The sequence below is a fragment of the Amblyomma mixtum genome, chromosome 3 (assembly GCF_055824585.1).
Source record: "Amblyomma mixtum isolate Tamu chromosome 3, ASM5582458v1, whole genome shotgun sequence".
In the NCBI taxonomy this organism is placed as follows: domain Eukaryota; kingdom Metazoa; phylum Arthropoda; class Arachnida; order Ixodida; family Ixodidae; genus Amblyomma; species Amblyomma mixtum.
The window spans coordinates 319,120,665-319,192,753 of NC_143014.1; the positions used below are offsets into that span (position 1 = coordinate 319,120,665).

General features: G+C 46.0%; 1 long non-coding RNA gene across 2 annotated transcripts; it reads right to left on the reverse strand.

Moving 5' to 3' along the window:
* Window positions 1-37,748: 37,748 nt before the first annotated feature.
* Window positions 37,749-54,563, reverse strand: LOC149355752 (uncharacterized). Of its 2 annotated transcripts, none has more exons than XR_016289750.1 (4): window positions 54,471-54,563; window positions 51,655-51,746; window positions 49,224-49,358; window positions 37,749-38,104 (listed from the first exon to the last, which is right to left on the reverse strand). It is a non-coding gene; the product is annotated as an uncharacterized LOC149355752 (long non-coding RNA). The 2 variants fall into 2 exon arrangements; XR_016289749.1 differs by having other exon boundaries at window positions 51,625-51,746.
* Window positions 54,564-72,089: the final 17,526 nt, after the last annotated feature.

Here is a 72,089-nt window from a genome sequence, read left to right on the forward strand (position 1 = left end):
TTTACTGCCGCAACCAAGGACAACATTAAAGTTCTCTATACCATGGCATTGACCAACTGTCAGCTTATACTGCGACGCTATGCCTTGGCACAGAAAAATTTTTTCTTCTGACGCCACATGACTATGTTTGTGGCTGTTGAATAATGGTCGCTGTCGTGATACGTAGCAACACAGTACGTAGGTCAGGAAGAGATGCCTTCCAATGACCCTTTGAAGGTATGATTAAACATAAAAATATGGTAATATTCGTGCGTTACAGCCAGCCAATACAAAATCAATAAAGTATTTTCAATTCGGGACGTGAGAAACACGTGCACTACCAAACATCAAATTTGCGCAAAAAAGAAAAGAATATGCTTCAGTTGTGATTTCAAGCTGAATATCCAACTACGCTGCAAAAATGACTCCTGGCTTTCTTTTATGCAGTCTTTTCATCTGAAAGTTCCAAGCAAAAATATTAATTTTTAAGACGTCGCTAAGTTCACTGTTCCTATATGAAGAGTGCCAACGCGTGAAAGGCAGAACATAGGGAGCACGTGTAGTTCACAGTGGTTCGCAACGGAAGCTTTGAGGCTATATGTGCACCGTCGCGTACAGTGCTGCACAGGTTAGTGCCTTAAGGCCGTGAATTGATGGTTGTAAAACATAAAACCATGAGAGTAATTCAAAACAAATAAATTGTCAAATATGGTGTGGAAAAGTAGATTGTCTTATACTTATTGAGGTGTTTGTTAAAGTGCATTGTCTGTTATGCTTGCAGCATTAAACACTTCTATTAATTGGTTCCAATGTTTTTACTTAGGCTACTGCATTGTGCCACTTGTTTCACATGACTGATGTTTGTCGCTACCTTTTTTCAGAAATCCTGTGGGTGGGAAGGTTATGGATGTGTGTCCCAAGCTTGCCGCATTTTAAGAATCAGATTTAAGAAATTTCATGAATATAACCCATAACTCCCCAGCAAACCAAAAACCTCTCAGAGACGTCTAGAGGTTTTTGGTTTGCTGGGTCAGCTGATATATCATCAACCACAATAAAAAATGCCTGCCTTGTATCAAATTGTTTTTTGTTTTATTGCATTGCGTTGAGTGAAAAAAGCAAGAATGCACCATATATGCGAATATTTGAGAAAGATCTGCCCATGGACGTACTCAACAAGACGTTGGCGGGCGAAACGTATACCTTTGCCCTGTTATTGGAGGGCTGACTGACGTCCACCGGCTGTTTGTGGATGTTCAGTGGATGTACGGAACATCCAAAACGGACTTCTGTCGGCCGTCTGAAGGATATCGGTGGTTGCTTGGGCTTGTTTGAATTATTCGTTGTGCGACTTGGGTTTTCCTGCGTTGAACTTACACTGATACCGCCAAAACGTTACCACATTCAGGAATTGCCGGATAAGTGTTCTATTTGGCATTCGAGGGAAAAGGCATGAAACCATGAAATTCATTTCTGTTTTCAGCAAATGCAGCGGGAATGAAACAAACTAGATGCAGCATCACTATTCTCTCTGTAGACTTTTTGAGAGCTGGATGCATTCCTTCTAGGACTGTGGCAAGCGCTAGGTCAACTGCACACAAATTTATTTCCCTCTGGTGCAAAGTAAGTAGTGCAAACATTATAATAGAACCCAAGTCGCTGCTTTGAATAATTCAAACAAGGTGCACAGATCAGTGCAATAGAAACATGCAGTAAACTATTGAAAACGGGTAAATACAATGAACACATCTTAGAGTCGAGGAGGAGGGGCGGCGCTGCGAGGAGGGTTATGCAACGCCAACGAGGAAAGAGCCGGCGCACCTTTGTTCATTCGAAACCATCAAGCTGGCATGGCGAAGTGGATAGTGTGCTCGTCTCGCACTCCGGAGACACTGGTTCGATACCCTAACTCGACCAATTTCCTACTCGGTTTTATTTATTTCTCTGGTCTCACTAGAAAGGAAGTTAGGCTAATTGGTTAATTGACTTGACTCAGTCCCACTTACTTAGAGCATCACTATAAATCCCTTTAATTGGTTGCATGGTTACTAGCCAAAGTACAATTAGCCCCGTTTGAAATTCGCGCACTGTAACGTCATGACCATCCTCCTAGGTCCTAGGAGGATATAGAAGAGCATGACATTTCTGTTGACAACACCTGCTTACAACGGTGAGGCATTAAAGGCTTCCGCCTTAAAAATTGGTGGCATAGCTCTTTCTCTGTGCTCATTGTGCCATAGTGGAGGTGTTTAGTATGGACTGCTGTATTGTTAACTGTGAAATTCATTTCAAGGCTGTACTGAGTGGAATTAAGTTTGTCAGTTTTGTATCACTGCCATGTTTCCATCGCTAACCACGTGTGCGCAGCCGGTGTCCGGTGAACTGGTATACGTCTCTGCGAGAACTTCGGTAGGCTAAATGTCTAATATTCGTTGACATGTGTACAGCTCTTGTGTGCATGCTGCACACATCCATAAACATTGATTTTCAATTTTTCCTTCCTTAACACTGACGGAACTGGAAACCAGCCGATGAAGTGTCCAAAGATCTGCAGTGTGCGAAGAACTTCGAGCACGGCGCCGTCGTCGACAGGACTGGCATTTCATGCGGCATAATAGAGCATATTGCTGATATAACTCTGCCTGACCCACATTGTGCCGCGTAAAATTTTGAAAGTCAGCTGGATTTAGGTACGAAGCGATCGCGAAGGTGAGGCACAGTCCCTGTTGATGCTCGTAATTTCCAAAGTAGCTTGCACGGAATGCGCATTACTGACGGGGATAGGTCTGGCACTGATTTAAGCAGCGTACAGATTGCATTATCAAAAACCAACTTGGAGCATTTATTGATGGTGCCTCAAATCTTGTTGAAAAGACATCCAGTGTGGACGTCCGGAGTACGTTGGTAGCAGGATATATATATCGAACAGCCGTGTGCGGACTTCCATGGGACGCCTCTTGCATCAAAATAGAGACGTTGGGGACGCCCGAAAGTCAATGTCCTGTGTTTGTCCCCTGGCGGCCCTTTATCGGTCCTGGACGTTTGGATCTATATCGGATGTCCGCCAGATATTTATGGACCATTGGGGACTGAGCCGCTCTGTAGGACCTTGCAGCGTAAATGCGTAGCCAGAACCAAGCGAGCGGGGCAACTTCATCGTGAGGTGCAGCGTAGTGTTGGCTCATGACGTTAGCGGAACCAGCCACAGTTGGCATGCTACAGTTTCCCCGGTTGAAAAGGAGCCAGCCTGGAGTCTCAAGTGGAAGCAAGAACAGAGGGGTCGTAATATGGCTTCAGTCGATTGGCGTGGGCGGTTTTGCAGCCACGGCGACGTAAGTCCTCAGAGGATACAATAGGCTCAATGATGTAATTGACCGGAGAGGTTTGCTTGAGAACCTGGTAGGGACCATGGTATCGAGCCAGCAGTTTTTGTGAAAGGCCGGGAGTTGTGGGAGGCACCCAGAGCCACACAAGGAAGTTGGCAGGATAGGAGGTAGAGGCCTCGGAAGTGTCGTGGTCATGTTTTTGCTGCCACTGGGTCTGCGTGGTAGACGAGCGAGCAAGCTGACGGCATTCATCGGCGTACCTGGCAGCGGCAGAGAGTGGCGTGGACTCAGAAATGTCGGGCTGATAGTGAAGAAGAGTATCCATAGTGTAGGAGGACTTGCGGCCGTACAGAAGACAGGCAGCGTAGACAGGCGTAGCCAGTGCCAAGAGAGCGGGGCAACTTAGACGTCGTCAGGCGCAGTGTACGCATAGTGTTGGCGCATGACGGTAGTGAAACCGGTCACAGTTGGCACACTACAATATATATATATCAAAAGCGATTTTTTGGCAGATTGATCAATATCAGGTAAAGTCAACAGTCACCAGAAAGAAGGCAGCCTGGAGCCCTTCACCAGAAATTTTGACCATCTGGGGTTCTTTAATGTGCAGTGACATTACACAGTACACGGTCCTCTAAAAGGTGAAAATAAGAAGTGGGATTCTATATGGTCCCACTTGTTTTCAAGTGGTGCCACATCCATATATATATAGTAAGAACGTAGACCAACGTTTGAAACGTCAATAAATCGTTTCAAACGTTGGTACGTTCTTACTACTACATACCGTGCCCAGATTTTCCCTTTTTTTTGCATTATATATATATATATATATATATATATACACACACACACACACACACACACACATACATATATATATATAATCTTATTTTGAGATTCATATACATACTATAGTTCTGCCTTGTTTGTTGAATATGGAAATGTTCACAGACTGCGGTTCCATTTGGTGCCCATCTGTGGCCCTTGCAATATGATACGGTCCCACTTTGCAAACCACTTGCTTTCGAATGGCACCACATGAAAGCAAGTGGGACAATTTGTAGAAACCACTTCCTTTTAAATGGTGCCACTTGAAGCAAGTGGGACCATTTGCAAAACCACCTGCTTTGAAGTGGCACCACTTGAAAGACAGTGGGACCGTTTGTAAAACCACTTGTTTTGAAGTGGCACCACTTGAAAACAAGTGGGACCATTTGGAATCCCACTTCATATTTTCACCTGGTAGAGGGCCGTGTACAGTGCAATGTCAGTGCATGTTAAAGAGCCCCAGGTGGTCAAAGTTTCCGGAGCCCTCCACTACTGCGTCCCTCATAGCCTCAGTTGTGTTGGAACGTTCAACCCACATAAACTAAAACGGACTAAACAAATGGACCCAACTGGGAATTTTTATACCAGTTAAACTGTTCCAAGATATTCAGACTTCTTTTGTTTACTGGTATACCATTTGGAATCTCACGAATCATTTGGAATGTACTATTTAGTCTTAACATGTTCGATATTTATTCAAATGGTTGTGCAAATTCCGGTTGGTTCCTAACGTTGCAAAATTTGGTGTAATCTCGACCTCTCAGTTGGATTATCCAACTGGGTGACATGACACCAATTGGAATCTTATAATCAATTGGAATATAGCCAGTTGGAACTGGCAAAACCAGTTGGATAATCCAACTGGACCGACCAATGGGACTGCAATTTTCTATTGAGTCCAACTGGGCCCATTTAATATCCAATCGGTTCCATCTGGCTCCAACTGGAATCATTTGAATCCAGTTGAAATTCAATTGGTCCCAATGTTTTTTTTATTTTTTTTTACTGGGATGTGCGCCAAGGAATTGTCCTGCATCAGTTGACTGCCAAGGGGAGGCCCTTTTCTTACCTGTTCTTAAACCTGTTCTTAAACCTATACTGCATGCTTCTGATTGGGTTGGACTGTTCAGATTCTGGGGCCTTTCGTTCGCGTGGCTTTTGCACATAGGTGGCAGAGTTAAACTTTTGAAAGAGAAATCATAGTCATTGCTGTATGAAAATACTGCACGAACAGCCTGTACCAAAAAATGCAGAGAGTGGTGGTGGCGGTCGGTGGTGAAACTTTATTACTAGCGGACACATAGGAGCAACCTGAAGTCACCCCCCCCCCCCTCCGCTTAAACGACAGCCGTTATCCCTTGGCAGCGGCGTCTTGAGCCAGCTGGAGGAGCTTGATCTAGCTGTGTCCCCGCAGGTCGGGTGCAGAGCATGAGCCTCCCAGTAATCAGAGTCGGTAATGAAGTGACTTGCGGGTAGAAACTGCGGGCAGTTCCAGATCATATATGATTTAAATTGACTTTTCTATGACAATTTTTGGATTTCTCCGAGTAGAGCCCTTCCGAATAGAAGTTACACAATTGGTGATTTGGATAGGTGTTAGTTTGAAGCTCACGCCAGGCTTTGGCTTGTCGTTTGGAGAGCATTTTATCTGCTGGGAGGAACCTGAGTCTTGCAAGCCTGTAGCACTGCAGGATTTCTCTGTAAGAAAACAAACTGTCCTTGCCGGAGTATAGGGTGGGCAGGCTTCATGACCCAACTCGGGGGGACAGTTTTTGAGCAAGGTTACTAGCCGCCTCATTACCAGCAAGGGAGGCATGAGCAGGCGTCAAGATTAGGCAGATGTGCCATATGGGCTGAGAATTTTGCAGAATCTGTGCTGCTTGTGGGGAGATTCTTCCAAATGTGTAGTTACGTGTCACCAATTTTGTGTCGCTGGCAATGGTTTCTGCCGAGGATCTCCCAGTGGCTAGAGCAATGGCTGTTTCTTCGCCAACATGTGCATGCTGAGTGTGTATAGTGCCCCAGTTATGAGTGTACCATGTTCCGTGGTGACCACAGCTACCATCTTGTCAGCTGAGGAATCTGCTGTATCTACATATACTACAGAGGTATCATTAAGATGTTTGCCCAACGATTTGGCTCTCTCTGCACGACGTTCAGCATGGAAATCTGGGTGCATGTACCGAGGTATTGGTTGGATGACCAGAAGCTGTCGTATATGTTTGGGAAGGTGAGTTGTTGGTCTGCTTTGTCGTTTGTATGTTATATCTAGTGTGGACAGACTGTGGCTGCCAGTTGGTGTGACCGATAGCTGTTCATATTGCGAGATGGTGACTGCTTCAATAAGCTCACTTTCTCAGTCATTGTGTGGATGGTTAGACCAACTGCTTGTTTGACACATTTTCTGATTATGGCTTCCACTTTTTCTTTTTCAGCTGACTTCAGATGCAGGTAAGGGCATATATGTAAGCTATGCGGCTGATTACAAAGGCTTGTACTAAATGAAGAGTATTCTTTTCCCTCAGGCCCGAGTGGCAGTTACTAATGCGCAAATGAATTGCATATTTTGCTGCGAGGTTCCCTGAAGCTTTTGGATTGTGTCACCATTGAAGCCATGTTCTTGTAGGATTAAGCCCAAGATTTTAATTTTGGGTACTCGAGGAAGGGGATCCTGCGAATTGTGAGTTCGATGGCTGGTGGTGGTTGCGCAAGGAATCCGGTTTTGCAGAACATATGAGAAATTCAGATTTGGCTGGAGAGCACCACAGCCCCTTGGGGTCTACATAGTTCCCCACGATATCGATGGCATTCTAAACGAACCAGTGTTGAGCATGGAAAAACTTCTGCAAAATTCTAAGGCGAAAGCCTTTAATGCCTCATACTGTCGTTAGCAGACGCGTCGGCAGTCGTGTCGACAGACGCGTCGGCAGGAGTGTCGACAGACGCGTCGGCAGCAGTGTCGACAGACGCGTCGGCAGCCGTGTCGACAGACGTGTCGGCAGGAGTATCGACAGACGCGTCGGCAGGAGTGTCGACAGGCGCGTCGGCAGATTCGTTCGCCTTTCGGTGTCACTGCTTAAAAGGCTCAAGGTTCCAGCATGAATAAAGGCGCATCTAGTGAATGCATGGGCTTCATAAATAAAATAAAAGGAGTAAAGTCAAGAAAAGGAAAATAAAAAATAAAAATAAGAAAATAAACAAAATAAAAACAAAATAAAAATAAGATGTGAAGATAAAAATAAAAAACAATAAATTTAAGAAAAGGAGCAAAAAAAATAAAAAATATATGAAAAATAAAAAAGTAAATAAAAACAGTGGCCAGGAAACAATTTCGCCTTGCAGCACTTTAGAGAGCCAAAGTGCCCCCTGAATTTTTTTGCTAGAATCCAAGACAAATGAAGCAAAAAAGAAAGCTGACAACACCTGTGCACACTGCCTACAATAATTAAGCAAATAATGACTGCCATTGTTGGGACTAAATCATCATCTGACGCCCTGAAAACATACTAAGAAGGTCCTTCAGCGGAAACTAATTGAGGACGTCCTGAGGCCATACTGAGTCTGGACAACAGGACTATGTGAGGACTTATTGAGGATCAGTAGAGAGACGTCCTCAGGACAACACAATGCTCTCAAAAATTAATCATCAGGAGGGCCAGAGGATGTATTTGTGTTCTCTAGAGTGTTTCTGAACAGTCATTTCCTAGAGTTTCCTGGGTTTTTTTCCTCTCTTTATGACAGCTGTGGGGATGAGAGCCTGTCTATCCTGCTGACTCGTCCGTGTCTTTCTGCGCACTTTATGCCAAATACGGTTTTCAAACTAGCCCAGACCCATACTTTAATGACAGATCTATTGCCTTGCACGACTACTACTGAGTGAGGTGACAAGCCAGCATCAATTCAAAACTTGAACAGACGTAATTTATTAATTCATTAATGCATACGTACGGTTCTGCGGAAGTGAGGCAGGCGGCCTGCGTTGCTTCGACTCCCCTTTGTTAGTTTAGTTTGGCAGGGATAATAGGATTCAAAAGTAGTAGTTATCAGGGGCTGATTTTGCGAGGTTTCTTTGTGAATCAGTTGCTTTTGATAATTTTATTTCAAGTTTTTAAAAGAAATAACAGACGCATCAGTTAAATTTGTCCTCAAATAAGGCTATACTTAGCAACTATGAATCAACAAAACATATGCATGGTACCATCAATTTACATGTAGGCACAGTTCAGAGAGAAAATCAAGTCTGCATGATTCTTTCGCGGAACAAGCCGGTTTCAGACTTGCCTCAGCTGTATACACTTTAGAGCAGTGTGGCTAAGGACTGTTTGGAAAAGAAATTAGCCATTGCTGTGTGGAATTCTCCACATTGGGGCAGTAATGAACTGGAATATTTAGCGGCTGCTAACAACGCAGACATAGTTTAATTTGGCAGGCCATCGTCCTCGCTGCTGGATATAGACCTTTTCAATAAGGGCTCCCTGGGCACTGCCATATTGTTCACTGGAATGTCCTGAGCATCTCGCGCTAGCACTGTGGAAGCGGTGGTGGAACCGGTTTTCGACAGTACAGAGAGGAGGCGTTCCGAGAGCTCTTTCACCCAATACAAAGGTCTATACTCGAGACAACTGGGGCCTTGTGAACAGTCTTTATGTTCAACCAACAACTGCAGCATAATTTTGCTGAATTCAATGAGCTTGATATTCTAAATTACTACTACAAAGAAATACCAAATAACTGTTGTCCTTTTTCAGCCAGTGACTGGGGAACACAGCAGTCATGCAGTCATACCTTTCCGATTGCCGTATGTGTAGATAGAGCGACTGAACCATGAATAATACACACTCAAAAGTGCCATAATATGCTTGCCTTGAGCAAAACAACTATGTGTACTGCTTATTTCCAGTTCAGTCGCAGTATTCCAATTGCCATGCAACCACATACAAACCACACCACAATCATAGTGCACTGTACAGAAGATCAGTGCATGGGACCCAACATGCTGCTGCGATGATGAGGTTTCTTCCGGTGGAGGTGAAAAACTTGGTGATAAGCGGACAGTTAATATGTAAATTGCCAATAGTTCATTTTCACAAAAAGCCAAAAAAATGAAGACCAAGTGAAGGACTGCTAGTCCGGTGCTCCTTTCCTCTGTGTCTTTTCACAATGTTCACAATGAAATGTTGGCAAGGAATAAAAGGCCAAACAGGCTTCCCTCACGGTGATGAACAATGAAGTTGAAATACACTGGAAACAGAGTTTTAAATTATTCACGACTGCCTGCATTAGGCACTCTGGAGGACAAAATTGGCTCTCTCAAGTGGTCTGCAATTATCCCTGCACACCATATGCACCAGCCACAGCCACCAATCCCAGCTGATTTGCTAATCTCTGGATCCGAGTTTCAGGTGTCTCCTGCTAGCTTCCCTTGGATTATATGTCCCACCCTAATTAAAAATTTTTTCTATTTTCCTGTTCATTAACTTAATACTGTACTCTAATCCACATTGCTGTCTCTCAAGGTTTCCCCATCATTTTACTTTCCACAACACGCTCCACTGTCCCAGTTAGTTTCAAATCTTTTCTTTCACTGTCCAATTTTCATCCTCTCAAGGACAAGTACTGGCAGGGTGCAGCTGTGTGCCTTTAGACAACTCTTTTCTTGCCAGGGTTATTAGCAAGCTGCTGTTCATTACATTATCCATGCAGTGCCTTCCGGGTATACTCCCATCTGTTCTTACTCTCGTGGTAATTTCTTTCCCATGGTCCAGATCCAGAATGACTTCATTGGCTTAGATGCTGTACAGTCGTCCACACACCTTTCTAGATCGCTCAAATAGCGCACCAGAGAGTACATTTGAGTTATTTACATCATGAGCCCTAGTGCCTGAAACAAGAGCTTACAATGCATCCACAATCTTGTGGATCATCTTTAACTACTCATGTCTTTAAAAGCTGTATCGGGCTGGACACGCAGCCACGATTATCATAAGTACACAACAGAGCATGCTGTTTAAGTGCTCTAGACAGGTGTGTGGATGACTGTAGGTCAGTGTATATTAAAGGACCCTTGGCAGTAAAAATGAATCCAAAGCCCCGAAGCATGGCATCCCTCATAGCCCACGTGCAGCTTTGGGATGTTCAACTCCTACATACCATACCAATACCTCTCCACCTATCGTAAACTGTTGCTCTCTTCACGAACTGTTAAAATTTAATTTTTGACCAATAATTTCTTTGAGTCAACCACTGCACTTTGCTTAGCTAGGTCCTTAATTGTGCACTGTTAATTCATCCTCTCAATTGCAGTGTCTCACTGGACTGTGACAATTTGATTGGGACCTTAAACAGGTATCCTATCAGTCAAATGGGAGTCAAAAAGCAGATCTAGAAAACATCTGGACTGTCCAGATGAAACTGTAGTGCCCATTTCAACCTCCCTGGTACCAAATGTAGTACCCTATGTCCTTCTTTACGGGAACACCGTATTCGATCATTTTACATGCAGCAAAACAAATAAAGTAGCTACGACAGGGACATACTGTTTTGTAAATCCGTAAAGTGACCGAAGTTTATAAACAAGTAAGATGGCTTTCCATTCATCATTCGTTCGATGGTGCAAAATAATGAGATTACAAAAGACTACACATATGAGGAGTGCTTTTTAGCAGTGAGAGCGCTTTATTGAACCCATGGAATAAATACATGTCTTGAAAAATAGGAAAAAGGTTACAAAAACCATGAAAAACAATAAAAAAAATTTCAGAGCCCCTATCAAGAGACGTAAATTTCTTTCTGCAGCCTTTGTTCAGTTGTTCAATGGGGGCTGCTGTCTTTTATAGTCATAAAGTGTGTTTTTTGAAGCCGCTCACAAATATTCTTGAACTCAAACGTTCGTATGCTACAACCCCCTTTTCTTCTAGCCGCCGCGGTGGCTAAGTGGCTATGGTGCTCGGCTGCTGACCCAAAAGACGCGGGTTCGATCCCGGCCGTGGCGGCTAGAATTTCTTTGGAGGAGAAATTCTAGAGGCTCGTGTACTGTGCGATGTCAGTTAAAGAACCCCAGGTGGTCGAAATTTCCGGAGCCCTCCACTACGGCGTCTCTCATAGCCTTAGTCGCTTTGGGACGTTAAACCCCATAAACCATAAACCAACCTTTTCTTCTAGTAGAACACCAAGCCTACAAGGTCTATATGTATAAAATGTGGTCAATGCAGCACACATTTGCAATGCCACCAACAAGACCATGCATGCCTACACATTATAAGCCTGTCAAAACTCAGCACTGCGCGCAGGTGAATAAAAAGCAACTCCTTCGCATACTGCTTAACCTCACCAGTGTTTTTGTTTTTCTTTTAAGGCGCCTCACATCAGCATTTCTTCTGCTTTTTAGGTGAGAATTCAGTACACTATGCTTGTTTACAGGTATATCTTGGGGTGCTTACTACTCTTTAGGTTACCTACAAAATGGACAATCTCAGTAGGGACACAGGTTGCTCTGGCCACATTTTGTAAACACACATCCCAGCATATAACCGAATACAATGGCCCGCTTTCAAGGCAATTTGCATAGCCCAAAATCTTCTGAGAAGCAGAAAAATCTGGGGTGCTTTTGTTTTGTTTCACTGACATAGATTGTCAGAACAGTTCGTTAACTCAGATTGTGCACCCAAATTGTGCACATTGGTCAACACGTGCTCTAACAGTGCCACACTGACCAGCATCCTGTAGCATAAAGTAGTCAATGCTCCTTTGACTGCACTATAGTGTGCTAAGCAAGCAAATTAATGCAACAGTGAGCACAGCATAAAAAAAGCAAGCAAGCATGCTAGCCTGGCAACAGAAATGTTTAACTACGGCTGGCCTTGCTTATTTACTTCAATAACAGTGTAAGTGAACTGCAGTTTATTTTCGAAATCGGCTGGTGATGGTGACACCTGTAGTACTTCATTTTTGGCCTTTCCTAGCTTACTAGAGCTACATTTTTGTGAAAGTGGAATCTTTTTCTTCAGATTGTGGTAATCTGTCTATACAGGTCAACATTTGTCCTCCGCATTCCTTTAACCATTCACTTACTGCTTATGTCAATGTCACTAGATCGCTTGCTTATGTACCATACCAGGTCAGAAGGAGCTCGAATGTGTCTTTTCCACTTTGCATACTGCCGCCCGTAAAGCACAGGGATACTGCTTACTTGTTCGAGATGCTGGTAAACTGTTCACCTTTGTTGACACATTTGCACTTGAGCATCAAGCAAAGACAATGCTTTCAGTGCAAGAAAGTTTCCAGCGGCAGTTATCAGCCATTTGAAACAAGGCTGCTAGTATCTTGTATTATGGCTGCTTGTCAAGAAAGAAAGAAAAAAGGAAGGAAGGAAAGAAAAAAGACAGAGAAGAAAAGAAAGAAAGCAAGAATGAAAAGAAGAAAGAGAGAAAGAATGAAAGAAAGAAAAGAAGAAAGGAAGTCATTACAGCCGAAATAAAATTTACTTTCTGAATACTGCATCATCTCATCAAAGCCGCATGACACCAGCTTTAAGGGCAGTGGTGCTGAATCACTAGTTCAAGTGGCTTTTGACGGTACTATTTATGCTTCTAGAACTTAAACTCACCATGCTGTAACCAACCTTATTACCCTGCTTTTACCTGTTGTTATTAAGGCGAAAGCCTTATTGTCCCATGAAGCCTGTCTTTTGTTCTCAGTCCATTCTGCAACTTCATGTAGCCTTTATGGGGTGATAACTTGTTTTATTTCACCATAACGGGCATGTGCGGCATGTGCATTAGCGCACTCATTCCTGCCGACTCCAACGTGACTAGGGATCCAGCAGAACTTGTGTTTGAGCTATTATTACAATATGTGTTAGGGTTCCTCTTATGAACTGAATTGCCTTTCTGGTGTGTAGAGCTGTGATTATGTTAAGGCAGCCAGTGTAGATAACACTGTTTTCAATGTTTTTCACCTTTTCTACAGCCGCAGCAATGACACGACATTCTGCCATGAAAACTGGAGTGCACTGAGGCAGCCTGACTACTTTCTCCCATTTCTGCACTCCCAACGCAGAACGCTGTTTTAGAACCATTTGTAAAAATCTGTGTACTTCTTGTATTTTTCCCTTACTGCAAAAAACTCTTGCTGTATATATTCCTGTGGGATTCATTTTTTTGTGAATGTGTATTAATGTAAAATTACATACAGCAGGAAAAGTGTGCCAAGGTTGCAGTGCGTCAGGTCTCCAAGCAATGTGGAGAAGCAGGGCCAGATTGTATATTTCCTGGCATTTTTATTCAAAGTGGAGGAGGAGTAGACTAACTGCTTGGGGTTTTCTGGTACAGAGTGTTCAGGATGGGCCCTTAGTAACTATGAGGTCCCTTTTGAGGTCCCATGTAAGAACAGTTTTAATTCCTGTCTGTGAGGATTGGTTCATTTGACTCTACAAAGAGACTTTTGACGCGGGGATGTTCTGCATGCTCCATTTGAAAGATGCAGCCCTAGGTTTTGTACTGGATCTAGTCATTCTAAATACGATGGTCTTTCTGACCAATAGACTACACACCTACATCCTACAGGGAAGACGGTATGATGGAGCAGTATATGTGTAGAAGCATATACTATCAACCCCCAATGTTTTCGTGAGAGCTCTCTAAGTACTGAAAGTTTTCTTTTTGAGATGTTGATGTAAGGTAGAAAAGTGAGTTCTTTATCAAGAGTTATGCACTGAAATTTTCTTTAGTTTTTTTGAGGTAATTTCATTTAGGCGTATGGTGGGGCTGGTCTGTAAGCCTAGTTCGAGTGAGAGCACAACAGCCTGTTTTCTGTGGAGAAAACTGGAATCTATTTGTCTGCCCACATCACTGGTTTATTGTCAGTGGTACTTGTCTCTTGCTTGCTGCTACAGTGGAGGATGTGGATGCTATTTGGAGATCGTCAACATAGACCAACTACGGATTTTGGGATTATTTTGGCCGTGGAATTCGTTTTTATCACTGAGAGCGTTGCGCTCAAAATAAACCCCTTATGTAGTACCCCCTCCTCCTGAACTATGCTCCTTGAGAGAATTGAGCATAGCTAAAACAGTGTTTTAGTGTTTAAGTATGTTTGTTTGTTCTGAGAGAGCAGGCCATTGTCAGGTGGGAAACCACCTTCTGCTTGCTTTTCCTTGATTTGAGCAATGTAAATGCTAATTTGATATTTAAAACCCTTTCAAAAGATTTCACCAGACAAATGGTAAGTGCTATTGGCCTATAACTGCTATGAGAGGTTGATGGTTTTCCAGGTTTTAGAAAGGGTACAATAATAGCTTTTTTCCCCAAGTGTTAGACATTTCTTCTAGTATCAATATTTTATTTAAGAATTTCAAAAATGCATTGGCAGCAGGCTTGGAAAGATGGGCGAGCATTTCATAGTTTAGTTAATCAGGCCCTTGAACAGTTTGTTTGCTGGCACACAGTTCTGTATTGGTTCAAGAGTAAACTATTGCAAGGTTAGTTTGAACTACCGCTAGATGGAAGTAACTTTTTTTCACCTATATTTTTGTATTTTAGAAATCAGTCTGCATAGTGTGAAAAAATAAAAATTGCAGTGAAACGTTTTCCTAATATGTCTGCCTACTTATTCCTCTATACTTGTTTGCGTGAAAGGAGTTGTCAAGACAGGAACTGTGAATGGAGAGTAGGAGCCGTTATGTTTGCAAACCTGCTCCCATAGTTTTTTCAGCGTGGTTTAGCTGGTTACAGATGACACAAAAGTTTGCCATTACGTTTTTTCAGTGTTCCTGCGGACACACCATGTTTTCGCTCTCTCTTTTTTTTTTAACTTCAAGAAGGTTGGTTGGTTGGTTGGTTTATGGGGTTCAACGTCCCAAAGCGACTAAGGCTATGAGAGACGCCGTAGTGGAGGGCTCCGGAAATTTCGACCACCTGTGGTTCTTTAACGTGCACTGACATCGCACAGTACACGGGCCTCTAGAATTTCTCCTCCAAAGAAATTCAACCGCCGCAGCCGGGATCGAACCCGCGTGTTTCGGGTCAGCAGCCGAGCACCATAACCACTGAGCCACCGTGGCGGCTAACTTCAAGAAGGTTTTCCTGAGCTGGATATCTGTGAAACACACAATATGCTTTATTTTGTAATTTTTTTGCTTCCTACATCCTTGATACCATCACACTTCGTGAAATGATATTTCAGGTCACTTTTGTTCTCGAGTAGTCCATGACAGTTCCAATGGATTAGGAATGCTATGTTTAAAAATTTTGGGGGGATATAGTCAAAACTGAGGTTCTATATGTGGGTCCCATTACGTTTTTTTTTCTTTTTTGCCCGCCCAAGTGGGCTATGCTGCCACTCTGGTGGAGGCAGGCTTGATGTTGTGTCTATCGTTTTACTAGAAGCACTGGAGGCCCATGGAGGAGCCATGGATATACCGGTTATAGGCGCCTGTCAATGAGAGGAAGCCTTGCGAGTTGCTGATTCAAGGTCTGACAGGCCCTGTTTTAAAACAGGGCAGCCTTAGCTGCCTCTACCAGGGGCGTGGATGGCTCTGCCTGAGCTTTTGCCTGGGCAGTGGCCGGACTCTGGTGTACTCGCTACCCCTCCCCTCCCCCCAAATATTTTTCTTAGTCTCTACAATTATGATTTCTCTTTCTTCCAGGTTGGGAGGGACCCGGAGAAAGTGGGGTTACCTTCTTCACAGTTTGCACGTGTGGTACTGCTTTGTAGTTGTTGGAAACGTGATTTTTTGCAGTGCATTTCGTGCAGGTCTGGTGACCATGGCAACTTTGTGAAATGCAACAGTATCTTTGCCAGCTGAAGCAGCTATGGGGATTGAATACGTATGGATGGACCTGAATTTTCATGTAGCCTACTTCTAATGATTGGGGAAGTGTACTGTAATTGAAAATCACGGCAAGGTAATTCGTTGCTATTCCTTTATTGTCTTTCCCGATTTTAATTCGATGAAGGTTTGTCACATTTCAGCCCTTGAGACCACCCAGCATTCCTTCCTCTGAAGTGGATAAAGTCAGTTTAGACCACTCCACAGACAGTGCTTAAGGATCGGTGGGCTGTTATAGAATAGGGAATGTCTCTGAATGATCCAGTGTTTGAGGGTTTCTAGTGTTGCACATTGCCTTTCATTAGGGGTGTGCGAATATTCGAAATTTTTGAATATAATTCGAATATTATATTTTTAGTATTCGTATTCGATTCGAAATCCAGGTATTCGTGTTGTTTTGAATACTCGACACGACGCGAATATTCGTATCTAGCCGAATATTCTATTGCGAGCACCGGCGTTCATTTCAGTCCCCAAGTCCTATTGACAGAGACATAACAACCTGGCGGCGCCCAGAGCAATGTGTAACGTTGTGCAATGCAGTAGCTAAATGCGCTGGTGAGCTTCTTTGTGGCTACACCTGCGAAGCTGGTATAGTCAGAGCTATGCACGAAATACCTCGCAATACGTGCCAGTTCAGTGCCAATTGAGAGGGCATTTTCTTTGGCAGGAGAAGTCGTTTCAGCTAGAAGGGAACTACTTCTGCCTGATCATGTGGAGCAGCCGGTTTTCCTTCACGACAACCTTTTATGTTCATCCCAGCAACGCGCTTTTGTGCTTATGGAAAGCTAACCTTGATCAATGCTGTGTACTAGCCATTTTCTCTGATATTTCCACTCTTATGAGAGAAATGTTCGAGACTTTGATACTTTTTGTGCAGCGACACACACCTTTTGTGCTCATTTCATCACTGATAGTTGAACTGTGATGTTCTTGGGTGCTGAAATAAATGTTTTGTAGTGGTTAAATGCATCTGTCCTTGATTATTCGATATTCGATTCGATATTCGGAACCAAGTATTCGTATTCGAAAAATTTGATATTTGCACACCCCTACCTTTCATTTCAAGCAAGGGAATCTCCATTGGGTACTTTTCTAACTTTGTAGCCTGGACCCGAGCGTCAGTGAAGGGGGATATTACTCTGGCAGGTTTTTGTTCTAGTTCGCTATGTACCACACGATATTTCAGAAATAGTCTGTTTGTTTTGTTTTTTTTTTAAATGGGAAATTACCTCAGCCTGCACTCTGTTCAAGGGGCCAATTGGCCGTTGGGGGAAGGAGCCATAAAATACATGCAATATTTGGCTGCAAGCCTGCCGCCCGCCAAGTAGCCCAGGAAAAAGACAAGACAGGAACTTGCCAGCATGTCCTGCCCATGCCAGCCATACGCCTCAGCAATAACCTAAGCACGTAACACAGGGTAGTTAGCTGCGCAAGGTTAACCTTAACCTTCATGAAAAAAGAAAACCAAGAAGGGAGGAGGAGACAGGAAAGTGGTGATAAAGATATAAAAGTGAAAGATGGAGAGGAAGACAGTAAAAGGCGACTGCCGATTTTCCCCGGTCGGGTCAGCCTGGAAGTGCTCTCTATGGGAAGCAGAGGCCAAAATGGTTTGTTGCCTCCGCTGAGGGGCCTTAAAAGCCCAAACACTTGGCATCGGCTCAATCACCAGGATCCCCTTTTCCCCGGACACGGCCAACGCCGCGCAAGGCTAGACCCGGGTGGGGCTAGCCCACATGTGCTCTGTTGGGAAGCTGTGGCGTCGCAACTCACCATCCCCTGCATGCTGCAGATGGCCCTGTGATAGTTCTTTCCACAAAGTCATGTAGTTCCAGTCTAGATAATGTTTATGTACACCAAGTTAAACTGGCAGCCAATATTTTGGTCCTATTATTCCTTAAATTACAAATTTAATTTTGAAACAGGCGTACGCATGAAAGAGCAAGGAGGAAGAATACTGACCGTGCACAAAGAAAGACAGATATCCTGCCGGTAATCTACATTGTGCTATTTTCCAGTGAAAATACTCAAAAATTACTTGACAAAATGACTCTAGTTATCACAGGAAGTTGCACACTGATTACAACAGTCAGATCACCACAAGATCAACTCCTTAATTCCAATCTTAGTAAGCATCACAACTGGCACGAAAAAAGTGAAATTATTGTAAACAATTGAAAATGCTATATTCCTTGCACATAAAATAAGAAACAAGCATTACAAAGCACATATGGTAAGGGTGGCACAGTTTTTGAAGAGGTCTGAACTGTGAAATACCTAGGTGTATAGTTACACCATCTTTAAGCTGGAACGAACATATCCAATATATAAAAACATAAGCCAGTTGGAAAAAGTCCAAAGAATACCAGTTTGATTTATTAGGAACTGCTACAGGATGTCAGATAATGTAACAGGGTATGATGAATCTCTTGGGTGTTGGGACATTTTTATCCTGATGCGCAAAGTACAGGCTTCAGTTTCTGTATCTTTTGTACATTAAGATGCAAACTGATAAGGCTCACTACCTTATCCCTGCGTCATAAGCAAACACTTTTTTTTTAGCCACAGGAGAATTATACAAAAATACCAGGCTTACAGTGATGCATTTATATGTTCTTGCTTCCCACATACTCCTTCTGAGTGGAACAGGTTACCTCAAAATGTTGAGATTAACGTCGTAGGAAAATTTATTGAATGTCTGAAAGTATGAATGTGGGATTTCTTTGCTGCTGTTGCCTTTGTATCAGTGGTTTGGTTTGCATGTCCACTCCTGCTTAAGACACCAGCTAGGGACTGCAGTATTCTTTAAAACAAAAGGTTTAAAGAGATACTGAGGCGGTTTTTGAATCAGATAACCTTCTAGGGTTTTGAAGTAGTGTCTTAGCTGATCGCATCTGTGAAGTTACTTTTCCGAATTTGGCTAAAACAGTAGCGCAATCACCAATTGAAAACGTGATGTTTGAGTTTCCCGCGTCCCGCGTGAGCGCAGGAGAGGAGAACAGCGGAGAGGGAAACCTCGTCCATGTCGGCCAACGTGACGTCACTGTGAGGAGTCGGGGACACTGCGACGCAGCCGAGCGAGCTTTCAGCGAATGTTGTTTCTCGGGCTGCATGCTTGTTCCTCGTATTGCGGGCCTTGCGACGTACAAAGTGTGCCAGCCGACCTTGAGCATCAGGTTTAACACGAGGTACCGCTCTGCGTTAGTGTCCACGAACAACTACGGCCGTGACTATGTCGTCTCCCACTGTTTTCCGCAACATCTTAAGCTCGCAGCGCAGGCGCTCGCTGCTGTGACGAGGGAGAATTCAAGCCCACCAAAGCAAGCGTACTCTGCTCGAAACACTTTCGTCACAGCGGCTGTTTGCAGACCTTGTCCTTCATGCAACCTCTAGAGATTTCTGTAAAAAAGGCAAGGCTGAATCATTACACAGTTTCTTCAATTTTTTCGCGTATGAGATGCGTGTCACCATCGCCAAGAAGCGCCTCTTCTAAAAAAGTAGAAACACGCTCACTCAGCCCCTGCAGAACCTTTATAGAGGCTCAAACATGTGTCACTCTCCTCAGCTTCGGCACGACCAGACCACCTGAGGCACTCAGCAAGGCTCAGTTAGTGACTTTAGGCTCGGTTCGATGCGTCCAAGCAAGCATCAAAGCTATTAACATGCGGCATCTCGTTTAATCATAGCTAAGCGATGAAAATTAAAGCGGTCGACACAGGTCTGTCTGATTTCTGATGCAAATTTAAGAGAGAAATCAAAGCCAACCATGTTTTTGCATAAAAAATTGATGTTTCGCAACTTTACTCAGTTTTATCATCAAGTTGTGGCAGTGGGCGAGTTGCAGCTAGCCTGGCTTTTAACACATATAACTAACCGCGAGGTCACTGAACCTAAGCTGCAGATCTAGGAAGGGCGAACGTTTCCGAGGGAGCGATTAATTTCTCCCGGCATTTTCTGAGCGCGCCACGACTGAAGCAGCAGCCATATGCGTGTATTTGGCTTGGTTTCCAGTGCACAATGATTGTATCACTATCCTGTGGTCACATCTCTCACAGTGCTATACCATAGTGCTTCACTCATTTTGACATCAGCTTTGTGCTGCTTCATCGATCGTTTCCTTGAAATACTTTGCTACCCCAACCTACAATGCCGGGTACTGAGAACAAGATTTTTTGTACACAATGCCTTGGGCCTATTCTTTTGGATGACGCTTTCGAAAATATGAGCCGAGGTTGGGCTTTCATCTTTTACGCATGGACTGCATACGCTTGTTTCACGCTGGTGTATGCTTGCGCTAGGCGTAGAATTTTTTTATTGCGTCTTTTAAAGCGAAAGCTTTACTACTTGCACTTTCAAGCCTTTGCCGTGCGACGGCACTGCACATGAAATGACCTTTCGCATGACCTCTGTGTAACGTCACACCGAAGAGCTGGGCGACCATCTCGCGCCGTCTGCGAGTAGTGGCGGTGCCACCACCGGCGGCCTTAGATTAGATTGGATTAGATTACATTAGATCACATTAGATGAGATTAGATTACATTACATTGGATTGTATAACCGATGCATCACCACAAGTCTAACCACAAGCACAACCACCAGCTACACTACCAGCTGAACCATGGCATAGGTACGGATATTGCTTTCGCAATTACCGGGCTTAACCAAGCTAAGCCACAGCGAATTTTTTTGGTTTCAGGTGATACTTGGAATGAACAAACTGTAGTATCCTTTTCTTTGGAAGTCAGTGAAAAAATAGTCGCCATATTCGCTTTTACAACACCACAGAAAGCTGTGATCTGCACTCAATGCAGCACCGGATCCATATCGGCCGCTTCTCCGGTCCTTAGTGTGTCGTCATGACCTCTTGACCAATCACAGGCGGCGGCGCGCCACAAGGTGTGCCCCGCAGCATAGGCTGCATATTTCTGCTAAAATGGCAATTCGCACTTGTTTTTGCCTTATTTTGATGCGATATTCCAGTATACAGCATGAAAAACTACAGGATGCCGCTGCCAGCCCGATTTCCAAAAAAAGTGCTTCAGTGCCGTTTAAAAATTTTGCACTTGTTCATTGAGGCAATATAAACTGAAAGCGAAAATTACTGACGCTCTCTATTTACTGATTTTACGAAAGCATTCTATACAATTAACTATACGAATAACTATGACCTCCTCATCTGAAGTCTGACTGCTCTAGCATAATCCTTTTATGACCGACAGTTTTGATCAAAAAGGATGGCTTAGAAAACATACCAAGGACTACCGATAAAAGGCTTTAGTAGCCGTACTACAAGCAGCGAAGCACCTAGCAGGAAAGTTGTGCGGAATAATAACAATACACCATAAAACAGCTCATAACTTTCAAGAAAATGTGTGAGGAAGTCACAAATGCCAGGATGATAAGGAGTGAACTATATGCATGTCAGCTGAACTTTTCAGTTGGGTGGCAGTGCTCAAAGCATAGGACTGCACTCATGACTGTTTTTTTTTTCGCCACTTGCACAGGACCCATGTCTCTTTATAGATATCATTTCCATTAATTACAGTCTCCCTTTAGGCTGAACGCAACACAGTGCTCTGTTTGGTCCTCTCTGCCAATAGATCTAGCAATAAAATGGCTAGATATGTGGGCAGGTTACCCTCGACTGCAAACTTTGGCAGCACTGGCAGCTTATGGTTGGAAGGATAGCTGGGTGAATTGGTAAAAGTTCATTGTGGGTGGTACAGCTCGGCACAGACGAAAGCACAAAAGAGAGAGACACCACAGACGAGCACTCGTCTGTGGTGTCTTTCTTTTGTGCATTCATCTCTTTCACGCTGTACCACCCACAATAAGCCATGGTTGGGATCAGTGCGACGTAACTCAAGGCAACTTTGAACATTATTTGATGAATTTTGGTTGTCCTTAAAATCGTTTTCTTTTCTTCGGCAGAATTATTACTGTCAGAGTTGCTTGCAGAATAAAACAGCATGTCACAACCACTGACATCAGCGTCGTCCTCCGAATGCAGCGACACAGACGAAGCTATCTTCCCACCATTTTGCTACATATTTTCCATTGCTTCCTCTGGAAGCAGTTCTAAGTTTGATGGGTACGGGCTTTCACCAGAATGTGTACTGCCATCTCTCTCTGCCACTGGTAACTGTAAAGCTGTTCATTGCACTCACTTAACCAAATAACCTGTTCACTGCTCCAGAACATTTCTGAAAAGGTATGTTCACCAAAACAAAAAAAAGAGGGGTGGGTTATTGCTCAAAACAAACCGAGCTTGTATAATGCGACTAAACTATCATCTATACAACTTCAACACAGTTATTTGGCTAACGCAAAGGGTAGACTACATAATCACAAAATGGATCCAGGAACATACCGTACCTCAGATGAGTGAAGCCAACAGCCACAGAAACCAAAGGACACAGGGGATTTTTTTAAATTAATTTACTTATTTTGTGGTGTTGATCAATTTAGAATATTACTGAATATGTTATCGCTTAAAGCTAATTGATTAGAAAAGCAGAAGAAAAAACAACCATATGCCGCCGGTGGGATCCGAACCCACGACCTCCGAATTACGCGTCCGGTGCTCTACCTCCGAGCTACGGCGACGGCTGTCAAATCTTCTGCTTTTGGAGGTTTTTATGTTTACAAATAACCTAACCTTGAGAGTGTTCATCAGCGCCACCCACGTTCGTAAGCGGCGGACGTAGAACGTCCCGAGTTACCGCTGGTGTGACGTAGAACGTCATCGAACGGCGTGGGTGGAAGCTGTGCGAGAACCTTCTTATGCTTCCTATGGCGTCAAGGCTACCAGAACCGAGGCCCTTGCTAAGCAATTAAGTAATTTTGGGGCTTAATTTCTCCCTTAAACTAATTATCTCCCCTGTTGTCTCACATTCTTTCCTTTCATAATAACACAACTATGTTAACCTCATATAATTATTTCCTCACAGAAACTTCGATATTGATAAAAATCAAATTGATATGCAATAACACTGCTTTTTGGTGCCATAGTGCAAAATTTACCACTGAAAACAAAGTATGACATTTTTGTTTTTGGAGCACAGAGTCTGTAAACACTTCTGCAACATATAAGTTTATCTTACTCTTCCGACAACCGCTGCTCATTTGCCATTGCTGAACTTGATAGCCAACTGAATGAATAAATTTAATTCTGACATGGCTGGCTCATTCACCTAGGTGGGAGAAAAGGAATGCTGCAAGCTGACTAAAGTTTGACCTTTATACCCAGCTGTTATGAAAGAAATGTTTTTACAGACTACTTGTATGTTTTTACTGTATCATGCATATATTCACTGTTTTAACTATACTGTGAATAAAGACTAATTTATTACATCCATCACACTCCCTTTGAAATGCATGCAAAACCAGGCCCCTCGTATAACCAAACTTAACCTGTAATGTGTTGCGGCAGTACAACTCACCTAGCACACTCAGCTGCTGGTGGCACGCCATCTCTGTCCTCTAATGACATTGCTCTTTTGCAGTTGAGGCACTCCTCATGAAAAATACAGCTGTGGACCCAGACATTTTCTGCTGTCCCAGCTTTCCTCACAAGTGGTGACTATAATAGACTTCAAGCTGCTCCATTCCTGCTTATGACTTCCACCTGCACCGACCTGCCCACAAGGACAACTGCTGAGTGAAGCTGGCTGACTGCGGTGACTGCGGCGACTGCCACAGATTAGCGACTGCAATTGATCTCTCCAACAGTGTGCTTCCTTCATTTCTACCACCACCACCACACAGAAAAAACAAATACTACTTCATCTGTGAAACAAGACTGTGTTTACAAACATAGGACCTATGATTTAGTAAATTTGCACTCCAAGCAATGAAATTGAAAATGCAGTTTTAAACAAAGGGGCCAGGTGTGCTAGTTTTTTCCACAGGAGTACTCATACTATGTCATTTATGACCCACTGCAAAGGTTATGTGATCACAGGAGCAATGAACATTGTGTGCAGAAACTGAGAATTGTGGTGCACACCTGTAAATTCATATCTCAATTCCAAACTACACATCTATGCCACAGAAACTTGTTCTTTGCAGGCCTACATGTTCACAGGAGTATAATGAAGAGATGGAAGGGTATTAATAAATGCAGCTTGTCACCGCTCCATTCGGGATTTCGCGCATCGCTGGAGGTTAACCCTTTTTCTACCAGTGCAAAATTACAATGGAAAGCACAAAGACAAGAGCCGAGACAAGAGCCAAGAACAGCACAAGGGAGCACTTAATAATGCCGAGGTGAACAAAGCCACTTCACTACCACGTCATCCAGCAAGGCATGGTAATACACGCTACATAGGCGCATGACTTTTTACTGTCGTATTATGTAAATCTGCCCACTAAATAAAATGAGTGCTGTCAGCGACACAATAGGTATTTCGCACGTAAAGCTGTTAAGTTGTTTTATTTGGATAGCGCTTCATTAGGAAAGAACCTTATTTGTGGTTCAAACATTTAAAACAGAATTGGCTTGAGGCCTATAACTCCCTTCTGGGTGGACACCTAAACCGTGCCATGGAAGAAAGAGTGAAGGGAGTGAAAGACGGAAGAGAGAAAAGGGGGCTGTATTGGGCTCACACAAGTAGACCAGTAACATTTCTACCCAGAAAGCGCTCATAATCGGCCATGAAAGCCATGGAATAAATGAGGCCTCTTGGTAGGTCACGTGACTCAAATTGCAGTGGCCCTCGGAAAGCTGGTGCCACTGTCTATGCAAGTTTCTTAAAGGGCACTTCGTCCACCATGCGGGTAGGGGGTTCAGAGAGCGGGAGCGGGTGAGGCATCTCATTTCGACGTCGAGAGATGGTGCTACCAGAGCATGGGCTGTTTGAAATGCGATACGCTTTGTACGCGGCATGGAATCATCTGAGTCATTGAGGAATAAACAAGGCTCTGTGTTTTAAGGCGAAAGCCTTTAATGTCTCATTGTAGTCAACAGAAGGCTGTCAGCAGAGGTGTCACGCTTTTGACGGGTGTCCACCGTGATATGTGAGACAGTTACTGCGTAATTTTGTTTCCTCAAATACAAATTTAATTTTCTTCATTACGGCCCCTCTTTCTTCTTTCACTCCCGCTTCCTTCCCCTACAAATGGATGACGAGCGTCCACTGAGATATGAGAGAGTTACTGCATAATTTCCTTTCCTCAAATGCAATTTTCATTTTCTTCATTATGGCCTCTCGTTCTCTTTCTTCTTTCACTCCCACTTCCTCCCTTCCTGTACGGGGCGGATCAGGTGTCCACTGAGATGACAGAGAATTACTGCGCCATTTCCTTTCCTCAAAAAGTGTTGCATTCAAAGGGCAAGGCATCGTGCCGAACGGGTGGTGGCATTCCGTGGACTCCCTGGCAGCGCTACAACACGCTGTCGTGTTCCACTCCTAAAGGCTAAGCTTAACTGCCATTAATTAGCAGTTAATTAGTATTTAGCCATTAATTAGTAATTAGTCATTAATCATGTGTGATGTCATCCACTGGTGACGTCACCAGTGCCACAGAGGCAGTCAAAGTGGTGTGGAAAACGCTTTTGCCTGTATACACTTTAGACAGTCAAAATTCCCCCTGAATTTTTTAATGCATGCTCTAGTTGCCATAGTACACAGGAACCGCCGCGTGAATTAGGAAACGTAAATGGAGTAGCAACCCATGAAATCGCCTACCAACTGACATGCAACAGCGCGATGGTGCGAATTCGCAGCCACGACAGAGTGCACTTGAAATGCTTCGCAAGGCTGATTGTGCTGTTGCTATCGCATGCTTTAATGCTGCTACAAAAATGATAACTGCCGCACATGGGAAAGGTCAAGTAAAGAGAATCGTAAACATGCCATCGATGGCTGAGACTGTCCTGCGGCCAACATGAAGCAGCCACAGTGCCGAGTGGACTCAAAGACGGCTGCGGGGCGTCGGTAGAAGCGCTATTTAAGGTCCACTTGTAAATCGTTCAGCGATAACGGCTTGTTGCGAACTCGAAGCAAACGTGACAATTTTAAATGTGGTAACTTGTGAACGACTGCCCTCATTTTTATTTTGTTCTATAGCATGCATTTTTGTCGAAACGAGCGGTAAAATGCAAAAATTGGTTTTGAGGAAAGGAAATGACGCAGTAACCGTCTCACATAGCTCGGTGGACTCCTGAACCGTGCCGTAAGGTAAGGGATACAGTGAAAGAAGAAATGAGGAAAGCGGTGCTGAGTGGAGGTCTCCGGAATAATTTAAACCACCTGGGGATCTTTAACGAGCACTCACATCGCAGAGCAGATGGGCTCCTTTTGCGTTTCGTCTCCATCGAAATGCTGCCGCCGCGGTTGGGTTCGATACCCCACTGGTACCCCGTTTTGCACCTGGCAGTGAAGCAATGACGTTGACGCCGAAGACCCGGCATCGCCTCACTTTTATAACGCAGACACTAAAAATTCAGGGGCACTGACTGTCTAAAGTGTGTAGAGGAGAAAGCACTTTCCACACCACTTTGACTGCCTCTATGGAACTGGCAACGTCACATATAATTAATGACAATTACTAAGCAATGACAAATTACTAATAAATGGCTAATTACTTATTCATGACTAAATACTAATTAACTGCTAATTTAATGACACTTAACCTTCGTCTATAGAACTGGGAAGCGGCAGCGTGTTCAAGTTGCGCTGCCAGGGAGTCCACGGAACGTCACCACCCATTTGGCGCGATGCCTTGTCGGTTGGAAACACCTTTGAACGCAACGCTTTTTGAGGAAAGGAAATGGTGCAGTAATTCTCTGTCATCTCGGTGGACTCCCGGGCTGCACCGTACAGGAAGGGAGGAAGTGGTAGTGAAGGAAGAAAGAGAAAGGTCGTAATGAAGAAATAAAAAATTGTATTTGAGGAAAGGAAATTACGCAGTAGCTGTCTCACATATCTCGGTGGACGCCCGTCGTCCGTTTGTAGAGGAAGGGAGGAAGTGGGAGTGAAAGAAGAAAGAGGCATGCCAGCTGTGCACTGTGTAACGTCACCCACTCGTTGAGCATGCGCAGCTTGGCCTTTCCAGAGCTACGCGAAATGGCTCAGCGACTAGCCTAGTGTTGCTTTCGTAGCAAAAAAGATGTTTGGGTTTCTGCGGCAAACGAGGTCATCACAGCAAAGCACTGCGATGCAGCACAGAAAAGCTGCCGCCGGCCTGGCTGGATGAGGCGCACTTACAGCCTACGCTACAACAGCGCCGCCACATACATCCAGGACCTGTCGACATTCGCCGCCTAACAACATCGCATGCAGCACGCCGGCTCCTGAACCCACTACCCCATATTCTAGAACACTATATCCACCGTGCGGGTAGATGTTCTAGAGCACTATACTAGATGGTAAGCTGGTGCCACTGTCTGTGCGAGTTTCTTAATGGGCACTTCATCCACCGTGGGAATGCCGGGAAGACAGCGTGGGCATAATTGGCTTGAGACTAAAACATAACTACGAATGCAGAAATACAAATTTTCGCAGAGCATACATTGCAAGGAAGTGTTGTTTTACAGCCCTGGAATAAAATATGCTTGCCGTATATTGCAAAGAATGAGCAGAAAAGTGTATGGGTGTAAACGATCACCGAATTCACTCATGGCTCATTTGTTCCTTATTTTGTTCTCTATTTTTTTTTTGTATACCATCACAAAAATTTTTAGTAACATTCTTTATAAAGTCTTCAGACAAAAGTTGATAGCACCTAGTAACACTGAATAGAAAGTCTTCGTAGTAACGGCCTATCAACCATCTTCCGACAATTGGCCACTGATATCCAAAAGACCCGAGTACGTAGAGTCTTTATACTTCCTATCCACTTATCAACAGTTTACATACCTTCTACTGACCATTTACCAGCACAGCCTATTGACAACCTATCAACGGTCTTCCGACAATTGGCCACCGATATTCAAAAGGCACTCAAGTACGTAAAAAGTCTTTACACCTCCTATCAACTTATCGACAGTTTACACACTTCATATCGACCACTTACCAACAATGTCTATCAACAACCTATCAACTGTCTTCCGACAATTGGCCGATATTCAAGACTGAAGTACATGAAAAGTCTTATTACCTCCTATCATCCACTTAGCAACAGTTTACATACTTGATATCGACCACTTACCAGCAATGTCTCAACAACCTAGCAACAGTCTTTCGACAATTGACCACCGATATTCAAAAGACTCAAGTACATAAGTCTTTATACCTCCTATATCATCTACTTATCAAGTTTCTAACACTTCCTACCAATGACTTAATGATGGTCCATCAACAATCTTCTGCAGACTACTGGCCACCAATACCCAAAGCACTGATTTTCATAGTGTTTTTAACTCCTACCATCAACTTATCACCACTGTATGATATATCTTTATCAACATTCTTCTAACACTTCAAAATCATTTTGTGGAAGTGTACTACAGAATAGTTTAAAAAATGATAGAAGCGAAATCTAAATGAGTGCATTCATTTATTGCACAAGCCATTGGTACCTCATTGTCCTTAAATTTTTCTAAAATGACTAGTTCTTGAAGACACTCGCATCAAAACTTGACAATGTGCATACTGTTACGGGACGGCGGGAGAAAGGCACACAGGAACGCAGGAGACCCAGGCACAACCGGCTGCGGCGATTCTCTGGAGAACAAGGGGAAGATAGAACGCAGTTCCATCACCGCTGGTGTCCTCTAGCGCGTGCTTCGCTTTGCAGGCTGCCATCAGGTTGGCTAGGTGCTCCTTGAGTGTGGTCGTGTCCCCGGCGAAAGTGATGGGGATCACATCGCTCACGTATTGTCGAGCACATGCAGGTCCTGTGTCAAGGGTGAGCGAGGTTCCGCAATGTCAGAAAAGGCTTCACCGCTGGATAGGGACGAGGAATCCTGCGACAGCACCCGAAAGGGAAGGGAACGGTGGCATTGTTACAAGAAACGCCCAGCATATCTTGCACAATTTGCGGCGCTTCCTTGATGGGAGTGCATTCCTTAAGAAAGGCATCGAATTCGTCCCGATGAGCCCGGGTTGAGGTTCTTCTCACCGGCACAGCTTGATTTGCAGGAGGCATCATCACGTTGTGATGATGCCTCTACCATGGTCGCCTTCCTCCGTTAAAGCAAGATTATCATACTGCACGATAATTTATATCCAAATATCATGAAGACCTCTGGAAACAAGCTTATGCTTGTTTCCAGCTTTAACTTGATTACATAGCAAGTTAAAGGAAGCAGTTAGATGAACAAAAGTTACAAGAGTACTGCTGTGGGATAGTTGGTGGATATGACAAAAAGGGGAACAACGCAAACACAGGATGAGGTAGAGATGAACGACACAGGTGCTGTGCAGTCCACTGACAGCACCTATCAACGGACATCACCCTCTCCCTGTGAAGAAAAATTATGAAAAAGCATCCATTAGTATGACCACCATAGAAGGAAACCAAAAAATTTTACATAAACATAAACTCCAATGTAAATTGTTGAAAAATCATACTGCACTCAAGGTGAGCAGTATAGACCGTTTACAGTGCGCAGTTCTTCCCTTTGAGACCAGATGGCGCCACAGGTGCACTAGGACCACGGCGTCAATACTTGCCTCGTAAGTCGCCGGCGTGTGTGCCTCGACGCAGCAGTGGAAATGTGGAAAGAGCAAATGCATGCTTTGTTGTGGATTGCAAGAATTGCGACAAACAGTTAATGGGGCGGGATGCGATCGTTTGCGAGCTTCACGGAACTGAATTGCACAAGGACGTACTGCCCCTAGCTGTTCGCGCCCGTTGGACATCCACCCTTTCCGAACGGGCGAACGCAACACACACGTTCGCCAGCGCTAGACAGCGAATATAGAAGGAAAGGTTTCAATCCTGGAAAATCTGCGAGGGTAAGTGCGCAACATAGCCGCATGAACAAGCTGTCCCGCCACCGAAACGTCACACACAAAAAAAAACTTACGCTCCTATACCGCTAGTGCATATTCTGCAGTGCATAGCCGTGCGAGCGGACAACGCTTACCGTCAGTTCGTGTATTACACACCGTCTTGGTGCTACTGTTGAACTTCGCTCCAAGTAGCGCGGTTTTTGTGGACCACAATCGGAATAAAGCATTTGCGTTACGGCAGCTGGGCTCTGCGGTTGTCACTTCCTCACGGTCCATGCGAGACAGTCACTAGAAGTGACTCCGGCTGATTACTTACAACCAGCGAGACCTCGAGCATTTTCATGTCCGCATATCGAGCATGGAGCGTACCACAATTTTATAATATGTGAGGCTGACATAACTGTGAACTTCTTGTAGTGAACGCTCTGCCATGCGCGTGTTATAACAATTATATCGCGGAATCCTTGTAAACGATTGCATGCAACTTGTGAAGGCTGCTTGATGCATGGTACTGCTTACATGATTGGGTAACATTTGTTTGTTTATTTATTTTTGTTGCCTTCCTTTGTTTAGCAAACCAACAGAAAATATTTTAGGCTTCCTAAGCACCTTTAACAAGTTGTAAACAAATGATTACGATGTGCATGTGAGCGTTTTAGAGCAGTCTCCGCATGCATGTACACAATACGATAATGACCTGCGCAGCCGCAGGGTCATTAAACCGTGCTGTTTTAGATAATAACAATAAAAAATATTAAGCAAAGCCTTCAGCGGCATTCAGGCGATCCACCCCTTGCCTCGAACAGGCGGAGAGCTCAGCGGCTCTTCGCGACATGCAGCCCGATCACGTTTTCACGCCTAAAGTGCCTAGGGTTTTCACATGTCCTTCGAAGCTTCGGACCAACCACAGTGTCGTCTTCCCACTCCTTTACAACCGTATCAGCCAAAACACTGCCTGTCGGAACCAAAACATCAGAGGCAGCAGCCGTCGCGACAATGCGCGCGCCGGGCGGTCAGGAGGCGAGTAATGGCGGCGTGATCACGTGATAAAAGATGGCAGCCCCCATGATACGTCGCTGTAAAGAGTCTATAGCAAGCACCCATGATAATCTTTAAATCGACAGTAATGCGACACCTCACCTATTTAATATAGCACTTGTTTCAGTCCCAAAAGGCACGAAAGCAATCAAAACATCCATTAACAGCTAACAAAACCTGACCGCTTGTTTTAGTGGTGGTGTTTCATTGTGTTAGTGACAAATGAAGCTATGTACCAAAAAAGTGGACAACATTCAGAGAGGTCGCAGCTCAACAGATGCAGGCATATTTGGTGCACATGTGTTATATTAAATGCTTGTGCACCTTTTCTAACAGATACACGATTTTTTCATGCTTTCTTTACATGAAGGGAATAAGCCATTGTCCTACTTTCATTTTTGCTTTTTTTTCATTGCTGCACCATAAGACAGAGAAATTGAAGTTATAATTGCAAAATACGCCAAAAATCCTTATTTTTGTTGCTGTCACCACAGATGTATACTCTGGGCAGGCACTGCTCTCAAGCATCCGTTTCAGGCGTTTCACCATTTTCGCAGAATCTTAACAGAGCATATAAAAAGAAGACAGCAAAGCTCACCTCACAGTGAATATTCATGCACACACTAGCCCAAAGGTATGTAATGATGGATCTACACCAGACCACCACAAACGACAGACCAGAAGAAGTACACACACAGAGTGCTGCCTAATGATTGTCAGTACAACAAATTCCATCCATTCAAAACAGCACAAATTAATTCAGAATATCAATCATTGTGCTCAGACTGTCACTGGTCCATTCAAAATTGCTGCAAAAGGAAACTGCTTTACTGTCCTTCCCAAATAACTCAACAAGGCTGTGTATTGTGCAAACTTGAAGTTCCCCTTGCAAATTTCAAATGGGTCAATGAACATTATAAAGTATGCGACTTGAAGATAGGCAGGCAGCACCCTTGTGCCTCTTTCATTGTGCGTGCAACAGAAAGGGAATTTGAGAAAAGGAAGCATCAAGTTGCTTCTCACAGCTGATGTAGATGTAGACAGTGTCACATGCCAAGGGAACTGAGTAAACAATGCCCTCTGTACATTCCATGAAGCGATCCTGATGGTTTACTGCACAGTCTTGGTTGGCACATCTGATCCCTAAGCTTTTCATGTGCCAAGAAAATAACATCTATGCCAGCTAAACTACCAATTTGCTCTAGCCGATGTTATAAATTGTTATGCATGCCGCCACGGTGGCTCAGTGGTTATGATGCTCGGCTGCTGACCCAAAAGACGCAGGTTCGATCCCAGCCGCGGCGGCTAGAATTTTTTTGGAGGAGAAATTCTAGAGGCCTGTGTACTGTGCGATGTCAGTGCACATTAAAGAACCCCAGGTGGTCGAAATTTCTGGAGCCCTTCACTACGGTGTCTCTCATAGCCTGAGTCGCTTTGGGACGTCAAACCCCATAAACCAACCAAATTGTTATGTATGAAACAGCAGCTGTCTTTCTTATGGAACTTGAAGTTTAAACACGGTGGTCACTAGCGGCAAGTTTATATTTTATCTTCTGTTCGAGGTGCTCACCAACTGAAACCAACCAAGGAATAGTATATCCCATGCTGTAAAAACGTCTTATTTACTAGGAAAAACTGGATGCCACGGCATGCAAGCATGATTTCCTCAGAGCAATAGTTATAAAAAGGTTAGCAGTAGCTTTCTTGAAAGCTTTCGTGCATAGATGGCAGCTATAAAACCTCCTTATTCACTCTTGACTCGTAAGCCCACCCCGTATGATCTCCCAAGAATGAAACCCTGAGTCCACTAAACGTAACGACACATTCTTGGAAACCTCAAGGTAGTCAAAAGCTGTTTAAGGTACTGGCTACACTGCTGAATAACTTTTACCAAAGCTAAATAAGGATCAGGGACCAGGCCATCACAGGGAACTAGATAATCGCCAATGAATTTAAATACCTTACGTACACAGGATTCCGCCAGTTCACTAGCTAAAATCCAATTTCTTAGAGACAAAAATAAGTCACTTCATACAGCCGCGAGACAAGACCCAATACAAATACAAGTTTTTTGCAGATATGTGAGAAAATCCTACATAAATATTTTAGAGGCATTTTGGAAGGCCACAGCTCCATACAGGTCAGTAGATTCCTCGACACACGATATTAGTCCACCTTGAGGAATAGAGTCCACAGATCCTTGATATCAACAAAGCATGCTATAAAGCAAGTGCAAGAATAAACGTTCAAAAACCGTGTTCCCTATAATACTGGCAAGAAAGGGATCGTCACTATTTAGCATGTTTGGTTTCTGTTGCAGAAAGGGTGATGCTTCTGCCAAGTTTCTTTTTCTGAAATTATAACCCTCAAGGGGCAGTTATAAATATGAGTTTTAGCAGTAAAGAAAACATCAAAACAATCTTTCTTGCTTAAAGGGATACTGAAGCAAAATCTGAAAATTGAACAAAAAGGCTGAATATATATTCTCGGAATGTGATTACAGCGAAATCTAGTCGTCTCTGCGCATATTTTTCAGCGGATGGTTTTATTTTCGATGTTTCATGAGCGCGCGCCAACCCTCCCGCTCGGCGCGAGGTGGAAAGCGTGACGTCATGGCACCCTCCTGCGGCGACAAATATGGCGGCGCCCTTCGATGCATGAAACGTCGCTTCGGACTGGTTGCGTCGTTGTTACTGGCTTCTTCAGCGCGTTCACTGGCCATAAATGGGCCACCAGTCTTTCGTTTCATCTCCTGTTGCACATAAGAAAACTTACGAGTAATAAATTTGCTTTATTTTTTATTTAGAGTGGCGATTCTGCCCCCCTTAGGCTAAGAGGGGTGTCGGTTTGTTGACAACAATGCTTCCCCTTCTAACCACCGGATGGCGCCACTAGTCTGAACATCGTCGCGCTTCTGTTTTAAAAGCGAGAATGCTAGAAATGGCACAAGGTCCGGAAAAAGTACCTGAATTTAGCGGACGTAAGTGTGCATACGGTTATGGTATGTAGACAGCATCGATTAACATTTTGACATATCTGTGTACGCCGTGAGCAGACGACGAACATGGAAAAGCCGCGAGTAGCGATGGCAATCGTGCTTCTGCGGGAACGGTGGGCGCGCGGGTGTTATGACGTCTAGTCGCAGCTTCCACAGGCGGCCACCAGGTGCAACGATACGGCAATAAATCGCGAAAAAAAGCGTGTTATCCGCCTTTTTCGCTAAGATGCTTGTCATATTTATCAATTTTAGCAGTCAAGCTCTTGTTTACATGCAAAAGAGCAGCTCCAAAAGTTTGGTTCAGTATCCCTTTAAGTTGAGTGCTCGTGACACAGAGCACAACTTTAGATTATGACAAAATTTCTTGGCATCCGACCTTCCACCACACCACAAGAACCACCTGGTCATAACACTCAAAAACAGAATTCAGCACCTCTGAGGCGATAGATTTATGTGTTCCGTGGGAAAGATATTGCTTTCCCATGGCACAGAACAGTGTAATACCTAGTGATCATTTATAATGAAAGACTTAAATTTGGAAGCTCCAGCTCACTGGAAGGTTGCAAAGATCATCCCTATTCAGAAATCTGGCAACAAACTCTGTAGGCCACCACAAAGTTAACAAGAGAGGGGAAAGCCTCGGGCTGCTTGCTAGCATTTCGACAAAAGGACTTGTCTTTGTCTAGGCAACGCGTTCATCGTTAGTGGGGTTTAATTAGGTTCTTCACTCTGAGGAGGAAGGCCCAGTGAGGGGGAGGAGGACGTGAAATGGGAATGATATTAGAATGGGGAGGGTGGATCTTTTCCAGGCATGGTGGCTGCTACAGAGGATTGACTGGTTGAAAATGGGGACTGCAAGACTGGGAGAAGAAACAGGGCAGCCCAGTAGAAATGAATGCGGGGGTGTGGAGCATGGAGATATAGTAAACTTGGGCTTGAAAGGCTGTGTGTGCAGCTGCTACAGGTGGTTTGGTATGACTGGCTGCCTTGGACTGAAAAACTCCGATAAAGAATTTAAGCAGCATGGCGAAACGAAATACCCGGGAGCAAAAAAAAACAAAATTGAAAGAAAAAGAGAAAATGGCCACGAGTTCTGAGAAAGCTAGAAAGGAAGAGAGGGTGGGGGGGAGGAATGCGGAAGCCAAGGGTTCCTGAGAAATGATAGCAAGAGGTGCAGGGCATAAGGTAAAAGTAGAGGGATAAATTGAACAAAGAGAGAAGAAAAAAAAGAAGGGGAAAAGAAAAAGGTATTGAGTGGGGAAAGGATGAGTCAGGGCAGAGGATAGGCTGAAAAAAAATGGTTAAGTGGCATTACGAAGGACTGGGAAACACTCTGACCATGTGCAAGTCCTTTCTAAAGAGCTTTGCCAGTGTGGGAATGTACCTGGGAGGTTTTAAGTTTCCTTTGGATATCTTGATACCTGCTGGCTGTAAGGTTTTAAATTTGTGGATTAGGAATGCCTCTCTGTATTTTCTGTCCCTTGCAGATTTGAAGCCTTACTGACGAATGAGCACTTAATTTCATCTTAGTTGTGACCACGTTCATTAAAATGTTTTGACGCTGCCTTCTGTGCATTCCCTGCTGTGTCATCTCGATGACCATTTAGTATGGTGGTCATTGATTTCCCGGTTTCTCCGAAATATTGTTTCTTACAAGAGGAGCATTGAAGCATGTAGGTAACATTCAGTAACATTGTCTAATATTAAGCCATCTAATGCTATCTACATGCTTCAATGCTCTTCTCATCAGACACAATATAATGGAGAAACCAGGCAATCAGTGAGTGCCAGACTAAATGGTCATGGAGCTGACACAGCAAGGAACGTCGAGAATGCAGTGACGGAACATTTTAATCAACGTGATCAGAGCTTCGATGAACTCAATCTGTTCATTTTCAGTCAGGCTTCAAATCTGCAAGGGACAGAAACACAGAAAGGCATTCCTAATCCATAAATTTAAAACTGCACAACCAGCAATGATCAACACATACAGAGTAAACTTAGAATCTCTCAGGTACATTAAAGCACTGGCATAATTCTTTAGAAAGGTCTTGCACATGGTCAGAGCATTCCCCAGCAGTACTTAACACCGCTTTATCATTTCTTTCACTGTACCCCCCCGCCCAGATCCATCGTTTCCCCTTCATTCACCTTTTTCTTTTCCCTTAATTTTTTTTTTCTCTCTTTGTTCAATTTATCTTTCTACTTTTACCCTATACCCTGCACCTCTTGCTATCACTTCTCAGGAACTCGAGGCTTCCACATCCCCCCCCCCCCCCCCTTCTTTTCACACTTTCTCTGACCTGCCCCATTTTTCCCTTTTCCTTCAACATCTTTTTTTTTGCTCCCCAGTATTTCATTCCGCCATGCTGCTTAAATCCTTTATCTGAATTTTTCCGGTCAATGCAGCCAGTCATACCAAGCCACCTGTAGCAGCTGGACCCACAGCCTTTCAAGCTCACATTCTATACCTTTCCCTGCTCCATACCCCTGGATTCCTTCCTGTCGATCTGGCCTTTTTCTTTTCAGTTTTGCAGGTCAACTGGTTAATCCTCTTTAGCAGCCATCATTTCTGGACAAGATTCATTCATCCTCCCCATCCTACCACCATTCCCACTTCAAGCCCTCCTCCCCCCCACTGGGCCCTTCCTCCTTGGAGCGGAGACAGTATTTAAACCCCGCCAATGATGAACACTTTGCCCAGACGAAGACAAGTCCTATTGTCGAAACGCTGACAAGCACCTGAGGCTTTCCGCTCCCTTGTTCACTTCATGATTGTCATGACCCATCTGCCCACCCTTCTTTGCTATAGGCGAGTCTCACTATTATTTACTTAGGGTAAGATTAAGAAGTATTCATTTTCAAGCACTTCAGCCCTTTTTCAGAAAGCTGCAAATTCGTTTCCAGCAGCCAATATTAGTTTTGGCATGGCCTCCGTAATGCAACTAATTCAGATGAACAAATTTTGGCACGTCTAGATAAGTGTATGCAAATAGATGCAATTTTTCTCAACATCACGGAAAGTTTTGATTACAATTTGTCCTGGAAGTGCATGGTAAAACTGAGACACATACTGCAGATCAGCATTTCGAGCAATGGTTTGATTCTTATCTTTCTGAACGGCACAAGTAAGTCCAGATTTTTAGTTCCAATTCACCGCCAGCTTGAGTTCTCCCAGGAATCACCCAGGGCTCTGTGTGTGGTCTGCTACCTGTTTCTTATGTATGCATATTTCTTGTCTTATGATCCTCAGAGCGTTACCGTTCTTTCACAGTTGACTGTACTGTATACCTAGACATTCAAAAGGTGCAGGATCATTATATATTCACGAGTAAAGTGAACGAAAGGGGGCACTACGATGCCTGGTCACATTGGGCTACACGGCGAACACAGGAAGGTTTCCTTGCTGACTGCTGCTGGGGAATTACTAGATTTCCTCTCGTGTGGAGTCAACTCCGATGACTTTATGAAAGAAGATCGCATAATTAAGGCCAAACACCTGATTTTGGTTGATACGAAAGGAAAGCAAGCTAATGAAACTGAGATTGCCGCGCTTTAAGTCCACACATCTAGTGTGACCGCAGCACTACATGGGATAATCATCAAACTCACTGACGTGTTTTACGAGCCAGCTGTGAAAGAAGCGAAGTGCTCGTGTACGACCGGCCTCTCTTAAAAGTGCGAACATATCTGTGCTGAACTTATACACGGCTAAAGCTAAGAACCACTGCGTTGTCATTGGTAGTATTATCTAGCAGGAAAATATAGGGCAGCCGAGGCATCTTTACACTGAATGCGCAGCGCAATTCGCCTTGACAAGGCTAATGTACACTGTATACATTACACTAAAGTACATGCTGCATATATCAACTCGCAACCATTGCTAGGTGCATTGCAGTGACGGGGTGGTGGCGGTGGTTTATAGAATAAAATTTTACAAAATACGGAAAGAGAAAAGAGGCACTGGTCGCGACGGCTGCTCCTACCTCAAGCACCTGTGGTGCACGGAAATAAGGGGGACAGGAAAGAAGATAGGCGAAACATAGACAGGAGTGATAGCAAGGAAAGATAGCGGGAGAGGCTCGACCATACTACATACAAGCAACACTTGCACAAAAGGAAAAGTCACTAACCTCACAGTGGATGTCAAAAGCATAATCTTAAAGGGGCAAAATCTTACTGCTGTGCTGAAGAAAAGCAGTCAAACCTGCAAGAAAAGAATAAAACATTGTGGGCAAGTTATACTCTGCTGTACTGGTTTGGTTTACTGAGGTTTAATGCCCCAAAGCAACTCAGGCTATGAGGGACGCCGTAGTGAAGGGCTCCGGAAATTCTTACCACCTGGGGATCTTTAACGTTCACTGACATCGCACAGCATACGGGCCTCTAGAATTTCGCCTTCATCGAAATTCGGCCGCCGCGGCTGGGATAGAACCTGCATCTTTTAGGTCAGCAGCCAAGCGCCTTAACCACTGAGCCACCGCGGCGGGTACTCTGCTATACTGCTTGTGGTACAAATATCCACTGATGTATCTGCTGCAGTTGCACAGTCGCTTTCGCGTTCGGCTTGCTGAATCACATATTGCCTCGGCGGTTCCATTCTGATGTAGGCGAAAATGCAAAAGGTGCCTGTGTGCTATGTGGTGTCAGTGCATGTTTAAAGAACCCCTTGTAGTTCAAATTAGACTGGTGCCCTATGTTACAGTGTCGCTCACAACCAAAGTGCAGCTTTGGGATATTAAACCTCACTTGCAGTCATGCCAAAACTCAGGCACGGCGTAGTGGAGGACTCAGATTTAATTTTGAGCACCTGAGGATCCTTACAGCGAACCGCAGATATTTTGGTGCATGTACAGACATGTGAAAACTTGACTAGAATGCTTGCGATGTGCTGGGGAACAAATGAGTTAATCTTGACACAGTTGCTTTTCTACAGGCAAGGTGCTTGTGCCTGCACGGTTCGTACAGTGGAACCTCGATTATACGTCCCCCGGTCATGCGACGACCTGCATTTTACGACGAATTTGTGCGGTCCCGGCAAAACCCCCATAGAGACAATGCATTAAAAACCTCGGTTATACGACGCAAATTTTAGAAGGACCCCGCTTCGTACGACGGCTAGCTCGTACCGTCCGTCAAAAAAGGTCGTCAGGAAACGCAGGCCGGGATGTACCGTATTTTCGCGATTCTAAGCACCCCCCCTATTTTCGAAAAAAAATTTCTGAAAAAAAAAAAAAACTATGTGAATCTAAGCACCCCCGTTTTTGCGCGGAAGAGAGCGTTGCCGAGGCCGCCAAGTGCACTTGCTCTCTTTTTCGTCGAGCCTGTGCAGTCAGAGTCCCAAGGAGGCGCTTGCGACTGAGAGAAGGATGAAAAGGAAAGCGCACGGGCCCGCCTACTGGCGTGAGCCAAGCCACCACCGCTGCCGAGGAGAGTTAAAAGATCAGAGGAAAGATAAAGAGAAAAGATAAGACGCGGTCGCAGCAACAGATGCGTCAGCAGGAGCCGACGCTGATGAAAAAACAGATAAGCGGGCGAGGCCGCGCTCGCGGCTCGGCTCGCCCAAGCGAGGACAGCGGCGTCCACGGCGCTTTTTGTAATGGAAGTAATGGATGCTTGTGCCCCACGATAAAATTTCCGACGAAGAGGAAGTGGACAACGATGCAGAGGTTTGCGCTCCCATTCCTAGTTACGCGGACGTGTTGCAGAGCGTCGACAACATCCGGCGCTTTGCTTGCGCGCGCGACGATGTTGGCGACTGAAAGAAAGTTGATGCGCCGAGGTTGGGCAAAGGTGCAAAAAAAAAAAAAAATTACCGATTTTTTTTTAAACGGTAATAAAGATTTTTTTGCAAATCTGTTTCAAACAAATGCTGGGTTTTGTCTTTTTTAATCTGATTGGCGTACTTGCCGCGGGCTTGAAGCCGGTCAACAGTTTTCCGCGCAAGGCCGAGCGCCACTGGCCGCATTCTTTGATTTTCGATTATACGACACCCGGATTATACGACGGTTTCGCGCGGTCCCCTGAACGTCGTATAATCGAGGTTCCACTGTATGTCTATCCAGCTATGTTCGAGTGCAAGTAATATCTGTGAAACTCATTTCCTGCTTTAAAATCTCGCTTCATTCCTTCCACAAAGCACAGTTTGAGAGCTCTAGTAATGTGTTTCTCATCTCTGTACGTTTTTGCATTTTGCTTACATCTAAACATGGCCTGGAGCCGAGTGCCCCTACTGAGCCACCACGGTACATGCTTAAAGACCTAACTTCAAATCTCAAGCAATACAAACAGAGTATCACCGTCAGTGAGTTGAAATCACATGCATGGTGCACGAAAACTACCAACTTGACATGCGACCCAAGCAATGGCAAACTTAGGGCATCAGCTATTGCATAACTATGCAGTGCGGAGTGTTGCAGGCACTGAATGGAAGCATTTTTCAGGAATGAAAACAAGTCTGAATGCTGTTCACACCTTACGTCAAATAGTGACTTATGCAGAAAGAAAAGATCATCCCCAGCAAAATGGTTTACCACGCAGCCATTGTCGGCGCAACTTCTTTGCCAATGCGGATGTTGGATGAGGCTCTGTGGAATAATTTTTATTGCCAGAGGAAAATTTACGAAAATTTATTTATCTTTCCATCTTGCTGAAACAGCAGAATTGCCTGGATTTCACACCTTCCTTGCAGGCAACTCTATCACACACCATAAGAAAAGGCACAAAGTACAGGGCAGCGTCTGCTATGCGGGTCGAACCTTCCTGGGCAGTTGCTAACTTTCACCACCAGATGCTGCACAAAATGCTGGAGTCGGAATACTGAATGGCTACCTGTCAGAGGTTCCCAAATGCTGTCAGGCCTGGCAAATGTCTTTGGATTTTTTAAATGTCAAGAAATATGACAATAATATGCAAGAAGTGCTTTCTTAACCTACCAAAGGACACATCTCTTTTCAAATATAATATCAAAATTGTAACTTAGTACCCTTTTATTTGTATTATTTAAAACATTTAGTGTGCAATGCATTATCTCAGCAAACCAAAAAAATGCTTTAGACAAGCCCTATTTGCCTTAAACACAGGGTTCCAGAAAAACACACAACATGGTGGACTCGTCAGGAGCCAGAAATGACAATCTGCCTGTGACCAGCCTGGCTCGTCCAAGTCTGCTAGGGGGTTAATAACACATACAGAATTAATGGCATAACTATCAGCCCTGTAAGTAAGTATTAATACTTGGGGATTGTATTCAATGGTAACTTAAGTTACAGTTAAGCGCATCCAGAGTGGGACGCACGGTCCCAATTGCGTTGCTGTAGTTTGCGAGTGTGTGTTAACTGCGAAAGGAGTGTTAACGGATTCGTGGAATGCACATGGTATTGTCTTTTCTTGAAATTTAAACAATGCTACATATTTAGAGGAATACACAGAAAGACATAACAGGACAAGCGCCCGTTCTGTAATGTCTTTCTGTGTGTTTGTCTAAATATGTAGCGCTGTACAAATCTGAAGAAAAAAAAAATGCCTCACCAACTAGCCCCGCAGCGTGTTTTATTAAGGTGGCGGTCCCACTCTGACGGTGAGCGGGAACCATTTTTGGTGATATTTGTACGTCGACTGTACCTCGCTCGTTCGCTTCATAAATATGGTTCAGATATCTCCGAAAAGCTACCTTTCTCTGCTTTCAAAAGATGCATTTTGTTTAACGGTAGCTGCAAATTTGTTTCAACTGTAAAAGAAAACGCAAAGATGAAAACTGGCAGTTGAGCTCAACTTGTCTCAGGAAATGCAAAATTGTGAAAAACCTCTTGCACCTAGAGAAATATCTTTCGAGATACTTTGAGATCGGATGCTAATCAACATATTTAAGCATTTAGAAGTACGTGTATAGATTAGTTTATTAGCCACGCATGTTTGAAAAGCATAGAAAACAGAACAATGTGATCTGCAATAACTTTTGGGATATGCATTGCACTGCGGCGCCTTTTTGTACAGTTTGAGATCGTCTAATCGCCCTTCCATTCTGAAAATTTCATCCGTCTGCCTTGTTTAGTTTAAAAGTTATTCCTGATCAAAATTAGCGTTTTTTCGAAATAGTTAAAAACGGAATGCAAAATTGTTCAGGTAACCAGCGCGTGGCAGTTTTGAGATTTTGCGTGAAGAAACTTAATACTTCGCTCTACGCGGCTAAGCATCGCCTTTACTCTACGGCTTTTGGGGAATGCGCAATGTCTAGTTGATTTTAGCTACCTTTTTTGTTCTCCTCATGAAGGACACAAGCTCTTGAAACGTTCCGCGGCTTCTTTTTTTCTGGCAAATATACTCTTAAAAATTCGGTCTCTCATTCCTTTAATCAACTTGTAACAATTGCCAAGAACAAAGTCCACAGAATACAAACAATAATAGCAATAACGCAGCGACATTCGATAAATGTAGATAAATTTAGTAAGTAGCGCCATCTACACACATGCACGTGTACTAAATAATCACAGTTCAAAAAAATAACGAGTGTGGCGCTGCTAAATATTTACAATCAGGAGGTGTTCACGAGAGGGAACGATACCTCTACGATGTTCGCACGTTTCCCTCGATTTTGCCCTATGTAGAGTGTGTCGAACTTCCAAGCAGATTTCCGCCATATTGCTTTGCTGGATTGTTTTGTAGCGTAAAGCTAGTAAAGCCACACTACGCGGGTCAGAGCCGAGTTTTGCGCGAGTGTGCGCCGCCTGTTATGCCCATGCGCGAGAACCGCGTGACGTCACGAGAGGCGCAGGTCCGCCGGTGCGTCGCCTCCTCGCCACAGCCGGTGCGAGCTCCTCGCTGCCGGCGCCGCGTGCGCTCTTCTCCGACGCGTGACCTCGTGTTTACGACAGTTGCGCCGCGCGCTACTGCGCATGCGCGAGGAGGGTGCGCGGAGAAATGACGGTCGCGCTCAACATGTAAGCTCTGGTAAGCTAAAGAGAGTCGAGCCGCTGCCAAACGGCGCAGAAGACTGGAAAATGTAAATTCTTCCGATCCCGAGGTTGTCGCCTGGCAGTTTGCCGTCGAGCAGCCAAGGCGAAACGTGCGGCCGAAACACCGGATCACTTTACGCTACGTATATCCAGGCATAGCAGAGCTAAGCCACTGCCAATTTTTTTCACCTGACGCTACGAAACGCATTCTGGGCGTCGTATTATTTTCGAGGACAGCTTTGGCATTGCTAAAGCGACAGGAAAGGGAAGAGACAGGCTTTCGCTTCGTGCTGCCGGTTGTTCGTTGTTCCGGCTAGCGCTGTGGAGGGGAAGTTGGAGAGCGCTCGATTCGCCTGCACTCAATGCACCAGTTCGGCAAAGTTCTGCGGCAGCGGCGGTGCGGCGGGTGTGTACCGCTAGTTCCGGCACTTTGAGCGCAGTTTGGCACTGTCTGCTTCCAAACGGATGGTCGAGTGCAGGCCTGGTCGTCGCTAGCCTTTGCGATGCCAATGAATTGCAGTCAGCTGTTTACAGCCTACATCAGCGGCAGCCAACCTCTCGTATCTCATGAAGAAATGTGCAAACCGAACATCACAATATCATGTTGCCATGAACCAGCCTCGATCCGTTTCTTTAGAGAACTCGAGCAGCGTTCTAGCTTGTCGACGAGTGAAAGTTACTTGAGTCTCCGCCGTTTATCACAACCCGCAAACCATCATCTGCTTCCATGGCGGCTGCAGCTGCACTATTTCAGCACTAACCATGGAGCAGGTGCAGTTTTCCTGAACTAGACTCGCACTTCTTTCAAACGAATGCCGTGGTTCAGAGGGCGCCATGTTCCACCGCTGAAATGAATCCATGTGGCATATAAGTCGGGTACAACTCAAGAACGAAGCAGCACATGCCCATCAAAGGAGACCGCCCAGCCAAGCGCGTCGACCGAGCAGATTTCTGTTCGGTCTCCACAGGTGCGCCGCGACAGCATCGGTGGAGACTGAAGCTGCCACGACCGTCTGTTGCCGAATATGACCCCACCTGTAACATTCAGCGCTTTTGCGAAAAAGACGCTCTCGCGCGGATCTATGCGAAAGGTGAGCAGCCCAGCCCTCTCTCCCCCCCCTCCCCCTTTAGTGGCCAGTGCAGCTGAGACAATAAACGGGGCACCACACCTACTAGTACCTTCGCCTTTCTCCCTGTCTTTTCCCCTGCTCCTGCTCAGGTGCTCCTAGATACGATGGCAGATGTCGGGGCAGCAAAATCTCTTCCTTTCTTTTTGCGTTATTATTCTTTTAGCCTTATCCCGAACAAAGGACATCCACCGTCGGCGACACGGGGACAAAGCGCCGACTCCTTCGTTCTCTTTCGCAGGCTTGGCTGCATGCACAGCCACACAAATCGACGTGATTGGCTGGAGAGTTCCGTCTGAGTTGCGTGTGCCGCTTCGTTCTTTTGTTGTAACCGACTATAGTGCTGAGAAGTCCCCTTTTCGGGAACTGGCACAAAGGACCGCCCCCTCCCCTTGCTGCGCGCCCCTCCTGCAGGCGGGGTAGACTAGCGCCGCAGGAAAAGGAATTCTCGGAAAATGATTACAAGCACGTTATAAGCGGTGTTTACATGACGGGTTGAGTGGAGGATTTGAGCTGAAAACCGGTTACTGGGTTCATGTAAACGAGTCGGTTCCGGGAGTCGAGGGAGCGAGTCCAGTCAACTCCGCTGCAGGGGGTGGGTTGACTCACTCGACCCCAACAGCAGATAGCACGTAAACCGGTCTGAGTCGGGTTAGTGGAAGGAGGGGTGATAAATGCGAACCTGTTATTCGCTTGCGCCGTAGCGCCTGCGAGGCAGCCGTGCATGCCGCAATCTTCCCGGCTGCCACTGCCCTTTCCCGCTGCGCCGTTCGACGCTTGGTGCCGCTGCTGTTGAACCGGTCGCGACTCGCTAAAATCGAGTTCATGTGAACATGCAGTCAAGTTGGGCTGACCTTGCTCAACTCGATCTCCTGGCTCGACCCGCCGAAGTCGGGTTCATGTAAACGAGGCTATAGTTTCCTGACAATAGACGGTGTGAAAATAGCAGCTGTTCCTACAGTTTCCAGGTACGCGCGCGTGGACACGCACGCATACACACACATACGCGGGCGCACTTTTTCAATCTTTGATCCAACCAAATCGAGGAAAATCGACGCAAGGCAAGAAAGATATACATTTCAGCACGCGATGGAAAATTCTGGAGGGAATAAGCAACCTAATGATGCAAACTGGATACAAGAAAGACGTACGTCTAAAATGAATAAGAGCACGCAGTTGAGGGTCCAAACGAGAGAGGGGAGGGGGTCGCCCTAAGTGCCTACAGAACTATCGCTTTGTAGCCGACCCCTTTTTTTTGGCAGCATTCCTGCACACCTCCCCCCCCCCCCCGTTCTTCTTCGTACAATGTCTATAAAAAAGTCTCGAGTCCGCCTCGTGAATTGTATGCATCTGTATACTGCATTTTTGTGAGCCTTGGCAAAATTCCGTCGAAGTTGATCGGAATTGGTTGCAAGGTGCCGCCGCATGTACGACGAATATTTGCTTCTGAGGAAAACACATTCCGACACCCTGCGGTGCTAACCCTCTCAATAGCAATTTCACGTCTCTTGCGCAATGTCGATTCATCTCAAGGGTAAACAGAAATTGACAATTGCCCACTTCTCTCTGCCTTTTTCTTTACCAACCATAGTTTATAAGGTTGGACAGGCATACGCTGAGCGTTGACTAAATTGTATAGCTGTCTTTGTTATAGTTTTCTTATCATAGATGCAATATCATTTGATAAAAATTTTTTTTTTCAGCGCTATAGTTAGCAGGTTACACTCTAGACCAGGAGTGTTCCGACTACTACTAATATACATAGGTTGCACGTGTCGTCACTTCCGCCTCCATCAAACGCTTGCGGCCATGCTGCCGAACCATTCGGCTGTCCCCGCCCGTCTGCCCTGCGATGCCGGACCACTCCTCGGACACTTTGGATTATTTGCTTATCTTTAGAGTGCGATGCCTACTCCAGAGACGAATGAACCATTCAGTGCAGGCTACTGGTCTGAATTTATTCGATCGGCGCGTGTACGCTACGCAGACAAAGTGAAAATTTGCGACGATACAGATCCGTACACGCTGCGACCGGGAGTCGACGCGACGATGGGCGTTGATGTGTTCCTCGAAGTGGCCCACGGGGGATATCGTGTACTCCTTCCAGCTTTGTGAGGTTGGAAGAAATGAAAGCCTTCGAATCAATGGAGCCACACAATGATTTCTACAGCAGGTGGGTGTGAAGCCTGTCTGCGATGCGCAAGCAACGAGACGAAAAGCTCGGCCTCGGCACGCCGCTTTCTCTGCAGTCATTGCTCGCTGCGGTCGTGGCGATCCGAAAAGTCTTGCCTAGTGCTGTAGCTAGGATGCAGCGACACGGGACCCAGTCTGGGTTTGTGTTTTCAGACAAAATGGATGGCGTTAATCAAAACAGCAACATTCAAGAGTGTAGCCCTTGCTTCCCACGTTTTCGTTGAAAGGGGGTTTCTGCACAAATGGTACAAGGCGTGGTGTTGACAGCGGGCGACACAAAACAGCGAGCAGAACGGCGGGCAGCGCAGAAGACGGCCAGTCCAACCCAAGCGATCTCGTGCAGAGCGGCGACACTTCGTCTTTCAGCGACGCTTCGTCGTCGTCGGCGCTCCGGCAGCGATCGACCTAGGCGCGGCAGTCGTGGTTCGCTACATCGTAAACATTAAGTTGACGACACAAGCCTCTTACCTGTCACAAAGTGTACTCCGCACACAATTAAATTTGGGTTGTCGGGGTCCAAATCATCGCGCTTAATGCGAGCCAGCCACAGCTCGTGCAGATTCGTACTGTGTCATGGAGCGCTCGCACTTGCATGCCTACGATTATCTTACGAATGCAGATGAAGTTCGTGTTAAACGGCTTCTTCTTTCGCCTGGAGCTGCCGCTACGGTCGTAGCAGCCAAGGGTGGCACAAAAAGCCATACCGAATCTACGGATGGACGAGAACCGACACGTTGCGAGCTAACATGGGCAGCGGAAAGCTAGAGGCGGTCTGGCAGTGGTTCGGCAGCATGGCCGACTTGCTACCGACGGCCACCGGATGTGACGTCGGTGCAAGCTATGTATTACTATGCATCAACAGTGACGAAGTGATTGAACGCGTAAAAGACGAGGGCAGAAGGAAGGACACAAGAAAGGCACCGATTTCAACTATAAGGTTCATTGAAAAAAAAAAACGCTAGAAATATATACATGGGACATAAACATAACTAATTTTCTTTATTTCACACCTTCCTTATTTTTGGCGTCCGCTTCCTCTTTTCGCTTACTTACTAATTTGCTCTGTGCAATTATGTCGACAATTATCACTAACTCTCCCAAGTTTCCACTGTGTCGACGTTGTGCATTTTGCGATGCGGGCTGGGCAGCATTATTTTTTTCTTTTTCTTTGCTCCCACTAATATATGTCACGACATTGAAAACAGGAAAGTCTGTAGTTGCGTAAAACTCAAGAACGAAACGGCACATTCCCTCAAAGGAGGCCCTCCAGATAGTAACACCGACGGTACAGCTTTCTGCGGCTACTTAGCCAAGGCTAAACAAGAGAGAGAAGGAAACGGTCCTCTGTTCCCGTGCTGGCATCCTTATCCCGAACAAGGATCACCTCACCTCTGACGCCGTTTGGACAAAGACGGTACCCTCTTTGCCCCGGCTCTCCAACTTTTTCCCTTCACCCTTCCGGAACCATAGACCGAATAAAGGAAGCCCCACTCTCTTTGGCTTTGGCGAGGGACAGGCAGAGAAAGAAGCATGCGGGACCACCCCAGCCAACACCTCCCCCCACGCACGACGGGGACTAGCAGCCGGGCTTGCCATGGTTCGTTTGTAATCCTCTGAAGGCAGGCGCAGCAACAAAAGAAAAGCCTTCACGCAGCACGGGTGCACGGGTCAAGAAAGGACCGGACACGTATCTCAACATCTCAACCAAAACCAGTCTCGGGTCGCTGGGGGCAAGACGGGTACACACTTTCTCAGTGATGGATCAGTGTCGTAGCCTGGTGGCAGAATATGAACTACTCGCAAGATGGCGGCAGTGGAACCGCCACCTTAAGTGAACATGGTATGGTGGTCGTGGGTTGAAGACAACTTCATTTCTTCCCGCCATTTTGCGCGCTTTTCTTTTTCTGTTCCCTCCTTCACCAGTCTCTCTCAGCTAGCACTCACCAAAATCTATTACAACCACATATAACAGCTTTTCCACAGTTCAGCCTCTCGTTACAGCACTCCACTCCACACAGAAGTTTCCCAGTTCCCTCCTTTCTGGGTCTTTCTCACTTAGCTATGGCTCCTAATATATGGCTACTAAGGTAAGATATGGCCACTAAGATATGGCTCCCTTAGTGGCCTGCTCAGAGCAATGTGAAGTGACTGATGGCCATGGAAACACTGAAGACTTTGTCTACTCCTCATTACCCCTCCCCCATGGCCACGCGCCTCCCTTACCTAATAAGGGACTTTCTACTCAACTCTACAATGTGGATTGTCGGCAAGAAATTGTGTTTAACCCAATTGTTTAAGTCTGAGTAAATCAGCGTTTAATTCAAAAACAAAGGGTCCTCTATTGGCGTGCTTTCCATAAGAGCATGTTGAAAGTCAGCAATTGTGTTGCCATGTTTTTTGTGTCCATGTGTTTTCCAGCTGGCTGTTTCATCCTGCAAATTTTTCATCAATCCAAGAGCGTAGTTTTAACTCGACAGCATTGAGGACCTCGTCTTGCAGAAAAGCCAGTGTCGGCGTTGTTAGCGTTGTAACATGATGACCTCCAAGTAAAAAAAAAAATTGGGGGAAATACGAGGAATCCGACCCAGGTCTTTTAGATCCCAAGGCAAGCATGCGCAGGACATGCTACAAAGGCTCGTTGGTTCGAACTGAAAAGTGGACCTAGTGAATGCGTTGTGGTCTTAGACTTCTTCAAGTGTCTTTGTGCATTTGTGCGTACAAGAGTAATACCCTGGCAGCACTGCAAGACGCTGTCGCGTTCCACTCTTCGAGGCGAAGCTTAAGGGTCCACCAATTTTTTAGTTGGTAGGTTCTGTTCCCAGATCCTATTCTTGGTTCTTCTTTACATAGTTCACTGCTGCAACTTGTAAAAATTTAATTTTCATCCGGAGTAATAAGGAATGGTCCTGGCAAGCATACAGGTGACATTACCTGAAATAAGTATTCCCTTCATTTAAACATAACAGAGTAACGCAGACTACCCAAGTTGTGCTACCTAGTAACATCACTTAGAATGACATTCGAAAGAATTTCCCACCAAATGCAGACTTACTAAGAGAATCCCGAGCCTGCTGAAGTTCATGCGTCAGCTGCTGAACTTCTCCCTTTAGCTGCTGGTTTTCTTCAGTGAGCTTGTCTTGTGTCTTTTAAGCTCCTGTTCTCGACTTGAGTAACCACACATCACCTGCTGCAAAAATTGAGAACGACACAGTTATTGCTGAACATAGAAAATCAAAACCAAAAGCAGACTATGTTCTTTTACAAGCAACCTTGGGCAGCCACTGCAAACACTTTGTACTGACTAGTGCAACATCTGCTATGCCTTAATGCCCTGCTTCAGAGTCACTACATTATTTCTGCAGAGTATCTGTTCCAGAAAAATAATGCTGATGTGCACTTTAATTTAAAAGACCTTGCCTACATTTCAGACTCTGACCTTAACTTCTATAGCAGTTCAGTAGTGCATTATTATACTATACGCCTTAGTGATAATACACCAGATGTTTCACAGAAGCTGGTCACTAATGTTTAAAAATAGGTTTTTTTCTGGGTAAACAGAAGCACTTTGCAGCGTAGTATTACCAGCATTGGTGGACGTCAAAAAGCAGGCAAACCATTTTAACTAGTAAAATGGTTAGTAAAATGATTATGCATTAATAATAGCCTTATCAGGTTTTACAATTTCAAAACTGTGATTACCCTCGGTACATGAGGCTCGACTGATTTGGGCCATTTTTCGCGCCATTCGAAAAGCACGTGCTTGCAGGAGGGCTCAAAGTGACGTCAATCAAATCCCGACACTCCTTAATGCACGTCCCACGCAAGAATCTCAGCCCTGCCCATGCTGCTATGCTCCCCGCTCCTAGCCACTTCACTGCTCCACAGTGGGTGGGGCAGAGAATGTCACATAGTAAATGCGTCGAGTGTCGTTATTTGATTAATACTGCTCTGTGCCCTCCTGCAAGCACGGGCTTTTCGAATGGTGTGAAAAATGGCCCAAATTAGTCGATCCGCAATGGCGAGGGTAATCACATTTTCAAATTTCTAAAAACTGACAGGGCTATTAGTAATGACCAGCTACTAATTTCTAATACCAAACAGGTACCTATCAGTAATAGTTAAGAAGTTAACATTCGAATTTAGTTCATCACATTACTAGTTAACATGATGTACACGCATATCGCCGCTTCTGTTCCGGTCGTGCCATCTCTCCACAGACTCCTCACCAAACAATGCCCTACCATTCACTCTCGCCCTACTTATGCTAGACTTCCCAGTTATCTCAGTTGATAGAGCACCCCGGACCAGGACGAATTTTCCTTTAACTACAGAGTTTCTGAGAAAGCTGTATAGCTTTCCTTTGTAGCCGTATGGCTGCACTCGGGTGGAGGTCAATGAGTAATTACTCAACAAGGGGAAGCTTTGGGCCAGTTGGTCAGACATGTTGGGGAGGAGGGATAACCGCAAACTTGACAGGACTGAAGTTTGCGGTTATCCCTCCTCCCCAACATGAGTAATTACTCATTTATTACAAATCTACTCCACCTTGGGGGTTCCCCTAAACATTCGACCAATGCAGTTCCCACTTCAAAGTTATTGATCAATTCACTCTCGCCCAACCATAAACTTGCCGTCCCGGTTAGCTCAATTGGTAGAGCGACTGCTCTGGTGAAGCGGTAGTCGAGGGTTCGAACCGTGGACCAGGATGTATTTTCCTTTAAATACGAAGTTTCTGAGGAAGTTGTATAGCTTCCCTTTGTAGCCAGATGGCTGTGCGTGGATGGATGGCAGTGAGTAGTTATTCCTTTATTACAAATCTACTCCACATTGGGGGATTCCCCGAAACATTCGGCCAACAAGGCCCCACAACTAGTGCCACCGAGACAAGAGCAATCAAACCCTAATTCTTTGGAAACATCAGCTCCTTTTCCATTCACAACTAGGCTGGTCCATGTCATCAGTGTCCCCCACAACAGACACATAAAATGTGGAATGTGTGAGAAAAAACAAGGTTCACGCTCATACAGGTATACAATAACAATGAAGTGTGATATAATTGTGCAGAAACCTTTCCGAGGGAAGTTAAGATTTTAGAACACTGATGATGTTTTCTGGTTAAATATATGTAAACAAAGAAGTAAGTGAAAATTTAAAGGATAGTGAAGAAGACTCAACTAGCTATGATGACAGATTTATTTACTTCCTTCTGTGCCAAGCAGATCACTTTCACATGCTGGAGGATACATCAATAGCTATGTCAAAGTGAAAACAGTAAAAAAATTAGAGGCATGAAAGCTGCACGTCCCAAGCAATATTTCAGCATTTCACAGCATGTGACATGAAAAAATAATCAGTTCAGTAGAGAATGTCAGTCTGTTGGAGGTGACATATGTACCATTTCTGTTGCCCTAGTTTAGTTTTTAAATGTCTGAAGTTCAAGTTTAGGTGCTCACCTCCGAAACAGAACTGAAAGCAGTGGATACCTGTTGTTCACTGCTCACAGCTGAAGAATCTTCGTTTTCTTCAGCTTCATCTGCTAAGAGTGTTCGTTTCCTCTCCATTGAAAAACGGCTCCCTGGAATATGCCCAGCATGATGTCAGAGCCTAGGCTACAAATATTGTACTAACTCACATAAAACAGTGTGGACACGGGACATTGGAATGACAGGACAAGTAGCTGACGAGTAACTGTGTTTTATTTGCAGACATTGGACTTGCATTTTTGTATATTTTATATTTGAACATAATGCATTTTACCACCCTACGCCTATACTTCCTCCCTTTTGCTCTTTATTTCTCTCTCCTTGTCCTTTCTTCTCGCACAAGTAGCGCAGCTCATCAGGTGCTTCAGGTTTCGATAGTAGATGGCACAGCTAGCAACGTCTTCTGCTTCTAATGCTATTCTATTAATAAAGAGCCGGTACTAACACGTTACAGATCACTGTGGCACCTGCATTGGAGCAATGCACAAGCATCTCACACCAAGACGTCGAGTAACATTTCCACACTTTTCACGTCAACTGAGACTCGTGACCCGAAGTCGAGACCCTCAAACCGGAAGTCAATGACTTATTGATACCACAATTAATTGTATTACTTAATCAAGTTCCATCAATTGCCCATCTGAGTCTTCAGACTTCGCGCCACACTTCATTTTCAAATTTGGCGCCACGCGTGGGCTTCGCCCACACTTCCGTTCCAGTGGTGCCACACTTCCGGTGTTTTCAAATTTGGCGCCACTTTTTCTTCGGCCCCGGCCACTTTTTTTTTACATTTTTAGCTCTAATTAATTCATTCACCCACCTCAACCCCCCCCCGATTTTCCGCAAGAGATTTTTTGGTGGTCTATCCGATGGTACCATTCGTTCGGACGTAATCGTAAGGACAAGCTCATTATGACACGAAACCACAAACATAACCGTACAATACTTAAGCATCAATTACACATTAATAATAATAATAACCCAGCTGCAGTGGCCGTGTTTCAATGAAAGCAGAACGCAGAAAGTGCTACACAACGTACATTAAAGATTCCCAGGCGGTCGAAATCATTCCGGAGCCGTCCACTACGGCACCTTTCTCTCTTTCCTTCATCCCCACCTTCCTCCCTTCCTGAGAAGTGAGACATTAATTTCGCCTTTCATTTCCTCAAAACAAATTTTCAAATTTTACCCCTCATCTGTTCACTTTTTACTATTGGCTATACCCAGCAATTGCGGGGACCCGTTGCCACTTTGCGACAATTATGATGGGCGGGAAACAAGGCTATTTCCTCATTCGTGTTGCATAACCCTCCTCGCAGCGCCACCCCTCCTCCTCCCCTCTAAGGGTATGTTCCTCGTATTTTCCCGTTTGTTTACTGAATGTTTCTATCACACTGATCTGTGCACCTTGTTTGAATTATTCGTAGCGGAGACTTGGGTTTTCTTATAATGTTTGCATTCCTTACTTTGCACCAGAGGAAAATAAATTTGTGTGCAGTTGACCTTCTGCTTGCCACTGTCCTAGAAGGAATGAATCCCGCTCTCAAAAAGTCTACAGAGAATACTGATGCTGCACTAGTTATAGCCCTGTCACACGGCCGACTCGGGACTCCCTTGAACTTCCTTGACCTAAAGGAGTGCGAGGGAGTTTCGCCTCGAAAGAGTTGTCTCCGTGTCACACGGCCTGTAACGAGCTCCTCAGACGGTCCGCCAGGGGCACTTGAGGCGCTATTTATTTAGTGCAAAACGCAGAAAAGAATAACGTTAAAAAGAACTGAAATGTTATTAATCCTTCATTTTTCTTCCCAAAGTGCTGGAGAGGCAGCTGACACTTAGCGGAGGCAACGTGGGTTGCGCGGATGCATCGTCCATCATAGAGGTAGTACATGTGCGAGCATGTGCGTGACCACAGATTAAAACAAACAAATATAGCGCAGTCAAAGCAAGCTGTCAAGCAAGCGCCTAGCTTGAGAGTACAGGGCCGCTACTAAAATTAAACATAGCGAACCGAGCTGTAATGCTTGTTTTATGATATAATAACTAATATAGTCACTATTAAAAATATATTTATTGAAGGCAAAGGTTGTTTACTTACTCGGAAGTAAAGCACACTGGAAGCAAGAGTACTCCCTTCACCCTTCGAGGGAGATGACCGATCTCCTTTCGCAAGGAACTTTAAACTTCCTTCCCTTAAGGACTGCTGTCTGACACGGCACGCATCTCCCTCGAGATAAAGACTACCTTGGCTGAAGGGAGCTGAAAGGAAAGGAGTTGAAAGGAAAGGAGTTAAAACGTGCCCGTGTGACAGGGGTATTAGTTTCATTCCCGCTGCCTTTGCTCAAAACAAATTAATTTCTTGCCTTTTCCCTCGAATGCCAAATACAACACTTATCCGGCAGTTCCTGAACGTGGTAACGTTTTAGCGGTAGCAGTGTATGCTCAACGCGGGAAAACCCAAGTCGCCGCTACGAATAATTCAAACAAAGTGCACAGATAGAAACATCCGGTAAACAAACGAAAACGGGAAAATACGGCGGACACACTCTTAGAGTAGAGGAGGAAGGGCACCGCTGCGAGGAGGGTTATGCAACGCCACGAGGAAAGAGCCGTTTTCTTTAATCACCTGTCATTAAAACTGAATTATTTATGCCACTGCTTCTCGAGGGAGCGCCCTAGGCAGCCGATAAGAAAACGCACAGCTCACCACCATGCATCATGCTATCTCCACAGACTCGTCGAAATGCAGGAGTGAATAAGCACTTTCCGTAAGTACTCAGGAAATCATGCGGGAAAGCAGCGCGGGAGCAGGTAGTTACCAGTATGTACGAAGCTTGAACCGAACCAGCGGTCGCCAGACCGGGAACTCGGGACCAAGAGCAACTGACCGCAAGCAGAAAAGCGCACTGCCATATTGGATTTTTGGATTGGCTTGTTTCATCTTGTCTCAGGCTGGCTTAGGAGTTTGAGCAAGCCAGAGCAAGCTGTGGTTTGCTGCCACTCCCGGGCACCGCCACTGTTTTTGCATCATTTAATTTTCTCAAAAACTACTACGAGAGTTCTAAAACTTGTGCAACAGCTTTAGCGGCAAAATATACCGTATTGTGCGTTTTTATCGTAAAGACGTTCAAAAATTTTCCCGCCTCAACCGCTCGATCCTTTGCGGTGTAACTGCACACAGAGCTTGCGCAATACGGTAACTTTTGTATCGTAGCAAGTTTTACAACGGTACTTACTTAGTTGAGCCGTGCATGATGTGAAATCGTACTTGTCTGCGTAGAGATCGTCGAACCAAAGCCCGCAGACGCCGTTCTTTCGCTGAAGGGCGGCAGTGGCGCCATCTGTTTTCAGCAGTGAAAAGCGTCACGACAAGGTGCCGCGGCGATTTTGCAAATAATATCACCTGAAAGGTAAAGCCTCGTTAAATCAGTTGTTCTGATTTTTTTTCGCTCAGTTAGCCGAAAAAACGGCATATTCAAAGGGCACGCGTACAGTGTAGGCACGCGCTTCATGCAACGCTCACCTCGGCTACCTCGGCGCCTTGTCGTGACGCTTTTCACTGCTGAAAACAGATGGCGCCACTGCCGCCTTTCAGCGAAAAAACAGGTGCGGCGATTCTGCCTGTCAGCAAGTGGTAATAGCGTTCCATTAGCGTACCAACCTATTAGATCGTGTAATTGCACATTTTCTGGTATTTGTGCACCAGTAAGTACTAGCGGGAGTGGAGAAGGCGAGAATGCGAATTGCTTTAAGTCAACTGGCTTGTATAGCTCGTAGTACGAACAGCCCTACGCAAGCGGCAGGAGAGGCCGAATTTCAATTTCATAGCGCGTATCTCTGCAAACAAACATTCTAATCATCAGAAGTGGATTCGTTTCGGTCATGTACTCGCTGTTTCCAAAATGTTCAGTTTGTAAACGGGGTACTCTGTAGCAAGCTCAGCATCTAAACTGTCACACTCGCCATGTCCAAGCAGGCAGCGAAAGCGTTCATGAAAAACTGCGCTCCACAAAAAACTAGATAATCATTGCTCTCCGCGATCTTGTGTTTCAACACATTTTGCTTTCGTTTTTCTAACATGCAACACCGTGCCGCATTTGCCCTACAGGCAACCGGCGACAAAAAAGCACGCGTGAACTGCGAGCATGGCACTCACCGATGCTGATCGTTCGCTGCGTCGAGGAATGGTCGCTTGCTCCCAGTTGGTTATTGCAAGAGCTAATGGCATAGCACACACGAGGATGGACACGAGGCGAACGCCCACCCAAAATTTCTAGGCTTGGCAGGAATAAAACGGGCGAATGACACTTTCAGAGATCGCACGCTGCTTGGGCTGCAGCCAAACATGGCGGCGCCCAGGTATCGAAACTAAAATCATGTACCTGAGAATACCAATCTCAATCGGGTCGGGGCACTGCTCAAGTCGCTGCGTTTGTTGTATCTCTGGCACGGTTATGCATAATGTGGATTTTTTTTTGCAGTGCATTCGATGCGATTTCAGTCGAATAATTTATTACAATGCATGGCAGAGTTTACCGTCCTGTGCATGCCGTGTATTTTTTCACCTTAGGTTGCCATGGCTGCATTTTTCCTCACTTTGCAGTTGGTTAAAAGTTCATGTCGCCGCTCTATTCATGCCATGCTGTGCAAATTAAATTGGTATTTTTGCACTAACGACATGTTTATTTTTTTCAGGTGGCGATCCCCGCACCCTCCCGATAATGACGATCATGTGGGGCGGCGAAAAGAAGTTGTGGCCAAATTTGTGAAGTCCTCACATAGTGTACAGCTGAATTAAAAGAGCTCTGCCAAGGCCGTCCAAATACGATCAATTGATCTCTTAATTATGCACAGATTATAGTTTGGTAACCCAGGCGCTGCGCTTCGTTCCACACCCGATATTAGGCACAGGCAGTGCATGGGTTTGTTTCTGTCTGCATTTCGTTCACAAAGTGCGCTAACGTTTAAGCTTTTTGTTGGCGCAAGTATTTTTTGTTCACCACCTACGTCTACTGCCAACGCAACTTGGGACCGGCGGAAAAGCGGTGAAGAAATGGACACCGCAGACTTGCTGAGACCTTCACATAACATGGTGCGCGTACATACTGGCGGCGTTTGTTTGTTTTTTTTCTACTTTCGCCGACTATTTCAGCAACCGACAATAAAACAATGATGTCTAGAAGACGTTGGTGTTCCGTACAACATTGCTGCTTTTGTTGTACAGACGCAAACACGCGCTTGACCGGTAGCTAAGCAGCCGCGGACGTTGCTCCGCGCGCCCGATTATCAGCCCAGGGGAGGACGGCAACAGTGGGGTGTCGCGCAGCGCACGTGTTTGAGAGTATTTGTTCCTCTCCTGCCCGCTCCTCGTAAAATGGTGTATAGAGTTTATGTTTTGGTGTTACTGAAAGGTCTGCACACACGCAGCCATTTAATATGTACTTTGCTTCCGCGTAATTCTTCTAGCGGAAGTAAATCGCAATCTTGCACAAATTATCAACTGTACCAAGAACGTGCCGTTTTGGCAGCTTCTGAGGTGGTGGTGAAAAACATTTATAGTGCAATAAATTTTTACAGAGAGGTGATTGGGGTAGGCCCTGTTGGCCCTTTCTCCTAACAATACTAGGTGGAGCCCCTTTTCCGGGGCCCCAATGGCAAACAACGCCGCCCGCGTCCGTTGAACCAAGGCCTTTTGGGTCTTTAGGTCCTGACAGCCGAGCAGGGCCGCCTCCCAGTCCTCTCTGGTGGGGTTGGGGGGGGATAGATGGGTTTGATTGACACGCCCAAACCATGTGGAAGGTGTCAGCCACCTCCCCACGCTCAGCCAGCAACTGCAGCCATTTGTGCCTACAGAAAATTGGCTCGCCTTGCTTGCTTACTGTTATATGTTCTTGTAAATGCCAATGCATCTGATAACCTTGGCATGTGTACATATGAAGATAAAATTATTTCCTAAACAGTTCACGCACAGCGGAGCGCGGTGGGAAACGAAATAAATACTGCGCTCTGCTATTCGGGTGGAGTACAGAAGGTATGCCGACGATTACGTTACTTTCTAATGCAGATTTAGCTTTTCGATAGATACAGGCGAAGAATTTCTAGCGAGACACGTAAAATTACAAACAGCTTGTTGTTTTTCGCACACGTTCCTTCAAGAAAGACTCCCTTAGCAGTTCTTGATTATGACTGCCACGAAGGAAGAAATGGATGGATATATGGTCGACTTGCTGCACCAATGCCTGGTTCTCAAAGACAAGGTGTATGCAAGTATTTCGCAAGGTTGTCACAGCCGTGGGAGGCGTTACGAGCGAGAGGAACGGGATGTCTAGAATAAATGGTAAGAAATTCTTGTTTGTCTTTATAGCTACATTAAAGGGGTGGAGATCCAAATTTTGAAGCTATAAAAAGCCTGCTATGAGATTCCTATGTATGCAAGGGCGATCACAGCCAGGTGTTGGACGCAACAAACGTTTAAAAAATATTTTAATTCGGTTCCAAAGATTACCTAAATGCTCACGATCTAGACCCATCGCTAGCGCCATCAACCATGACGTCAGAAGGGGAGTAGAAAAATTAAAGTTTTAGTGACGTCATACCAAAATACAGTGACGTACGATGAGCGGGGCACAGCCGCGTGAGCGCAGTCGACGCACCAGCGAGCCGCGTTTGCTGCTAACCTCCACTCGCTCGGTTTGCGGCGCGCCGTTGCGAACAGCGTCGCAACGTCCGATTAAAGCTCGTTGCCTGCGTCCGGCATGCTAAATGTCAACGGCGGGCCGCTCGTGGCAACAACAACGACGGGAAGCGGCAGCCAATGCGAGCGCGGAGAGCGGCAGCGTCATGATGACATAAGGCGCACTCCTTGGAGCCGGGCGGCCTGCGCCAGTCTTCGTGCCGAACGCCGGCATCTGAAGAACACGATAGTATATTGTTTGTTCACGTTCATAGCAAACCCTGGGATATATGAACATCAAAAATGCATCGTTTCTGACGATCGTTGGCAAATACCGAGTTCCTGGTAGTGATGACTGCGATGCAAGCAAATTTCATCCCATAGCCGGTTTTGTGCTGCTGCTACCTTGTGCGGTTCGCCTGCAGTCTGCTAGCTCTGTTGCTGAAGACGTCGTGGAAATCGAACATATCTTTTATTGTGGGACGAGTTCACAGTAAAGGGGTGCCGAGCTGAGCACGTTTCTGAGCGCTGGGCAGTAGCGAAGCGCCCTCAGCTGCGGAGTCGATGCGAAAGCAGCTAGGCCTAGCGACGACTAGGGCAGTCTGGGACCAGCGCGCAGGTCGTCGGCCGACGTTGCCGCAGGCAGTGTCGTTGCCGAAAAATTTACTTTCAGCACAGTCATGCTGTCGTATCTCGAATCTAGAAAGCATCCTTTCTGGTAGCTTGGCTGTTTTGTATTTTCTGTGCGGACGTGAAGTACGCCGAGTCTGCCGGCCGGTCGGTCAGCCTGGATACCGTCTACCGACGTCATAAAAGCGAGCTAAAGAGTGTTCTTGACGTAAATAATAAACCATGGGACATGAAATGTGAAAAAAGTCATTTTTGAGGATCTCTGACCAATACTGAGCTGCTGGTAGAGGTAACAACTGTGATATGAGCAAATTTCTTGCCCCAACCGCGCCTAGCAGCTGCCGCTGGCGTGACGTTGGGGTCCGGCTCGCCTGGCGCCCGCTTGCTCCGCTGCCGAAAGCGTCGAGGAGATTGACCATACTATTATTTTATTGTGAGATGATTCTGTTAACACTGCAGCTATTTGTGAAAAGTAGGCCTTTTATTATAGCGCAGGCGCCGGCCGCTTGCTAAACAGGCTATAGGCCAAGCGACGACCACGGCAGCCATGCAGCAGCAGAGCTCGTCGCCAGGAGCGCCCGCGAGCGGTGCTGTTGCCGAAAGCTCCCAACATAAGCAGGCATGCTTTGTCGCTGCTCGAATATAGCTGGCAGTTCTGATAACAAGGCGATCTTGTCTTTTCTTGTGATATTTGTACACCATCCCAAGCAGCGCTCAGGTACTGCTGCACGGCAGCGAAGTGTGACACCGGTTGTGGGCGCAGCTTGGGTAGAGCGGCGCAGCGATGCTTACTGGCATTTTGCAAAGTGTTTCGCATCCTCACGCGAACCCGCGAAGGCGATATTAGCGTGCGAACAAAAAAAAGTCGATGTCTCACTCATTGGAATCAGATCTGTCAGAATCCGAGCTGCTGGGACTCGACATGCAGTTGTTTGTTTTCATGCGCTGGTCAGCACGTGTGTGAGAAAGCAGACGATGCAGCAGTAGGTGCTTCACAACTTTTGTGGGCCCACGTGACCAAGCGAAGCAGTTGATCTTCCCCCTCTGTGACGTCACTGTACAACTCGGCGTTCTGAAACCGAAACCGAAAATCGTTCACCTAAAAATGCTATAAATAATTATTCACTGTGAATATATGAATCTTTGAGTGTGTATCATGCTTCCTGGAGCCATAAGAAACGTTTGAAACTGAGAACGCGCGAACCACAAATTTGGGGTCTCCACCCCTTTAAAGTCCCCACACACCTTGGCAGGTGGTGGTGGTGGAAAACATTTATGTACAGGTATACTACAGGAGGTTATGCATGAGCTGACCCAGAGGGGGCCAGCCCTTACAAATACTAGGTGGAGGTCCCTAGTTCGGAACCCCAGTGGCATCGGCCGCCGCCCAGGCTCGCGCGACCAAGGCCCGTTGGTCCTGCAGGTCAGAGCAGCCCAGCAGGGTCGCCTCCCAGTCCTCCCGGGTTGGGTTGAGGTGAGGGGGGATAGCAGGGTTGGAGGGGCAGGCCCACACCATGTGGTAGATGTCCGAAGACTTCTCCGCACAGTGCGGACAGCTGCCCGTGAAAGAAGGGTCGAAGTGTTTCAGAGCTGCCGGGCACAGCAAAGTATTAGTATACAGGCGGAGCAGAAGCCGCTCCTCCGCCTCTGAGAGACCTTTACACAGGCGGGGATAAAGACCATGGCCAGATTGATAGAGTAAAACGATGTCTTTGAAGGTTTAAGCTGAAATAAATTCGAGTTCCTGATCGTCAGGGTCGGAGGGGAATGTCCGGTGAGAGAGCGCGCGGGCGGCGGCGTCAGCTGCCTCATTTCCCTCAAGGCCCATGTGAGCGGGAGCCCAAACGATACGTCGGTGCGCGGGGTCACCGGTGTAGACGCTGTTTTGGAGAATGCGGTAGGCTAGATACGATACCCAGCCCTGCTCGACGTTCCGACATGCCCCTCGCGAGTCGGAAATAATTGTTTTTGAATTGGAATCAGATGCAGCCAACGCAATGGCGACCTCCTCCGCGTGTGTTATGTCACGGGCTCGGAAAGTAAGGCCATTCACTGTTTTGGATTGGTGGACGACTGCGGCCGTGTACCATCCCCCATGGTGGGGGCCGGAGGCATCCACGTAGAATACGCCGGGTTTCGATCCATAGTGGCGGGCCAGGGCTTCCGCCCGCGCCAGGCACCGGCCATTATGGTCTTCACGGTTCATGTTCGCGGGAAGAGGGCGCACGTGGAGGGCGCATCTGCACTGGGATGGAATACGTACGCGCTCTTCCATAAGAGTGGTGACTTGGATGTGCAGTCGGGCAAGCAGGCGGCGACCCGACGATGTCTTTGAGAGACGTGTGTATTGGTTGGTCAAGTGGGCTTCCCGGAGCTCCCGAAATGTGGTCACCATGCCCAGCCCCAGGAGGCGCTTGTTGGAGGTGTTCACGGGGAGGCCCAGAGCCCGCTTAATAATTCTGCGGAGGATGACTTCGAGTGAGTCCTCGTCTTGCTTCCGCAGGTGGAGGTATGGAGTCGAATATAGAATTCGACTGGTTACAAATGCATGCGCCAGCCGCAAGGCGTTCTTACATCGTAACCCCCCACGCTTGTTAGAAACCCGGCGGACCAAGCGGCCTACCTGGTCCCCCACCTGACGGAGTTTGGCCAATGTTGTTTCTGGCCGTCTGTTTTGATGTATGAAGCGCCCCAGTACCCGGACTTCGATATTTTCAGGAATTGGACCTGTCTCAAGAGACAATGAAATTTTGGCTGTGCACTTTGGTGAGGGGCGTATGTGCACAAATTCAGACTTTTGGGTGGAGCATTGGTGGCCGCAGCGGCGAGCATAACGGTCCACTATGGTCGCCGCCTCCTGCAGGTTGGCCTCAATGTCTCCAAGGGAACCCTGTGCGGCCCACAGGGTGATGTCATCGGCGTACAGCGCATGCTGCACACCGGCGACAGCGCCCAGCTGGGCCGGTAGGCGCATCATAGCCAAATTGAACAACAGGGGAGACAGCACCGCGCCCTGGGGTGTACCCCTGGTTCCTAAATAAAAAGGGCCATGTTCTTTATCCTGGATTCGAATGTAAGATTGTCTGTCGGTTAAAAATTGCCGAATGTATTGAAAGGCGTTTTTGCCGCAGTTGGTTTGAGAGAGGTGGGGGAGAATGATCTCGTGGGTAACGTTGTCGAATGAACCCTTCAAATCCAAGGCGAGTACGACCTTGTCATTGTGAGGGCATTCGACGGGGTCGAGGACATCCCGATTTAGTTGTAGCAGGACATCCTGTGCAGATCTTTGTGGGCGAAACCCGAACATGGTGTCAGCGAAAAGGTGTTTGGATTCCATGAACTCGGACAACCTGTCACGTACCATCGTCTCCATGAGTTTGCCTCACAGGAAGTCAGAGAGATGGGGCGGAGGTTGTCTGTGCTGATGGCCTTGCCAGCTTTAGGAATGAAGGTGACCAGGGCGGTCTTCCAGTCGATGGGGAGTGGCACTTTCCAAAGCCAGATTGAGTTAATGTAATGCAATAAAGACAGGTATGCCAGGTCGGGGAGGTTGGCTAACAATTTGACTGTAATTTTGTCCCGACCCGGAGCGGTGCCGCGTTTCATTTTTGCCAGGGCCGCCCTCAGGTCGTGGAGCTGGAACGGTTGACCCAGCTCAACGTTCTCAGAACCTGCATAACAGTACGCCGGCCCGCGGGGGTCCTGGGTGGTGCACAAGTACTGGTTCCGGAGCTTGTGCGCCAATTGAGTTGTGTTGCCCTGAAAACTGTGTATTGCTCTTTGGAGGTGTTTTAGAGTTTCCGTGCGGTTTGCGTTGGGTCAATTAGGGCGCGAAAGAGCCGCCACGTGTTCCGGCTTGACATTTGCCGCGCGACCGTATTGCATCGGACCACCCAGTTGGAGTCGGCGAGTTGGGCTGCATACTCAGCCGCTCGTTGAGTGAGCTCGGCGATGCGAGCTTTAAGTTTTCGGATGTGCTTTTGCCGGCGCCACCGACGGACGAGGCAATGCCGGGCCTCCCAGAGGTGGAGCAGGTGGTTGTCCACATCCGAGACCGCCTCTGAGAGTTGAATTTGAGTTTCGGAGGAGCGAAGGGCAGAGACCAAATGTTGTGACCAAGACTGGTAGCCTTGCTCATGTATGGGTGTGGTAGTGTTATAATTTTGCCTGAACTTCGTCCAATCTAGGAGTCGGGCTTGCGTTGTTGGTCGTGAGAAAGGATGGGTCCTAATCATTGTGTTCAGGAGGAAGTGGTCGCTGCCGAGGGTTTCCTCGGTGTTGACCCAGTCTGCATACTGAATGTTGCGGGTGAAGGTCAAGTCCGGACAGGTATCCCTATCACGGAGTTGCCGATACGAGTTGGGTGGGCTGGGTCAGTGTGAAGAGTGAGGCCCAGCGTTGACGCAAGCTCCGCCAACTTGCGTCCCCGCTTCTCTTCACGACAGTAACCCCACATCCGAGCGGGAGCGTTGAAATCGCCCACAATCAGGAGGGGGTCCCGACCCGCAACTCTCAGCGCGCGGCTAAAGAGGTCCGCGAATGATGCATTCGGCAATTTCGGATTGCAGTATACATTGAGTACGTGTAGCGGTGGATCCTGATTGCGGAGTGGGAGGAGGGTCACCATTACATCGGAGTATTCAAGTTGTATGTCTAAGTCGACCTGGTTGGCTGTAGAATTTCTATGACTAACAGACAAGACGAGGGGTCTTGCTGGAACCTCGTATAATTTGTTAGTGCGGCGCCTTTCCCTGGCTCTTGGAGGGCAACCACGGCTGGCAAATGCTCAAAGGTTGAAAGGAAAAGTCGGAGGTCGGCCCGCTTGGAACGGGACCGGAGCCCCCGCCAGTTCCATTGAGTAATCGTAATGGGGGAAGCCGATTTGGAAAGGGGGGAGCGCCTACACCGGGGGTGTCCCGCCATGCTCAGATTTAGAGGTAAGAGGTGGAAGTGAGGCGGCCCCCGAGCCAGATACCAAGGGCTGAGGCTCAGCACCTAGAGGGGGGCAGCTGTCTTCGTCATCGTCAAGGTCATTTACTCGGCGGGACAATCTGGAGGGCCGACCAGATACGTCCTTAAGAGGACCGGCTCTGCGAGAAAGGCGGGTGTTAGTCGCGACGTGTTGAGCGATCATAGAGGGGATAGCCTCCATGACTCTAGCGATGAGGCGTTCCATCGCTGTCTCCAACAGGGCAAATTTGGCATTAAGACGGGCTTCGAGTTCGGCAAGGGAAGGTTCCAGAGCCGGCGTCGCCGCCGTCTCGCTCTCCATAGCGTCCGTGTTGGAGTTACTAGAGGGAGGGGGAGTTGTTTTAGCCTCTAAGGCTTCAATTTTGGCAAGTAGCATCTCGTTTTGTGCCCGGAGAGAAGCTACAATGTTGTGGAGCTCAGCGTCAGCCGCCGAGCGAGGGGAGGGGAGAGGAGGTGGGAGGAGGAGGAAACCCTGCCTGAACTACAGTGCTCTGAATATTGGGAGCACTGTACCTGAACCGGTCACCTGTTTGCCATTTTTGACGGCGTTGGCCCAGGAGCAGGTCGCGCCATTGTTGTCTTGGGAGCGGGCTTGCTTCTCCTGGCCGCCGTGTGGGGGCGGTGGTTGCACTGGACAACCTTTGACGTCCTTCCCGCTAGTAGGCGCCTGTCGTTTTGAAGCATCGCTGCCGAAGCTGCGTGGGTGACGTGGCTGCCTGCCCGTCCCGCTGGATTTCCCGCCGTTAGGGGCGGCTGGCTTGGTATGCCGATATTTAGCACTGCAGTCCCGCGAGTTCGTGGCATGGCCACCACCACAAACCGCACATTTTGGCATACACTGGTGAGGGGCCCGCACCCCCTCTTGTATGGGTGCCTGCTGTCCACACAGGCCACACTTGTCTTGTGTTGGGTTGGGACAAGAGTGCGCCCGATGGCCGACAGTTCCACACAAACTACAGGCCGGAATAGTGCGCAAATATTGGTGCACTGTGACAATCTCAGAGTTGTAGTGTACGTATCGAGGCCTCAGGCGCAGGTGGCTGTTAATGACTGATCGCGAGAGTTCGCTCCCCATTGTCAGCGCTAACTCATGTAGCCCACATGTATAATGAACTAGAGTACACTATACCCACATCTCTCTCTCATCACCCCTCGCGTCTTGCGGAAATAAACGCGCCCCGTAAAATGCTTCTTTCAGCTAAACGGGCTCATTGTTCGAGCTCAAATTTCGCATAGCATGAGCATGGTGGCAAATGCCACCATGCTCAGCTTTTCTTTCTTTATTATTTTTTTGTTTACTGTGTTGGCCATTGTCATTAAGATTCGCTATCATCTTTACCTACGGTTTCCTACAATTCTAACCTTATGCCACATCTCTGCTTTTAAGCCACCAATCCTCCAATCGCTTTTTGCTAACTTCCACTGCAGATTTATTTACATGACCATTGTTATCTTCAAACCCTAGGGCCTCAGGAAGAGTGACTGTGCCTGCATCGACATCCGGATGGATACCATCGCATTTGATGATGAGGTGTTCAATTGTTTCCACAGATCTACCACACACTGCACATGTGTTATCTTCTTCGTTAAATTTCTTTTTGTAGCTTCGCGTTCTAAGACACCCTGACCTAGCTTCAAAAAGTAGGGCACTGCCTCTTGAGTTATCATAGAAAAATTCTTTCCTGATCTGCCTTTTCCAGTATCGATATAGTTCTACACTATGTTTCTTTTCCATTGAATTCATCCAATTCTTAACTTCCGCGTTTTTAACCTGTCGTTTAATGCTCTTTCCGTCATCATGACCGGCATGCTTACTGGTTAGTTTTCTAGTTCTTTTCCGCCACTGTGAGTCAATGCTCTTTCTGTATAAATATTTAAATACCTTAGCTGGCCACCTGTTATCGTCCAATTGCCTCAGGCGTTCTTCATATAGTATTTTACCCTTAGCTTCCCGTGCTTCGAACGATGCCCAGCCCATATCCCTTTGTACTGCCTCGTTTGTGGTTTTGCCGTGGGCACCTAGTGCTAATCTTCCAACAGCTCTCTGATTTACGTCTAATCTCGACTGAACTTCTGCCCTTAAGCACAGAACCGCATTGCCGAAAGTAAGTCCCGGCACCATTATTCCTTTCCAAATACCCCTTAGTACTTCATATTTGTTGTACCCCCATAATGCCCTATGTTTCATTATCCCGGCGTCTCTTCGTCCTTTTGCCCTAAGAGCCGGTTCATGCTTTTCCGTGTATATCTGCCCTTCGTTTAGCCATATCCCGAGGTATTTGTATTCGGCCACTTTGGGTATTTCGTGGCCTTGTATTGTAAGCACCTGATCAGTTGTACCGTTAAAAATCATCACACCTGATTTAGTTGCGCTAAAACTGAATCCTAGAGCGTCTCCTTCGTCTCCACAGCAATTAACCAAAGTTTGTAAATCTTCCTGGCTATCTGCTAACAGTACAATGTCGTCCGCATACATTAAACCCGGGAGTCGCTGCTCAACTACATTTCCGCTTAATCTGCACGACAGATTATAACCTAGATTACTTTTTTCTAGCCTTCTTTCCATATTTATCACGTAAAGCATGAACAGCAGCGGTGATAGAGGACAACCTTGCCTTAATCCTTTGTGCACCCCCCAGTTGTAGTACATTTTTTCCCTTCCCATGTAATTTAAACTTCATGATCTCGGTAGATTTCCTGTAGAAAATCAATTACCTCATGACCGATACCTAAATCTTTCAATATGCTCCACAGGAGCTCCCTGTTTACGTTATCGTATGCACCAGTTATGTCCAGAAAGGCTAAAAACAGAGGTCTGTTTTCCACCTTAGCTACTTCTATGCATTGGGTAAGCACGAACAGGCTATCATCTAAGCGCCTACCCCTTCTGAACCCATTCTGAAGTTCTCCGAGTATTCGATTACCTTCTATCCATGACTGCATTTTTAATTTCACCGCCTGCATTGCCAGCCTGTACATAAGAGACGTTATCGTAATCGGACGGAAGGATTTTATGTTCATCTTATCTCCTTTCCCTTTATAAATCAAATTCATTTTACTCTGTCTCTAGCTGTGCGGAATTTGCTGATTCGTTATGACTGTCTCCAATTCTTTTATCAGCGCTTCCTTACTTCTTGGGCCAAGTTCATTAATCAGCTTCTACTTAGAGTTATTGTATATGCTACCAACTTCTACTCTCCCGCCAGTGCTTCGAGCGGGTGGTCAGACCGCTGATTTCGTCCTCCGAGATTTTAGGCTTTCTGCCGCGGCTCGGGTTCAGTTTAGGTTTCGTCGGGGTGTCAGATCACTAATTTCGTCCTCCGAGATGTTAAGCCTGCGGGTCAACTTTGTTTCAGTTTCGGTTTCGATAGCAATGCTTTCGTTTCTGATTTACGTTTGCCTATTGAAATATTCAACTACATCGTCTAGGTGGAGCACCAGGGATTTAATATTTCATTTCTAACCATGCCATACATATAAACATGATAAACACTCGTATCGCAGACTTTCACTTGAAATACACCAAGCTTCTCGACGAACCTACGCAAGCTAAATTAGTTTACGCTGGTTGGAATAATGCAATCAGAGCTATTCTTAATTTTGTACCGTCATTGAGTCGCCTCTTTCAGTTGCTGGGGTTTCCCTCAGAGGCCGCCGCAGTTGCTCAGTGGTAATGGCGCTCAGCTGCCGACCCGAAGCACGGCGGGTTCGATCTCAGCCACGGCGTCTGAATTTCGGTGGAGGCAAAATTCTAGAGACTCGGGTATTGTGCGTTGTCAGTGCATGTAAACGATTCCCAGGTGATTGAAATTTCCGGAGCCCATCACTACGGCGTCCCCATAGCCTGAGTCGCTTTGTGACAGGAAATCCCAGCGATCCGTAAAGATTTCCTCGATAGGTGCATATACCAGTTTTCAGCGCACACCACCACAGGTGATCATCCGGTTTAGATCGTGCGTAATCCTTTTTGCGTGATGTGTTTTTTTTAATCTAGTACATCTTACCATAGTTAACCACTTGTTCATCCACACACAGCGCTTCGTGAATGTCATCATTCTGTCTCTCAGAAAGGTGCTTGACTGACTCTGACATGTGCCCAAAGACTCGGTAACTTTGCGCAACAAATGGGTGCCCCCTGAAGCTGCTGGGCAAACAACAGAATATCATCGGTAAGCTTTGAAAACCTTTTAACATTTGACACTGTTAATGCGACAGCATTTAGATTTTCATCTTGCAAAGAAGTTCTGGCTTCTCTGTCGCGAAATTCTCTGATTGTGGGGTGAGTGTACATGCTGCAATTTTTCCGTTTAGCAAAGGTGACTGCTGGTTACTTCTATTTGTAAACTCAGCAAAACTAATGTGCATGTCGCCACTGCCAAACGTTTATGAAAGGCGGGTCTGTCCCAAAAAAAATTCTTATCTTTGTACATGAGACATAATCGCCAATATGTAATGTTGCACGAGGTAATGATTCACAGTTAGGCTGCATAATGAATTCTAGGATGCATGAAGGACAGTGATGAAAATAAATTGTTTTGCCAATGCTGGCTTCCACATACTTTTCGCTGTGCGTGTATAAGACACCTCACTCCTTTTAGACAATGTGCAACGCCTAAGAGGCATAGCAACTTATCTCGCTCCCCATAAATGTAGAGGGACACTTAAGCTCAGCATTCATGGGTATGACGCGACAGTGTTTACGGCTCCCTGCAGCATGTTCTCTTCACACACACAGTCGCTGTTCTTCATTCATGTTCACACATTTACCACAATTATCTCAACACAGGTTCCACATTCTTGTTTTTGAACTCTTACACACAGCAGTTCACCTTCATAATGTTACTGTAATTAGTTTCTCACTAATTGGCGCATCTCTAGTTCCCTGCAGTAATTACATTACTAAGCTTCAAATTAAGCCAGCAGCACTCACACATCACTCGCCGCCCCACATTATACTGTGGGCGATTCCTCTACGCGGGGACGTACAGGCAGTGACTCGAGGCAGGTCTTCGTAACAAAAGGTTTATTCTTACATACTGCTGCGGCAGGGGGTCGGGCGTCGTTGGGGCAGCGGAGGTCAGGTGGTCCTCGGGCAGGGCAGGTGTCGGGAGAGCCGGTGTCCAAAAAGAGGGCGCCTTGGTGGTTGCGCCTTCCTTAAGAAGGCTCGCTCGCGTAGCCTGGTTCCCCCCCGCTCCACCACTCGGGAGGAAGGGCTCGAGGCTACCCGCGGTGAGCGGCGCGGGATTTGAGTTGGCCCGCGAGCGGACCCTACAATACCTCAGCAAAGTCAATGTGCCTACACGGCCTAGTTGGTAGCGTGCCTGGCTGGCGACCCAGGGGTCATGGGTTTCAAGGCAGACAGAAATTTATTAAATTTTTTTGTACGTAAAATCTATTACTTTATAAATTGAAGTAGTTTCAGACATGTGCTGACATTTGATTCAAATTACAAATCCTCGTTTCAATGACTTTCACTGCAGACACACACGTGTGAAGCGGGTTTTTTGACACAATGCCGGCTGGGTAACACTGGGTTTTCTGCTGAATGGCAGCCTTAATGCTCTCGTGTTAGAAACCTCTCTCCTTGACAGTGGTGTGTGCAGGCTTTCCATACATTTTTTCTGGTTGCACATGTCACCCAATAACTTCTTATCACTAATTACGATGCTGCCACATATCATACAGCACTAATGATATTACTTGGTAGTAATCAGAAAAAAAAATTATTCTTATAGTGTGAAGAAAAATAACAGCCCATTTCCATCTGCCTTGGTTTGGTTTTAAACTTCTGCTTCAGCTTGAAGAGGTAATAGCCAGCAAAGTTGTACAAGGCTAATTTTTCAGGGGGCCTAAATTTGTGTGGTTGTGCGGTATCTTTTTCTCGTGCTTTTTCTTGTGTTTTTACTCGTGCCATTTCATTTATATGCTGCCTCATCTGTCGCAATAAACCATTTGGTTGTTAGTCAGCGCTGGTGTTTGGTGAAATGTTTAGGGGAATCCCCCAAGGTGGAGTAGATTTGTTATAAGGGAGTAATTACTCATTGGCATCCACCCGAGCGCAGCCATACGGCTACAAAGGAAAGCTATACAGCTTTCTCAGAAACTTCGTAGTTAAAGAAAAATTCGTCCTGGTCTTTTTCTGGTCTTTTCTTTAACTACGAAGTTTCTGAGAAAGCTGTATAGCTTTCCTTTGTAGCCGTATGGCTGCGCTCGGGTGGATGCCAATGAGTAATTACTCCCTTGTTACAAATCTACTCCACCTTGGGGAATTCCCCTAAACATTTGACCAAAACAGTTCCCACTTCGAGTTATTGATCAATGGCGGCGGTCTCGGTGAGCACGCCACACACATTAGCTGTGATGGTGCTGAATGCGACACGAAAGACCCTGTGAGCCGGTCATATACCCCATTACCACGCTCTGAGGACATCTTTTAAGCCGAAAACCTTTAATACCTCACCGTTGTCGAAAGAAGGTTGTCAGCAGAAGCTTGTCAGCAGAGGTGTTACACTTTTAATTTTCTTCATTACGGCCCCTCTTTCATCTTTCACTCCCTCTTCCTCCCTTCCTGTACAACCGGATGGCGGGTGTCCACTGAGATATGTGAGACAGCTACTGCGTAATTTTCTTTCCTCAAATACCATTTGCATTTTCTTCATTACGGTCCCTCTTTTTCGTCCCCTGTGGTGCGCTTGCCCGCAATGCACTCCCAACTGTAGTTAGCTCCCCCGAAACGCACTCTTCTCAGTTTGGTTACTTTAACTAACAGGGGAGGGCGCTCGCGTCGCAGCGACACCAGCGCCACGGATGGCGTTTTGCTGCGCGCTCGCGGGGAGCGACGGGCTCTCTTCTCCTTGGGACCGGGAAGCACGCGGACGTTTTCGCGCGCCACTCCGCTCTTCGCCGCGGGCGTTTCGTGGTTGGAACTTGCTCCCGCCACCCCGTTCCGTCGGGCCTCGGAGCTTCCCTTTGCCCTACCGTGGGCGAACGTTCGCTCGTAACCGTGCTGGTGAGTCGGACATCTTCGATTCCTCAGTGTATTTTGTTGCTAGCTGGCGTTATTGTTGTTATAGCAATAAATGCCTTGTTTGTGTCAGCCAGTGTGTCGTTCCTTTGTTCCCGCAGAGCAATGCCCGCCGTGGTCGGCGAGCGCTCGGTAGCGTACGCGACCACGGGGTGGGGTCCACGCGGTTTTGAACTGGGTCAGCTGCGGATAAACGGGGGAGAACGGATTTATCCCCCCATTTCAACCCCACAATACATAACACTTAAACGCGAATGTGTGTAAATGCGTCCCTACTCTCCTATGGGGGGATTTTACTTTAACTTTATCAGATACAAGACTAACCTGAGTTCCCTAGAAATTGAAAAAACAATTGTATTGTAAACAATGTGACTTAACATCCCTCAGCGACACATTAGCTATTAGGAACACCATAACGGTGGACATTAGATTAATTTTGTCCAGCTGGGGTTCTTTAGGGTGCACGTGCAATGCACAGCAATTGAGGATTTCTGAATTTCTCCTTGACTCAAGTCCTACCGACCTAGCAAGCTGCTGCGTTAAGGCCACTGACCCAGTGGTTCAAATTGGAGGAGTAGATAGAACAGCAGCAGGAAAAACAATTTTGCGAAAGGACTCGAGAAAGAAAAAAAACTTGCAAAGACAAAGCTAGGAAAATGTGGTACATAGCTTTTGCTTGTTAATATCCTAGAAGAATCAGCTCGAGCATTTCGAAAAACAGAACCCAAAGCTATCTGCACCCAGTTTACACATTTTACATCAGTGCACATATCCTCATACGTGCAACCAAGATATGCAATGCACCATTTCCAACTGCAGTTCTCACTCTGTCAGACAAGAAATAATGATCTAATTCTAGACAAAGAAGAAAAGAGTTTTAGGAATAGGAAAAAGCGTGTGTTTAGCCTGATTGGCTCATGGTTTTGTTCTGCTGGGTCGTCGGCAAGTCTGGCAAGGATATTAGACTAGGTTAAGCTGTGATCGAGGCTAAGGTGATCCGATCTATTCGTGCCTGGAAGCTGATGAACATGACAATATGCAATGCAGAGTGCAAGAGTGTGTTCCAGTTTAACACGAGGCGTGATCGGCTGTGGCGATAGCATAGTACTCTAGAGCACTGGCCAGCGAAGCTGACCTGTT